Source organism: Mytilus trossulus, chromosome 3, assembly GCF_036588685.1.
Source record: "Mytilus trossulus isolate FHL-02 chromosome 3, PNRI_Mtr1.1.1.hap1, whole genome shotgun sequence".
In the NCBI taxonomy this organism is placed as follows: Eukaryota; Metazoa; Mollusca; class Bivalvia; order Mytilida; family Mytilidae; genus Mytilus; species Mytilus trossulus.
In genome coordinates, this window is record NC_086375.1 from 72,197,410 (window position 1) to 72,269,498 (window position 72,089).

The following is a 72,089-nucleotide window of genomic DNA, read 5'->3' on the forward strand; positions in this document are numbered from 1 at the left end:
TTTTATTTTGAAAAGCAAATAATTTATTAAAAAAAATATAGTATATAATGGTACACGTTATGTTTACAACGTTTTAGTCTTTAAGAAATCTGCATTTGAAAATTTGTTATATATAAGAAGGATAACAGAATAACTACTAAAAATAAATCTTACAGCACAACAAACTCTTACCATCAATTAACATCCAATTCCTCTCAACAAAAACAAACAATTGCATGGGAAAAAACAAACAAGATTTAGATGTAATTAACGCTATGCCAAAAATATTTTATCATATTTGCGTTAAAAATGTAAAAAGGCAAATCTGTACCAATTTCAGAACAAAAATCATGTATCTTAGACTACTGTGTTGTATTAGTATCAGCATTTATCAATTGGTTCCAGATAGGACTGAAACTGTTGTCGAAACTCGATTGAAAATAGCAGATACGGTGACGGATATATACCAAGTCGTTTCCAGTACAACAGCAAACCTACAACACTACAGTAGAGATGGTGAAAAAGAATGTGAATGAGAATTCACAGATTGAAGAAAACAAATATCGTATTGTTAAAGTTGACAGCAACAGAGACAGCACAAGAAAAGGATGCGAGAGAGAGGGATCAAATATTAATTATGGGGAAGTTTCATCATCAAGTATAGAGGTGATTATTAACAGAAACAGAAAGACGTTGATGTTTACACAAACAGAAGATTTATATAGTCCCGGTTTTAACAGAAAAGATAAGGATGGCTTATTTGAAACAATATACAACAAAACCATCATTATATTCGTTGGTGGAAATGATGCCTCTTTAAAAAAAAATCTCTCATTGGTTTCGAAAAACTCAATGTAATGTAACAGACCGTATAAGGTCCATTCCAAGCGTACACAGATATATATATATACATTGTCCAACCAGTTTACCTAAGCAGAAATGTAGAATTATATTTATAATAGGCCTTATATACGGGGCGCCGAATGGGACTCTTGTGGTTTTGTACTCAAAATTCAATTTTGTACGGACAAAAGTGACTTTTGTTCAACAAAAATGAGTTCAGTTTAACAAAATTTGTATCATACTACAAATTTAAAATTTTGTCATACAAAATTATCTATCAGCGGACAAAGGTCACTTTTGTCATGACAAAATTCATTTTTGTTACACAGACTTGACTTTTGTTACCTAATTTGAAAATTGACAAAAGTCAATGTTGTATTCAAATTAGTTTAGTTTGGTTTCTGTGAACTAATTTGCATACAAAATCGACTTTTGTTACACAAAATTGACTTTTGTTACACAAAATTGACTTTTGTTACACAAAATTGACTTTTGTGAGACAAAATTGACAAAGTTGACTTTCGTGAGACAAAATTGACCAATGTGAGACAAATTTGACTATTGTCTCAACAAAATTGACAAAATTGAATTTTGTCTCACGAAAGTCAATTTTGTCTCACGAAAGTCGATTTTGTCGTCACAAAAATGAATTTTGTCGTAACAAAATTGACTTTTGTCTCAACAAAATTAACAAAATTGACTTTTGTCTCAACAAAATTGACAAAATTGATTTTTGTCTCAACAAAATTGACAAAATTGGCTTTTGTCTCAACAAAATTAACAAAATTAACTTTTGTCTCAACAAAATTGACAAAATTGAATTTTGTCTCACAAAAGTCAATTTGTCTCACAAAAGTTAATTTTGTCTCACAAAAGTTAATTTTGTCTCACAAAAGGTAATTTTGTCTCACAAAAGTTAATTTTGTCTCACAAAAGTTAATTTTGTCTCACAAATGTTAATTTTGTCTCACAAAAGTTAATTTTGTCTCACAAAAGTCAATTTTGTCTGACAAAATTGAATCTTACCTCACACAATTGACTTTTGTGATTTAATTTCCATATCAGGTAACAAAAGTCAATTTTGTAAGCAAATATGTTTATATTTGCATATACCTTTTAGACAAAATTGACTTTTGTCATGACAAATATGAATTTTGTCTACAAAAATGAATTGTGTCTACACAAATGAATTTTGTCATCACAAAATTGAAGTTCTCACAAAACAAGTCTGTAGCACATAGTTTTGTTAGACAAAAATGATTTTGTTATGACAGAATTGAATTTTGCACAAAACCACAAGAGTCCCATTCGGCGCCCCGTATTATAGTATTATACAGAGGATTTCAACACAAACAGATACATGCATTTAATTCAAGAGTCGGCGACTCCATTCTATCCAAACTAAAAGACAAATTGAAAGGGTTAGTATCATTTTTTTTCATTAAAAAGAATGGCGAACGTAGATACAAGTATCTTGTCTTGGGGAGATACCGTATAAATCCTACTTTGTAAAGCATCACTCAGATTCAAACAAAAAAGAAATCTCTAAAACTGACAGTGTTTGATTTCTTGATTGACAAAATATTTGTTGCGTTTAATTGAAGGACTTGTTTTTTTCAACAGACTGTCGGAATTCCAATGGGAACGAATTGTGCTCCTCTTCTTGCCGACTTGTTTCTGTATTATTATGAGGCTGACTTTATACAGGAACTTCTTAGAAAAAGGGATAAGAAGTAAGCAATGTCCGTTAACTTTACGTTCCGCTATATAGATGATGTTCTGTCACTAAATAATATGAAATTTGATGACCATGTTGAACAAATCTATCCTATCGAACAAGAGTTAAAGGACACTACAGATACAGTTAAGTCTGTCTCATATCTTGACTTACATCTGGAAATTGACAATGAGGGTCGGTTGAAAGCAAAACTTTACGACAAAACTGATGATTTCAGCTTCCCAACTGTGAACTTTCCATTTCTATGTAGCAACATTCCATCAGCGCCTGCATACGGAGTATATGTTCCCCCAATTGATACGATATTTCCGGGCTTGTATTTCCTATCATGATTTCCTTAATAGATGATTGCTGTTCACAAGGAAGCTATCAAACCAAGAGTTTAGCATTGATAAGTAATCAGGTTTTAGTCCATTTACAATTTTATACATTAGAATTGATTGTTGGTATTTTATTCTTTTGGTAAATAAACTCATCCCAGGACTAAATTTAGTATACGTCAGACGCGCGTTTCGTCTACAAAAGACTCATCAGTGACGCTCGAATCCCAAAAAGTTAAAAAGGCCAAAATAAAGTACGAAGTTGAAGAGCATTGAGAACCAAAATTCCTAAAAAGTTTTGCCAAATACAGCTAAGGTAATCTATGCCTGAGGTAGAAAAGCCTTAGTATTTCAAAAAATTCAAAAATTTGTAAACAGTAAATTTATAAATATAACAATATCAATGACAATTCATGTCAGCACAAAAAAAGATAGCCATCATTTTAAAGATGAAAACATGAAATTAGATGGAATAGAAATATCGCCTTCAGGGCCAGTATAATTCTTGCTACTCTTTTTTGAAGTTTTATGATTCTGAATCTTTTTGTAATAAATTTCCCCAAACTGAACTACAATAGTCTATATATGGTAGAATATATGGATTATAAAATAGTTGCCTTGTGTGTATTGTCAGATATACTTTAATTTTATATAAAAGTGATATTTAAAGACTGAGACTACTATAATGTTATAGGAATCTCAGCTTTAGATGAGATCATTTTACATATACGATCAACATGATCTTCCCAGCTTATAAATATTCATCAATGCCAATTCCAAGTAATTTGAAAGAATGGACATTCTCAATACATGTTTCGTTGACGGTAATACATAATTTTGATAGTTGTGTAAGTTTTTGTTTTGAACCCAATGTCATACACTTAGTTTTTTGTGCATTGATTTTCATACTGTTATTGTTACACCAAATATTGTAGCATTTTAATCTGTTTATTTTTAAAATGTTTTTATCATGAAAATGCAATGTTGAATCATCAGCATATAAATCCATGTTGGATTGTTTAACATGAAGTGGTAAATCATTAATATTATATATAAGGTAAACAAGTAAAAAGTAAAATCACAAAAATACTGAACTCAGAGGAAAATCAATTCGGAAAGTCCATAATCACATGGCAAAATCAAATAACAATACGCATCAAAACGAATAGACAAGAACTGTCATATTCCTGACTTGGTACAGACATTTTCAAATGTAGAAAATGGTGGATTAAACCTGGTTCTATAGCGCTAACCCTCTCTCTTTAATAACAGTCTCATCAAATTCCGTTATATTTACATGATGCGCAGTTATAATTAATAAAATACTATGCCGTTTTCTCAATTGTTATAACTTATTTAGGATGTACATGTTAATTTAACATATCTATGATTGTTTAGGGAATATTGTTATTTTTAATTTAGTCTTTAAAATATGGAGACATACTGTACTAGGAACGACAAATATTTTTATGTTAATGAACTCTCCCATTTGGAGATTCGTAAAGTATTTTTCATGTAAACAGAAAAATGGAAAATGTCACCGAATTAGAGTGCACAATATTTCCTGATAATCCTCACCAATGTGTAAGTAAAGAACCCTGAGAACAAATTCTATAACTTTATCTAATGGCATACTGCTGTTGTCAAATTCTACAAAAGTTTTTTTCAACAAACTTTTGATGGAAATGGTGCTTTTTGTGACACAGTTGTAATAATTTGTGATTTCGAAATGTTTTCGATTTCTCAATTGCTATAAGGATGTACATGTAAAAATGTCTGTAATTGTTTGGAGGTATATTCTTATTTTTTTTTTTTATATTGTCATTTTAAAAAAAAAGATGTTAGAATAATGAATTAGACATGATGTACTCAATGTTAGTCCAAATAATTATTACGTCTTGAAAGGCTATTATAATTTTTTTCTTTGACGCCTTACATGGTCGATGTAAGGCATCAAAGAAAAAAATTATAATAGCCTTTCAAGACGTCATAATTATTTGGACTATAATCAATCTAGGAATAAACTGTTTATTTCCTACCTTCCTACAATGTACATCATGTCTAAATATAAACACTTCCTCATCAACAGTAGAAAACAGGACTAAACTTCTCAATCAGCACCTTCATGGAAAGCAAATTATTTATTTAATGAATTGTAATTTCATCTCTTTTTATCATTTATTTTATTTCTCAAAAAGCTTCTGTTTACATGTTTTATAACCTAACTAGGAAATTATGACTTTTCATGTTTTATTTTGCAGTGCTAATTTTCTGCTTTTTTATATTTTTGTTTTCTCTATAATCAAACTGAAATTATTGAGTTTTTCCCCTTTCACATGTTAATACTGCCAATACTGTTTAGATTTCAGGACATGAAATTACAAAGAAGGTATAAATTACCTAAAAAGGTCTTAGTGAGATGACAATTCTTAAAAATTCTCCCTGCAGATTGTTTTAATACTATGGTAACCGTAATAATTTGTGATTAACATTTAGCATGTTGAAAATACAGGGTTTTTTACAACAAAACAAAACACCTTATCACTTGAAGTTGACCCCTCTTGCAAGGTGTAGTCATTACATTGAAGGGTTATTCTCATACCAACCTTTTGAATAGATTTCTTCATAACAACAGTTTTCTTTTCTACTTCTAACCTTCGTAATAAAGTCAAACTATATGTTTGAATCACGTGTGTCAGTAAAACGACTTTAAAGTTCCCACGCAAATTAAAGATCTACTGAAAGTTAAATGATAAAGATTAAAATCAGAGACCTTCCTTGCTTTTGAACATTTTTCGTCATAACAACAGTTCTTTTCTGGACTATCATTAAAAGAAGGAGAGGAAGCGTAAACAATTTTGCTTCTAACACGTGCGTCGCAACGCGGTTATAAATCCCTTTGTGACATTTGACAGAAGCCATTTAACCATATCATACAATCAACACCTTTATTAATTAGTCCTTTGATGTCGGTAGCTGACAATAGCTATAAATGCAATCAGCTGATTATTGATTTTCTGTCAAAATCTTAACGAGTTCAAGGTGAATTCCGAGTATTGTCTGATCGGTAAAGTCAGAGAAACTCGAAAAAGTAAATAAACAAGATGGCTGAAAATAAATCGTTATATATATTTCTTTCGCCAAATTCTTTCGCCAATGACGAATTTTAATCGCCACAATTATAATTTTTTCGCAAATTGCGAAAATGGCGACCGCCAGCGGAAACCCTGAAAATATAGCTCATACATCATTTTACATGTATATACAACTGTAGTAATCTTACTCTTTCTTCTGAAAACTACATGTAATATGAGGCAGGCATTACCTGTAAATGGGGACGAAGTCTGTATGAATTATTTTTTGTAACTTAAATATTTGTTAGAAAAAGAAACGGAAATACCGTAACGTTTTCGATTTTGGTTCTGTTGTTAGGGAGTTTAGTTGTGACGTTATTTAAGTTATGACGTCATATGCAATGTAAACAAAGAAACACTATCATCAGGTAACGTTTTTTCATATCAAGTAATTATTAAAAATGAAATTGATATTGCATTCCTTCCTATTTATTAAAGCTAGACTGGTAAATATATATTTTTCTTAAAGATTCATACAAACAAAACCGGAAAAAGGAAGTACATTGTAGATTTCTGCGCAGGTCCGGGATTTCAAAACATGACATAAAAAAAATTGAATGATTTTGAGTTCATTAGTAATGTACAATGAAAAATTCGGGAAATTTTCCCGATTTTTTTTTTTATTGAATTTTCTACTGTTATTGGGGACTTCGTCCCCATATAAACAAATGTAATAATTATGCCTGAATAAATGTAATCATTATTTACAGCTATTTGTTATGAATAACATGTATAAGTTGATGTACATTGTGCATGTAATTGAGATTAAACTGAAGAATTGTTTGTATTTGTAGGATGTTGTTATAGCAGTTAGAAGGACAACAGGAGCCTTATCTTTAGTAGGATGGTAAATGTTAACTTATATATATTGACAATAGTAAACAAAACATGTTACAAAAATGTATTTATTCAGTGGGTTACTATATATATTTATCCAATAAAAATAAAATAATATATGTATTTAAGAGAGTTTTAAATTCAAATGTATTCAGCTTTAACATGTATGAGGTAAATGGTCCAGCTCTTCATGGACTTGTATATGCATTGTTTGATAAAGACACCCAGCTCTACATGGACTTGTATATGCATTGTTTGATAAAGACACCCAGCTCTACATGGACTTGTATATGCATTGTTTGATAAAGACACCCAGCTCTACATGGGCATGTATATGCATTGTTTGATAAAGACAGAGTTATTTGAAGGGTTGGAGTCCAATAGTTGGAATCTCCTTTCTTAAGTATGTAGTACATTTTACATGTATTTGTTTTGTAATATCACAAATAAATCGATGGAATCAACTTTTTAAATTTTAAATTTCTGATTTATCCCATAAACTCTGCCACATATTTTTTTTTTAATGGATGGATAGTTGTTTATCATGGTCCAGCAGCAAATACAAAAATTTAAGTATTTGCCGTTATTGAGTGGGGTACCACTTTTTAAAATCCAACCTCGTCATATTTAAACATACATAATCAGATTCATGATTTTAATTTCAGTTTCTTTATGATAGTTGTGATATGGCTGTTCAAGAAATATACAGTTTTTGCACAGGTAAAGAATAATTTGTCAAGGAAGTTACAAAATTTTTTTGTTTTAACATATTTTTTAGTTCAATCAAATTTATGTAGACTATTGTACAACTCATTATATTATGTTCACTATTTCTAGCAACCTGGACCAGCATAAACTGCTTTAACTGAATTGATTTTTAATCCTTTTTAAATCACACAGGACTAAAAAGTTAAAAATTAGACTATTGCACTAAATTAGTCATTGAATGAATAAAAAATATTCTGTCACTTACAAATGGAACAGAACACAAATTTTGTTGTCTTACATGAATTTATTATCATGTTTTTAAAAAATCAATTGAATGTTGCTAATTTTTTTCTTAAAAAAATATAGGAAGTTAATTTCCCCAAAGTGTGCAGCAACAACCATATAAAACACATTGTAGACATGATTTTTAGAGATTTTCTATTAGAAATTCTGCCTCTGCAACAATATTGACACAAAGAATATGGTTGAATAGAACATTTTATTCACCAAATAAGGACCTATAGCATACAAACAAAATAGTACATTTTGTAATAAACAATAACACATATATCATAATGGAAATAGAGCATTGCCACGACGCGACAAATTACATTGAAAAAAATACTACTTTTTTTACGCCAAATGTGATGCTATCCAAAATTTTTGGAGAGAACACGTCTAAAATAGCCATTATAATCAAATTTTTACAGATTAATGTAGAAAGGCCTATAAAAGTCAACTCTCATGAAATATTAGCAAAATTGAAAACCTTTTAAAGCTGCAATGAATCTAACCTTTTATGCAATGATATGCCAAAAAATATGTTTGATTATGAATATATATATATATGAGTTGGGGGAAAAAGAGTGTAAAAAATCAACAAAAATTTTATAATTCTCAATTTGGTATGTTTGTCAATGAGACAGCAATCTTCCAATGACAAAGTGACATAGATGTAAGCATAGAAACCTTTGTTTTATTTTAAAATAAAATCTTATCTCTATCTCCACCATAGAATAAGACAAAACAATGTGAAACTGAATCAGCTCTCCTTAAATGGTATTAAAATGTATCTATAAAAAGACACACTATTTGTAAAATTTATTCTATGTGTTTATTATAACTTGTCTTCTTACAGAGATTAATTTTATACCTCAGTATAGCAGCATTTTTTTGTTCCATTGCCTATTTGATGGTAAGTATATCATTATTAGTCCTGATAGGAAATGCTTTACAATCTCATTGAAAATATTTTGTTTATATAAAGTTTAGAAATTGTACTGTACAATAAGTTACATGAAGTATGGTAAATACATATTTGCCTTTGTTTCTTGCTCAACTTATTACTTTGATTTTTACTTCAGTGAGAATAAGTAACTGGCCATTATCAATTAAACTTGTAAAATTAAACAACTATTTTTGTTATTCTTGATATTTTCTAAACTATATTATTTAGTATTAAAGAAACACATAGGTATTTGTGATTTCAGAGAAGTTTAAAAAGTTTGTTTTTCTAAAGAATTAGTTGTTTGGAGTCTATAAAAGTTTTGAATTTATTCAGCAGAAATAAACAACCAAAAAGGTATGCTATCAACACCAAATTCTTCAAATAACAAAGAAAATATCAAACTTTACGTTTAATAACTATAGTATCTTTATAATAATTCTAACAAAAAGTTGAAATTGAAATGTAATTAAATTGCTCCTTTAGCATGTTAAAATGAAAATGTGATTATTTTTTTTTTATATTTCAGGGAGGTCTTGTTCCTGATGGAGCCACTTGTCATTTTCAAGCTTGGTTTTTACAATTTTTTGGTAAGAAGACTTGTGAGGACTATTTTATGATTTTACACAACAAAAATATTTCTCATTACTGATTAGATGGTGTTTTTTTTAAACAAAATTATCACCATTGATATGAATATCAAACACTACTTTTACATGCACATATGGCAACATATATATTTAATTGCAAAACAAACACATTCCCCATTTCGATTCTCTATTTTATTACACTTTCTCTATTTACTTACATAATGTACTTTGTTCTCAGTAATACAGAAATTGAAAGATCTTTATCTGAGCTTCATGTCAAGTTCCTTTTTTTTCTGGACATTTTTTAAGAAGTTTTTACCGATATAAGTTGAAGCATAATTAAGGAGATGTTGTATGATTACCAATGAGACGGTTATCAACCAAATGCCTATTTAGGTGAGCAATTGAGTACATAAAAACATTAATCTGTAAAACTAATTTTTGACTTTGGCTTGCTGTTTCTAGCATCATAAAAATATACAATTTGTTTAAGTTTGTGATTAGATCAGTTGAAGAGCAACCTCAGGTGTTAATTAAATGATGATTGGTATGCAGTTGCATTAGGATGACTTTGAATACATCTCATCTCAATGGACTTTATGTGACCTCCTCCCCTTAGTCATTTCAATTGACTTCTACATAGTGTACATGTTAAAGTTAGTGATTGGGTCAGTTTCAGGGGAACCACTAATTGCAATGCATCATTTTTGGCATGCAGTTGGTCCCTACCTCCACAGCTATAGTCATTGTCAAATCAATCATGTCTTGATATATCAAAATTAAAGTAAAAGGGTAAAATATAATTTCTAAATGAGAAATATAATAAAACATTCAGTTTATACCCATGTAAGTAAAACTTGTTTTGATAACCAAACAACTTCAGTTAGGATACTTTTTATTTTCTCTTAATAAGAATTAAAAAAATAAATTTCTTAACATTTTAATGACATTTGAAAGAAGTTTTGATCTTAGTATACAAGATGATACTTATTTCTCAGTACAATAAACCTTCAAATTAGAAATATTCTTCATCCATTATTTTGTCTTATATTACATACATGTATACTTTCAGATTTTTCTGTTCTGTTATGGGTAGCCTGTATAACATTTAACTTATTTATGAATGTTGTTAGAAGGACAACTACAGAGAAGTTCGAATGGTAAGATTTTTCATACGCAAATATTAACAATTTTAGAATTGCTGTAAAGAATATAGATGTTACACTTAGGGATAAGAACAAAGACTACTACAATGTTCTATGTTATACAAAAAAAACATGTCTTTTGACAGTTACTTCAGTGTGACAAAACCTTTTAATATATATCTATCAAAAACAGCATATTTGGAGAGTTCCAGTACATTTAAAAAGGGTCTGTAATGTGGATTGAAATTTGTATTGAAAATGTCGCATTAAGTATTTTTTTGAAAGTATGTACATTTGTTATCAAGATTACTTGATATTGAAGCTTTTTATACGACCGCAAATTTTGAAAAAAATTTCGTCGTATATTGATATCACGTTGGCGTCGTCGTCGTCGTCGTCGTCCGAATACTTTTAGTTTTCGCACTCGTACTTTAGTAAAAGTGAATAGAATCCTATGAAATTTTAACACAAGGTTTATGACCATAAAAGGAAGGCTGGTATTGATTTTGGGAGTTTTGGTCCCAACATTTTAGGAATTAGGGGCCAAAAAGGGCCCAAATAAGCATTTTCTTGGTTTTCGCACTATAACTTTAGTTTAAGTTAATAGAAATCTATGAAATTTTGACACAAGGTTTATGACCACAAAAGAAAGGTTGGGATTGATTTTGGGAGTTTTGGTTTCAAAAGTTTAGGAATTAGGGGCCAAAAAAGGGCCCAAATAAGCATTATTCTTGGTTTTCGCACAATAACTTTAGTTAAAGTAAATAGAAATCAATGAAATTTAAACACAATGTTTATGACCACAAAAGAAAGGTTGGTATTGATTTTGGGAGTTTCGGTCCCAACAGTTTAGGAATTAGGGGCCAAAAAGGGACCAAAATAAGCATTTTTCTTGGTTTTCGCACCATAGCGTTAGTATAAGTAAATAGAAATCTATGAAATTTAAACACAAGGTTTATGACTATAAAAGGAAGGTTGATATTGATTTTGGGAGTTTTGGTCCCAACAGAATAAGGGGCCCAAAGGGTCCAAAATTAAACTTTGTTTGATTTCTTCAAAATTGAATAATTGGGGTTCTTTAATATGCCGAATCTAACTGTGTATGTAGATTCTTAATTTTTGGTCCCGTTTTCCAATTGGTCTACATTAAGGTCCAAAGGGTCCAAAATTAAACTTAGTTTGATTTTAACAAAAATTGAAACCTTGGGGTTCTTTGATATGCTGAATCTAAAAATGTACTTAGATTTTTGATTTTTGGCCCAGTTTTCAAGTTGGCCCAAATCGAGGTCCAAAATTAAACATTGTTTGATTTCATCAAAAATTGAATAATTGGGGTTCTTTGATATGCCAAATCTAACTGTGTATGTAGATTTTTAATTTTTGGTCCAGTTTTAAAATTGGTTTAAATTAAAGTGCAAAGGGTCCAAAATTAAACTAAGTTTGATTTTAACAAAAATTAAATTCTTGGGTCTCTTTGATATGCTGAATCTAAACATGTACTTAGATTTTTGATTATGGGCCCAGTTTTCAAGTTGGTCCAAATCAGGATTTAAAATTATTATATTAAGTATTGTGCAATAGCAAGTCTTTTCAATTGCACAGTATTGTGCAATGGCAAGAAATATCTAATTTCACAATATTGTGAAATAGCAAATTTTGTTTTAATTAAGAGTTATCTTTCTTTGTCCAGTATAGTAAGCAAGAAATATCTGCAAGAATTTTTTTAAATTGGAGTTATCTTTCTTTGTCCAGAATCAACTTAAATCTTTGTTGTATACAATATACAATGTATATTCACTTTTTCTACCAACTGATAAATTTAAATAATCTTTACCATTCAGTGATAACAAGCAGTTTTTTTACATCTTAATATTTTATGATGTATTTAAATGAGTAGTAATTGTTGCAAACTTCATTAGAATATTTAAATTGAAATTAGTTTTGGAATAAGGGAAAGGGGGATGTGAATAAAAAATTGGGTTCAATTTTTCTCATTTTAAAATTTCATAAATAAAAAGAAAATGTCTTCAAACATTTTTTTGAGAGGATTAATATTCAACAGCATAGTGAATTGCTCTAAGAGAAAACAAAAATTTTAAGTTCATTTGAATACATTCATTCTGTGTCAGAAACCTATGCTGTGTCAACTATTTAATCACAATCCAAATTTAGAGCGGAATCCAGCTTGAATGTTGTGTCCATACTTGCCCCAACCGTTCAGGGTTCAACCTCTGCGGTTGTATAAAGCTACGCCCTGCGGAGCATCTGGTTAAACAATGCTCTGGAATGTAGTATTAATTATCTAGTTTTAATTTTAGGTTATACCATGTGTTCTGTTGGGGAGTATCATTGGTATTGTCACTTCTTCCATTTATAAATGACCATTATGGACCTGCAGGTGCTTGGTGGTAAGTCATGTACTTATTATTGAGATAGTGTTATTTAAAACTTCACTTTCTTAGTAAAAACAAATATATTGAAAACTTATTAATTGTGCATATCAGAACATAAACAAATAAAGAAGTGACTGCTCTTTGAGTGGCTATACTGCAAAAATATTAGAATAAACACCCCATCAAAGACAAATGGTGTGAACCTTGAAAACTGTTCCAAATTTAATTCACTCTATTATATATAGAGTGGCATAATACAGGAGCAGATGGATTTTCAAACCCAACAATGCAGTGACATCCAATTTTTGAGAAGCAGGCATTGAAATATTGCTGTGTTATATTAGATGTGTTACTTGATCAATATGTTTCAATAAATAACTTTAATTTATCAAAACCAAATATTTATTTGTTGTTTTCTAGCTGGATAGAGTCTGATATTGGTTGGAGAGTAGGCATGTAAGTATTTGGCTGGGTAAGACAGATGTGACACATCAGGTAGTCTATATATTCACTATCAGGAAGTTATTCAGACTTACCTTTATAACTTTACCTTTTTGTGGAAAAAAGGAATGGAATTGTAGATTAATATTTGTATGCCCCTGCCACAGCAGAGGGGACAATTAGTGTTGCACATGTCCATCTGAATGTATGTACGTCCCAAAATTGGTTTCTGTTCTGTTAAATTTAGTTTGCCTCAACCGAATGTAATGAAACTTATTCACTATGTTGATTACCTCAAAACTCAGATCATTTTCAAATTTGGGAGGCATCACTTTTACAGTTATTGAGTAGTGCCCCTTCATATCGTGATATGGAAGTAGAAGTATCATCTGTAGACTTTTTAATCTATATTCAACAGCAAAATCATGTGAGTTTAATCAAGCATGTGACTCAACTATTTTAAAGTTTATTCAGTCTTAGCTTCATATTGTTATTTAATGATATCCTAAAGAAAAATGTAATATAATAAAAGTCTGTTGTAGCTTGTAAAAGGTTTTCTTGATCCATACTTTATCCTTGATGAGTTCATCACTTAAATTCAATCAACTTCATGATCAATTAAAATTTAGTTTGATCAAAGATATATAGTACCCTAGTTATGACATCATTAATTACTAAGGTCAAACCGATTTATGTCAGGCCAACATTGTTTTATCCTACCCCACCTTTAATTATGGCATTGTGTTGACATGAGCACATGGAAATACAACTATTTCTTCCACATTTCAGATACTATGGACCATTGTTTGTTATATTGATAGGATTAGTTATCACATATTCATACATTGTATACAGCTTATATAGAAAGGTAAGTTTTTAGACTTCTTAAATATATCAGAAACAAAAATACTTTAGATAAAACAAATATTTGAGAATCAGAAAGACCAGTGTATATTAATTGTCTCAGTAGTCATAATGTCATATGGTAATTAGCTTGCCTGGTATGAATAAGGTTATGGGTTCGACCCTCTGCTGGGTCTAATAGAACTTTAGAATGGGTTTAATCTTCAAGAACAGGATATAAAGGAGTGAGAAAAAAATGGTGAATAGTCAGGCTCAAAATCTGAAAGATATTTCTGTATGGGATGACCTTTCATTGTGTGGACTTTCACTATGTGAGCTAGCATTATAAAAGTATGAATCATTATGTTGTACATGTACTAGCAGAAAGCAGTTTTACCTTTGTCTGTACGTTCCAACATTGGTTTCTGTTCTCCAACCTCAGTTTGCCTCAACTAAATGATATGAAATTTTAACACAATGCTTATTGCAAAAAAATCCACAAATCAAGTATGAATTTTGGTGGCATCACTTTTACCATTTTAGAGTTATGCCCCTTTAAAAAAATGAAAAAAATGCTGTTTCCTTTCTCTACCTTTAGTTTGCCTCAATAAAATTTTTTGAAACTGTTGCACAATGCATTACCATAAAAAACAAATCAGTACAAATTTTGGTAGTGTCACATTTACATTTCTTCAGTTATGTCCTTGTATAACTTCATATGATATGCAAGCAGGTGAAATCACCTGTGTCACATGGATGCATTCCCCATTCATTTTAAAATGAGGTTTAATACAATAAGATTTACCTTTAATTACAGGCCTCCAGCTGGCAAGGTACTTATGATCCAGACACAGAAAGACAGAAACAAATGTTAAAGGAGGATATCAAGCCTCTAACAGCTTATCCTTTTGTTTACATTGCTGTTTCTATATTTCCACTGATAAATAGGTAAAGAATGGATATAATAACCAAATTGTAGATAATAGTGCACAACCCTGGTACTTTTGTATTACTATTTTAAATAATAGTGCACAACACTGCTGTTTCTGTATTATCATCGATAAGTAGTTTGTAAATGTTTGCATGTGAATAGCTTGCACACTGATGTTTAAAAAATGTGGACTAAGTATTTACAAAAACTAGAATAAATACAGTTAACACTCGTTGTCTCGAACTCGGTTGACTCGAAATTTCGGATGAGTCGAAGTTTTCACGTGGTCCCCAACTTTGTTCCATATAAATGTATGTAATTCGACTCCTGATGAGTCGAAATTGGATGTGTCGAAATTTCGGTTGAGTCGAACTAAATTTACAATCCCAAGGTTAACAAAAGCATTCAAAATTCATTATTTATCTCGAACTAAAACACATATGTCAAAACATGACCTCCGGCATTTAAATGGATTGAAGAGTTAATCTGACAATACACGTGTAATTAAATTTCCAGTCACTGACCACTGTATTGATTTATGACATGCTATTTCCACGAGTGTTAACCTAAGATTATCTTTTATAGAATTTTTATAAATAATTAGTGATACATTGTTTATGTTCATGAAAAAGTGTTTAAAATGTTTACAAAACAATTAATTGTGATTTACACTAATGAGCTTGGGTGTGTATAAAGTAAGGATTATGACTTCCGTTGATGATCACCTAAAAACTACTCAATCGGCGTCTTTAATCTTGTTGTATTTTCTTTTATTAAAAGAAAGAGTGAGATAAAACAAAACGAAGAGGAATCTAAATTTTCTAAAGTCTATTGTCTCCGAAAATAAACAATTTTGTCAACTTTAAACGACCTGAATTACGAAACTATCGATTGGAAATTACTCTCTCGGATAAAAGCCATAGGAAACAATTGTAACTGAAACAATTGAATAGGTAAAACAATGTTATTATAATAACGAAAGACCATGACATACAAATACATCGATCTGATACCAGAATATCGATCCCCTTCCCATATTCACCCGGATTTATTTTAGCTTTACCATGCTAAGCAAGAGTTGTGTCCCTTGTTCAGTCAAACTTCCGGTTTTCGTTTGAGTCGAACTATGTGTATCTCGAAATATTTCTCCGGTCCGGCCGACTTCGAGATAACGAGAGTCGACTGTACATGTTTTCTCGAAAATATCAGATCCTGATTTACATATCAAGTATGTGCATTCACAATGGTTCATTATGCAATTTGGAATAGTCTTGACAAATTTTTCACTTGATCTTAGTCAATCTTGACTGAATTATCCAGTTAAAACCTATGGAAGTCTACTTAATGACACAAAGGCTATTCTGTGAATAATTATTTTGAAAAGATTAAGAATCTGTAGTCATGGTAGAATGTCTGATAAAGGTTATATGTTTGAGTTTACCAGTATGATGTGTAAATATGGCCATCTTGCTCCTAAACTGAATTTTTGTGCAAATTATACAATAACATTTAAAAAAAGGATGAAAAGAGAGAAACACTTTACTACATCAAAGAATTTCTCAATTGTTATGCAGTAGTATTTTATTGATGAACTAGATAAAATGCTTATATGTAAGTTGGTTCCTGCAAAAACATCACTAAAGTATATTCAGTAAAAGTAGCAGAGGGTGTAAAATGCTGGGCAGAAAGTAAGCACAGAAAAGTGTTTTTTTGTTAACAAATTGCATAAAGTTTTAACTCTGCTTATTTATCCAAAAAATTAAAGTTCAAGAAATATAGACAAAAATGTGTAATACATGTATTTCTTTTTATACTCAGGATACAGAATGCTGTTGCACCAGATTCTCCAGTGTTTGCTCTGGTTGTGCTACAAGCTTTATCTTCTCCATTACAAGGTATGGTATTTGTCTTTCTGTGACTTGTCCACTTAAGTGGCTGAAGCAATAGATTTTAAGATTTGAGTATTTTTAGCTGTTTATGTAACACTGCATACCATTAGAACTTCAATGCAATACTTAAAGATGAGCAGCATTGAATCAGCATGCCTTTTAATAGATTGAAGTCTCTGGTGAAGTGCCCTGTTATTCATCACTAATGTATAAAGATTATTAATTATGCAGATTTTAGATATAATAATTTGTAGTGCAAATTCTGTCTTTGAAGTTTAATTTACATGTTTTTTTTAATCAGAATCCTTATCTTTTATATTAAGTGAAGGGCAATATCATTATTTTATCTTTATTACGGAAATGGAAAAAATAAACTACAGTCACAATGTCATGTTTAATATTCTTGATATGAAAACAAATATTTTGTGCACACAGTTTTTCTTAGTTTAGATTTGCTATAGTTATATTTATTACTGTCTAGTACAATGTTTGTGTGTTTTTAAGTTTGCCATTATTGACTTTCCTGTAGGTGCTGTAAATGCTGTTGTGTATGGTTTAGACAGAGAAACTTTCAGCAGGCTTACACCGTCACAACTTAAGGTATGAACCGTACTGTATATACCTCTACATATTTTACATATTGATTTGAGACATTGCTTAAACATGTAAAAGCAGCCATTCTAGATTTATTTTCTGGTTAGCATGCTTCTATGCACTGTAAGACTAACTATTATTTCTCTAACAAGGAAACTGAAATGAGATATTGTACATGATTTTTTGTGAAATCTGAAACTCTCAAGCTCTCATTCTGACAAGAGTAAATTTTAAAACCATTTTGATGAAGCAGCTAAATTTCTTTGCATTAAATCTAGAACTGTTTATTTTAAAAAGAAAATCAAGCTACTTCTAATGTAACTTCTGTGCATGCACCTTGCATGTTATTAGTTGGTTTACTTTTCTTATTAGATGGCCTTGCGTAGTCACACATCACCCCAAAAACCCAGGGAATATCCTCTAGCTTATGATGAAGAGCCGTCGTCTCCTTCTCGCCCTGACCGTTATAGTAAGGTGTCGTACTCCAGACTTCATTGAGGTATTGTTCTCTTTCAAGATTTGTTTTCTACCTAGTGTGTGTTTAATTTCTTTGTGTATTAGCTAGTGTATCTATTTTAAAGCATGCATTTTTTTATTTGCACAGCAGTTTTTTTTTTAATTTGGTGACGATGATTCCTCTATCATGTTTTCATCATTTGCATAAAAAAAGAAAAGGCAATTGCCTCCAAATTGAATGCATATTTTGTAAAATGTATTTTTATACATGAGTGAAAACATGATCATAGGGTGCTTTCAACCTTGCTTTATAAAACATGATGTTCTAAGATATTTCCTTATTTTTTTATAAGAAAAGTATAAATGTAATTTCAGTTGATTTTTTACGTCATTATAACTGGTATAATGATTAAGTGTTATATAACTGCTTTTAAAGTTTCAGGGTTTTTATTACATTTTTTTTTTATCAAATCTTGAAACAAAATGCAATAGCCAGTAACATAGAAATTAGGTATACATTTGTGGGTGTACAATGGTTTACCAAATAGGACCCCCTTTAGTGGTGATGTTAAATACCAAAAGGGGCTTGACCATGTTGATACAAAGAACTTCAGCCAAAATTCTAAATAAAAAATTACAATTCATCCATACATACATTTATCCTAATGATAACTATATAGCAATAACAACTTTTAACACTGAAAAAGGTAAATCTTTGTAAATGTTTAAAAGAACATTTCGGATATTTAACCAAACCAAAAACAAGATCTTTGAAAAAACATTGTAAACAAAGTTGTTTTCTCTGCTTTCAATATTCAACACTTTGTGTGTGCCTATTGAAATTAGGAGACTATTTTATTCAAACAATGATATACCTTTTGTAGTATTTTGAACATCCAACAATTTATCAAACAATCATCCTTAATTTTTCACTAGTTTGATAGTCATTGGATTACATACACTAAACCATTATCCTGATATGTTAAAATTGAAAAGCACTACTAATTAACAGATGTCCAATGAAAAATTCCTAAGTTTATTAAATGTGTTTCCATGACAGTAGTCTGTTTTACACATATTAATACTTTTGATGTGATTTTAATTACACAGTCATCTTTACATACTGCAGTACAGCTTTTGTCCGAAATGATGGTATTAACCAGTGACAGGTAATTGTCTCACAGGAATAAAGTGGCTTTCTAAATAAAAATATTTGGCCCGTGGGGTCTACCAGGGCTTTCAAATTTTTTTTGAACCAGCCGGACATTTTATATCTGACCCCGATTTCAATCCCTGAAGACTTATTTTCACTAAAGGCCATTATGGTAATCAGATGGTCATCCCAATGATTGACATTAGATTTAAAAAGAAAGGATATTGAACTTTAATTTGATATGAATTTGATGTTCTGACGTAAACTGTTAAATTGGCAGTGCAACATTGGAAGTGTGTACATCAGCGTGCTCATGATCATATCTGCCTTAAACTCTTTATTTGTGCAAAATGACATTTCCAAAACTTTACTTTCGTTTTTAAAATAACATTTTCCTAATTCCTGATGTTGACTTGACAATGGTAAAACATGGACCAGAAATGGATGCGTAAAATCCGTGTACATTTACAAAGTACAACTGAGTGAAGAAGCTCTTTCCACATTATTTCTTCAACAAAATTCTTTAAATGAACGTTAGATACAGGTATCAATGATAATTTTTGCATTTTTTAAAGAAATGTAGGATGCATAATTAAATTTCCTACCTGTGCACATGTGCACACATGTTCTAGTTATAACAACGTAGTTCTGACAATTTTTTCTTTTAAAACCTTTTTAGATTTTTCATCAAATCATTTTTATAATCACTCAATCAATCTATACTATGTCCAGTACTGAAAATGGAAGCCTTGTGGTCCACATGAACTGTTATTTTTTTATAGTCAAATATTGGTTTCAAAGGTATGCACTCTTTTATGTCAGAATTTCTTTATGTGTATTGTCATACTTCAGTTTCAGAGCCTCTCTGAAAGCTAACACAATACTCTGTTAAAAAAATATATCTGGTGGTTACTTTTTATTTCTATTTATATGCATGAAGCTATATTTGCCTTTTGATGCTTACATCTTTTGTTCTTTTCATGAAAACTGATAAAAAACTTATAATTTGAACTGTAGATCAGTATAAATTAATCGATTTGTTTGTGATTTAGAATTCTATAAGTTTGACATTTATGTGTCTATAAAATAATATACTTGAAATGGTTTTGGTGTAATTCTACGATTTTATTTTTAAAATAAAGATAAGTATTCATTTTACACTCTCAAAGACCAGAAAAAATTAACTGTAGAAGACTAGAAGGAAAGATTTGTGAGAACTATCATTGTTAACCTGGCATTCAGCAACATTTCAAGTAGATTTTCTGACATTTTTCTTCATAAGCTTACTAAAGTGAAATAGTAAAAAAATGTTTTCTGATTACAATTACAGATTGCGATTCAGCGTAAGTTTCAGCGTGATGAAGGTATACAGGAATACACCCCTAACTATGACATGGCACAATCCATAGAGCATGCAGAAGACCGTGATCCTGAGCACCAAGATTATTAGGGAACACATATAAAACAGATGCTAATCCTGTGCAGGAGACTTTTAAATCATTATTTATTAATACATGTTATGCTTTTCATAATCATTTAAAAAATCATGGCAATGCAACTGTTAGTTTGCTGTAATAATTGTCAGTTCATGTGTATTTATTATTGTAGAATTTAGTGTTGTTAAATTTAAGATCAATTATCACTTCCTGTTGCTTCCTCTATATTATTATGTTAGAAAAAATACTCTGTTTGACATGTTCATATAACCTTTTTATGGATTGTCATTAAGTAAGCCAACTTTTGAATGTTATTTTTATGCCCCACCTACGATAGTAGAGGGGCATTATGTTTTCTGGTCTGTGCGTCCGTTCGTTCGCCTGTCCGTCTGTTCGTTCATCCGTCTGTTACACTTCAGGTTAAAGTTTTTGGTCAAGGTAGTTTTTTATAAAGTTGAAGTCCAATCAACTTGAAACTTAGTTTACATGTTCCCTTTGATAAGATCATTCTAATTTTAATGCCAAATTAGAGATATTATTCCAATTTTATGGTCCAGTAAACATAGAAAATGATAGTGCAAGTGGGGCATCCGTGTACTGTGGACACATTCTTGTTTATTTTTATTTTATTAATTTTTCATAAAATCAGATGTTGCTTTTTAAGCTACCAAAACTTTCTTTAAACTCTTTCCTAGCCATTTATCATGAACTGCATTATGGCCTTGTCTTAAAACAGATTATAAAAATTTTGGTGAAGTTGCTTACAGTAAAATCATTAGGAATTTTATTCACAGACACAGGATAAGTAACATTATGTCCATGTGATCACATATATGAAACATTTAAGCAATCACATTATTTTAAATAGTCGTAAACATTTAACTAATCCAATACAGTTAAGCTACTGTGTGTATATTTCAAACCCTCGGATACTAATTTTGGTGCTATTATTTTCATTCTCATATGTCATTCTTTTCTGAATCCCCTATGCCATTCTTAGCTGAATTCCCTATGCCATTCTTTTCTGAATTCCCTATGCCATTCTTAACTGAATTCCCTATGCCATTCTTAACTGAATTCCCTATGCCATTCTAAACTGAATTCCCTATGCCATTTTTAACTGAATTCCCTATGCCATTCTTAACTGAATTCCCAAAATGCAGATAATGCACAGAGAGAGTAGAAAGAAAGTTTTAATTTTTTAACAAGTACAATAATCATCATCGTCATTATGCAGCTATTTTTTTATATGTAAGGTGGATAAGGTTAAACAGCTTTATTTTGAATTATTATCTTATTGTACTTATATGCAAACAAGTCATGTGCTTCAGCAGGTGTGCTGAATTTATTCAAGGGATTTATGTTTTGTTTTTTAAATTATCTTGTTTTTAATTGTCTGATTATGAACAAATATATCAGTGATGAATTGATTGTTAGATTTGATAGAGATTAATGACAGTAAATGATATGAGATTGATAATATAATGATGTTTCAAGTATTAGTAATCAGGTTTTGTTATTTATTTACATGCATGTTAGACAATAACTAGATCAAATAAAGGCAGTCGTCCTATTCCAACAAACATGTTAAACCATTCCATTGTTGTTATAATATATAAGGACAGTATGTTTTACTTTTTCTTTGGGACTTAAAAGAAATTTATTTTCATTTTGAAATAGATAGTCTTTAAGTGTGATATTTTCTGTTTGAGTATAATAAAAATGTCTGTGTTGCCACATTGAGGGTGATCATTATACAATCTTATGCATTTTAATCTCTTGTAGGCATATTTTGTTCAATTTAGTTAGTATTTATAGAGAACTGGGTATTTATATTCTTTCAAAGGTCTACATAATTGATAACCTTTTCAAGGGGAAACACTCTGTCAGTGCGAACATTTTGATTAATTATCATGGTTATTTAGTTAGAGCGTAAGAGAATCAGTCTAACACAAAAGGATGTTCACTTATTTACTTTTTGATACAGTATATTTTTTGGAAAATCAATCTTTTTGGGAGGGCTGAATTTATATCTAAATGTTCTTTGGAAGATCCAAAAACGAGGCTTATTTGTAATTGAAAGTATATAGTGTATATATTATGGCAAATACCATTGTGTTATATTAAAGTTATTGTTTTATATTTTTACACAAGTACTTAATTTGAATTGTTGAAGCTTTAGTTTTGCTTTTATTGCTTACTTTAGATATTGATGCTTATTGGTGACTTTGGGACCTTTTAATTGCCTTAGATTCTTTTTCATATATTAGAAATGATCATCTATTCTTACTATGTGAATTTGTATAATTTGAACTAATAAGTATAGTAATACCTGTTTATTCTATCTGGATTTGGATAATGGTCTTTGATTCAAACAAGTAACCAGTTCTTCAATTTACACTGCAAGTTTTACATTCAGTTTGTGTGTCAACACTGTGTGCATCTTATATTTGTTCCTTGTTATGTAAATACACTCATCATAGATAACAGGATTCAAATTTTGTCAGCCAGTTTGACTTGAGTTTGTGCATGAGTTTCGTGTAGATAAGACTAATCAGTGATATTCCAATTGAAAAAGTTGAAAATGCCAAATAAAATATGAAGTCAAAGAGCTCTGAAAGGTTTTGACAAAACCAACTAAGGTATTTCATTCCTGGAATATTTCATAAATTTTCATAATCAGTCATAATTTATATCATACAGCAGTGCTGACTACTGGGCAGATTTTGATTCCCTGAACTCTTATGACTTGCTTTCATGAAGCTGTATTGATAATAGCTAGAAAGATGTATAGAGATGATCAAATGTTTATATACATCATTTAGTTGTGAATAAAACATTTGTTGTGCAATTTTATTTAATACCTTATATGATCAGATACAAATGCAATACTCACAGATAAAGAGAAAAAGATATAAAAACTAAAATATTTTTAAACTATAATTATATTGCATCATGCTTCAGTTTGAAACATAGTTTTATAAAGATTTTTAATAATACCAGACTTGCAGAATACAGTTTACAATTATATATATATATATCCGTTTCAGCAAGGTCAAACAAAATAACAGTGTGTGTTTAGGGTTTCCTCTTTGGAGAACAATAGGGTAGATACATAGAAATTCTTTTTTTTTTTAATTCACCTTCTTTTTTTTTTCCTTAAGTGTATTGGGAAAGCTGCAATTTTGCACTTATAGTCTATGAAAAGTGCCAATAAAACATTAAGGAAGGCATAATAAAATAGAGTCTGCTTGCAAACCTTAAACATTTATTTTAAATGTTGGTCTAATGATGTTCTTAATATACTGGTGTTTTTAATACATTTGAAAAAAAAGTTGATTTATAGTTGTTGTATTTATAGATTTTTATAATTAAATATAAAATATGATTTATTTTTGTATACTATTATTTAAAAGATCAAACCATAAATGTGATATTCAGTCAGAATTATTAGTATAAAATATGTTATATCAAAAACACTTCCCTAAAACTTACATTTTTCTATTAAATGAACAATTGAATTGTTTGAAAGTTAGTAATCTGTATCATGTCTTTGATGTTTATCAACATGAACATGACCTTGAGTTATAAATGTTTTGGATTGGATATGCATAAGCACACCTTGTTCACACTTTTAGAGTTACACATGTTGATTTCTGAAAAAAATAAGTAGGGTTCAAGTTTGTTTTATATCACGATGTTGTGAATTTGACATGAAAATGTAGATAACAAGAAATAAGTAATATGTTGTAAACAATAACATTTTATACTGCTATTGACTTGAGGCAGGTTTTTTTTCATGTGATATATATGATTAATTAGGGGTATATTTGGCTTAAGTTAAATATTTCTCATTGCTACTTTGTTTTTATTTCTTTTAAAATATACAGGAAACTAATTGTGGATCATTCAGGTATCACTGTATTAAACTTGTTGTTGGAAGTCATACTGGCTTGTTTACAACTTCTTAACAAATGTTTTTAAATGGAATATATGTTCACAACAAACAGTTTTTAAATAGTTTTGTTTCCAAATTTTTATTTGAAAAGTAATCACATCTGTAAAATATATGTTGTAAAAATGAATAAATGTTCTTGTTACAAATATTGTTTTATTATTTTAGCACAAGATGTTGAAGGCATTAGTTGTCCAATTTTTAAAGTTCATAAACACATATATATAGTTCGTTTCTATGTATGTTGCATTGTCGTTTGTTTTTTGTTGCACTTCTAAGTTCTGTTGTTTTCTCTCTTAGTTGATGTGTTTACCTCGGCTATAGTTTGTAACCTGGATTTGTTTCCTCTCAATCAATTAATGACTTTTGAACAGAGGTATACTACTGTTACCATTATTTATCTTATATTGTTCTACACAAATGGACAAATGATAGAAACTCAATATGTTAACATTAACTTATAGTGTCAATATTATTTGTCACCTTTCTTCGTCTTTCGTTTATATTCACAAGACTATTTTAAAATCGTTAAACTCTTGTATCTGTCTCACACCAACCAATTCGTTTGTGGTTTTCTTATTATTTCTGTGGGTTTATTTGTTGAAGAGAATATATGCTTCTATTTTGTCATTTTGATTTGTGACATGTTGTATCTACGCTTATCTTTTTGAATGATGATTATGTATCATATCGAAAGATCTAAAAACACAATATGAAAGCAACTCTTTATAAATTTCTTGCTTTCAAAGCTCCTTTCTGGATTTCCCTTAATCAGGAACACCAAATTCTGAATATCTGAAAACCCAAGAATGTATACGAACGGAAACAGTTGAAGGGATATATGACCAAAAAGGACCTACAAATTATAGCAATATCCATCTGAAGTCAAATAATTTGCCTGAGGTAATCATAACAGTACCGAGGTACAGACTACTGGGCTGATGATACCTTGGTGAATTGATAAACAAACGGCAGCAGCATCAACCCAGTGCCTGCATTGGTGTCAATGGTCGATATGATCAAATGAAAGAATCCAGTATAAAAAAAAATTATAATACAATTCAAAAATACCAAAATACAATGTTCAAACATTGATATACGACAGATTTGTGCTTGTCTGAAAAATAAAATAAACATTTAAATAGTCTTAAAGTATAAAGCTGATTTGACTTTCAATGTTTGTGCTTTAGGTGTTCCTGTTGCAGGTAGTTCAAGGGGTGGGATTCAGACACGAGGATTTTACAGTGTTGTTTTCATTTTTTGTTTCGCCTTGATGGAGTCAAAAAGCGAAACATAGGTATGCTGTTTCCGGCGTCGGCGGCAGCAGCGTTAACAATTTATCAGTTTGTGATTAGGTCTAGTTTTTAGTGAACCATAAGTGGTAGGTCAATCATATTTGGTATACAGTTTTTATTAGCATTGGCACATCTCATTTCCCGTTTTGTCGTATCCCTTCAGTCATGGTTTATTGATTTTGACGGTTTTGCTTATTTTAAATGTTTTATTTTGTGATAAGGTTAGTTTATGGGGAACCATAAGTGTTAGGTCAATGATATTTGGTATGCAGTTGTATGTATAAGCAGTGGCATATCTCATATCCATGGAGATAATTTGGCTCCGCTCCCTTAGTAATGGTCTATTGACTTTGAAAATTTTGCTTAGATTATCAGATTATTACATGGCATTTTTCATATCGCATGTTTTATCAGCCTTAGGTTCAATATCAGCCCAAGAGACGCATGGCTCGAGGGCTGATAATACATGCGATACGAAAAATGACATGTTATGATCTTTTTATCATATGCTTCAACAATGGAGAAGAATAACAGATTCATATATTGATCCTTTTACGTGGTTCCAAAATAGAAGTTCAAATATTGAAAAGTTCACGGACGTTGGACCTCAGATTAAGTACGTTCGATATGATATCTTTCTATCATATGCCTCAACAGAGAAGAAAAATATTTTGATATGGACGAATCAACAAAATAAATAATTCAACAATATACATAATGAACACTGTTTGGAAAAGTCAACTGTTTTTAAAGTAACTTTCTAAAATTATGTTTGAAACTTTAAAACATGCATTTTGATAATTAAAATTTGTTTTTGTTTTCTATTATTTTACACAATCATACTTTCCAGTATCCAAATAATTATTTGGTATACTACTTATGTAATGTTTTTCACTGAAAACATATCATTGAGGTGTATTTTCCGGATAATGTTACGGAAAGGCATGTGATAACAATCGAAGCATGTGATAAACTTTTCATATCAGCCCGCTAAGCACCAATTCGAAACATATGAAATTTAAGTTAATTTAATGCTATTATCGTACAGTAAAAATCATATGTTATTTAGTCTAAGTATATGATAAAACATGTTATACCGACCGGGTAGCTTGTGATAAGGTCAGTCAGTCAAGGCGAACCATTAGTTGAGACCAATGTTAATTGGTATTCCGTTCTATAAGCATTAGCACATCTCGTTTCTATAATGAATATTTGGCCCCGCCCCGTCAATCATGGTCTAACGACTTTGAAACACTTGCTTAGTTTACATGTATTAGTTTGTGATCAGATCAGTTGTAGGTAAACTGCTACTGTTAAGTCAATGATATTTGATATGCATATTTAAAAGCATTTGCAAGTATCGTTTCCATGGAGATTATAAAGCCCCAAACCCGTATTTATGGTTCATTGACTTTGAAACTTTCACATATTTTATAAGTTAATGTTTGTGTTTAAGTTTGTTTAAAGGAAACGCCTTATAATAAGTCAATGGGTTTTATAATGCGGTTGTGTATTAGCCCTGGCACATCTCATTTACATGCAAATTGTTTAGCAATATACCTCAGTCAGGTTTCATTGATTTTGAATATTTGCATAACTTATGTAACATGTTAAAGTATTGCTATTTTAATTGCATAACCAAATTACAAAAAAGGCGAGACATGTCTCTGTGATAACAGTTTATTTTACAGTTGTATTTATAGGAAACTATATCGAGAATGTGTATTAGTTCGTCATTATGTTTTTACTTACAGTATTAACTCTATCAACTAACAAACTTTATAGTTGGCTCCTTTGTCAGGTTCAATATCAACTGCAATAAACATTATGTCGGAGTCTTTGACATATCTATTTGTATGTTTGTTTGAATGATTTAGCCGGATTTTGTTTATCTGGTAAAAATTTTGTACTCAGTTTCGTTTGATGAATCCTATTTATTGTTATATTACCCTATTTTGTCCTTTTGTTTGAGAAATAACCGAAATGCATTATCAAAAATACGGAGTTCCAATTGGATATGATATGCTGAATCTAACCATGTATTTAGATTTTGGAAATTGGACCATATTAGGTAAATGTCCAATTTAAATTTTTTAAGTTTCTAAGTTTAAGTTCTTAGACCACATTCATTCTGTGTCAGAATCCTATGTTGTGTCTACTATTTAAGCACAATCCAAATTAAGAGCTGTATCAAGCTTAAATGTTGTGTCCATAGTTGTCCCAACTGTTTAGGGTTCGACATCTACGGTCGTATAAAGCTGCGCCCTGCGAAGCATCTGGTTATTATAGGTTCACCATATTCATTCTGTGTAAGAAATATATGTTGTGTCAACTATTTAATCACAATCCAAATTCAGAGATTTATCAAGCTTAAATGCTGTGTCCATACTTGTCCCAACTTTTCAGGGTTCGACCTCTACGGTCGTATAAAGCTGCGCCCTGCGGAGCATCTGGTTATTTTAGGTTCTTTGTGCTCTTCTATTTGATTCTAATTCGGTTATCCAATTATGTTGACTGGATCGCAACTGACGAAAACGAAGCGCGGGTCGGGTATTCTAAATTATAAGCCTGGAATCTTTGACGCGTTTATTTTATAGACAATCTGTTTAAATCTATTATACCCAAAATAGACCTAGTTGAGTACATCTTCTGAAGTTACTTTTGTAGCACTAATTTATTTCATTTATTGCATACTTTAAGAGTAATTTATTGTTGTAATTTTCAAAGTTGCAACCTACCGGAAAAAAAAACTGACAATAGATTAATGTTGCTATTCTGTTTCGGTTAATTTTAAGATTTTTATAAATAATCGACTTCCTGAATTTAAGAATTTCCATGAGGTACAAAAGATGATTCGTTTAATTTGACTGTTTTCAAATTGTGAACACAGTCACTAGATATAATTGAACAATGATTGTTTCTCTCATAGTAACATGATTAAGCAAAAGACAATTACTATATATTTCTTACAAAATAAATTATATTATTTAAGAATTGAATGCTTCTTTTTGTAAATTTATTGGGGTGTAAAAGCGTTGACCGAAGTACATTTTGTATGAAGCGCGGAATTCTAAAAATGTACGCACGGCCAACGCTTTTACAACCCTATAAAGTTACAAAAAGAAGCATTCAATACTTATAATTACATTTTTTAGCTAGGATTATAAAAACACGATTTTCATGAAGTTTGATTTTTAAATTCACCTGTGCACTTTATTGTGGGACCTCGTGTCATCATGAATGAAATGTTATTGTCTCATGCAATTGCTTACGGAATAACATGTTATGTGCAATTAGCCATTCAGAATAACGTATTATAATGAAACCTACATCTAATGTAATTATGAGAAAATGCAAACCCTGCAGAGGTTCTTGATTTGGGGTTTGCAGTTGAAAATAGCATGGGTTAACTAGACATTAATCTGAAAGTGCAATGCACAGACTAAGAATTGGATTTATCGCGAAACAACACAATATGGCTATTCCTGAGTACGTTTCAAAACACCAGTTGTGTCAAATGTGTGAAGACAAATATAATTATATGTTTATACTGGTAAAACATTTTTCTTACATATTTACAAATTTACATGACATAACAATTAATTATTTTTGTCACAATTTGCACAAGTTTTTTTTTACAGACATAAAATGTATAAACTGAAGAGATTTTTTTAAATAAACAATTAAATCTCTTAATCGTTCCTAGTTTAGACAAGTTGTTAATATTGTAAATGATTTAAAATATAGTATTTAAGTAAACCTTTATCATTGCAATCCCTGTTATTCCAAATGACTGGCACCTGGATGGATAGTACTCGCAATCACTGGTAGTTTATCAACAAAAGCACGGTCCTAGGTCCAATAAATGTATAGATACCGTTTATATGATAATATTTTCCATCAGTGTATATGTTTTAGAATTGTGATTCCTCTTAATATATAGACACGGCTTTTTAAGATGGATTTGAAGTTATATTCTAGGTACTGACGTTGATTATTTTCTTCATTACGTGGTATAGTGATCTCTTTATTTTTCTGTGCATGCTGTTAGAATTTACTGTTTAGTACATTTTTGGTGATATCCTTTTGAAATGTCTCAGTATTTCATCATTGTGGCTTTGTGCTGTGGAATTTTTAGGTCTTTCCACTTTTCGTGGAAAGAGCTTTTGTTTTTTCTTCTGATTATTATTATTATTTTTTTTTTTCTGCCGTCTGAGATGCTTTTTTGTTTTACAACATATCGAATGGATGTTTGGCCAACGATGTTGTTCAGTAATGTAGGTTTCACAACTCACCCTTTGTGACCGAACATTTATTTTTATAGGAGTTATCTCCCTGCGTCCCCTTTTTCTTGTTAACGCTATATCTCTAAAACCGTATAAGATTTTTACAAACTGTTTTCACCAAATTGTTCGTCTACTCTTAAGAATGATTTGTTTTACTTTGACTGAGGTGATCAGAAGACATCTTATGGGAGTTTTTTTCCTTTGAAAATTTAAAATTAACGATATGTTGGATTAATTCATACAGTATAAGTTGTAGAGGCCTACAGTCTTTTGAGGTCAAGGTCAAAGGTAAAGGTCATGTTATAAATTTTGAATTTTGCTTGTTATCGTTATTCAAAAGAAACTGTAAGAGTTAATGATATGATATGTTTGCAAAATCACTGTTTACAATAAGGCGCAACTTCAAATGATCCAGTCGAAGTGTTTTGGTTAACCCTTATAGGAGTTTTCTCCCCTTATGTATTTGAAATCATTATTTCTCCACAACCATACAAGTGATTGACCTCGGACCTTCTAATTTGAGTTCACTGACGCATGACCTTGAATTTGAGGTCAAGGTCAAAGGTCAAGGTCATGTTATAAATTTTGAATTTTGCTTGTTATCGTTATTCAAAAGAAACTGTAACAGTTAATGATACGATGTGTTTGCCAAATTACTGTTTACAACAAGGGGCAACTTCAACCCATTTAAGTCAAAGTGTTTTGGTCAACCCTTTTAGGAGTTTTCTCCCCTTTTGTATTTGAAATCGATATTTATCTATAACCATACAAGTGATTGACCTGGGGTCTTTTGATTTGAGATCGCTGACCTATGACCTTGAACATGAGGTCAAGATCAAAGGTCAACTTGACGTTCTAGATTTTGACCTTTGCTTTAAATTTGTTTTTGTTCATTATAAATCAATTAAGTCTTCAGCATATACCCATTAATCTTATTTTTCTATATCAGTTGAGGTACCAAATTACATCAACAAGGAGTGACCTTTTCTAAATCTTTTTCTAAATTTTATTCTAATTATCGAGGTGGAAAGACCTTCAATTGTTCTCTGAAGAAATTGGTTTTTAATAATGTTATTATTTTTTTTAATTTTTGGCATATGTGCTTTGTCTATATAGTGTTTATGTTCCGGACCATATGAGTATCTGGACCATACGCGTATGGTCATGACCATATGCGTATACTCATATGGTCCGACCATACGCGTATGGTCCGACCGTATGAGTATATACTCGTTTGGTAATAAACGGGCCGGACCATATGAGTATTTGGACCATACAGGTATTTTTTCAATAATATGCATTAGAAAACTTTATAAAAAAAACCAATGATTACTACATGCAATTGTATTATTTACAATTCAGATAACATTAAATATCGATGCTAAAGTTAGTTTTCATGGCTAAGTTGCATTCTTGCATTTATGCGTAGGGAACGTGACATTTACTTCCACACGGTACATGTACCATAGCTTTTCTTGGGGCCTAGGTCATTCCGATGTGTCTACGGTGATTTTAAAAACCTAGATCTAGATCTCCAATATCGTAATATGACTGAAGTGCATCATATCACCAGACAACTTAAAAAAATGAACGAGTGTCCTTGCCGTTGACGTCATTCATTTTTTTTAAAACAAAACACGTATAAGTATAAAAATTATGAATTTTGCACTTCTAATGCTTATTATATTAAGTTTCAAAAGTGAGTAAATTATTAGACTCTTTATCCTGTCGATTTTTACGTCAGGTTATAGAAAAAACAGCTGACTTCGTGTGTAACAGTTAAATAAAATATTTTTGAAAGTTATCTTCCCAGGTCGACAATTTGCCATTCACTCGTAATATTAAACATAATTTATTATCGGTAATGAAAAAAAATGTGTTTACTATAGTTTTGACTAGTGATGAAATTTACTGTGTGAAACTGCTTATTTAAATTTGTTAATCTTGTTATTATTAATTTTTAATAGATCTATGATAAAATGACTTTTGGTAGTGTCTTTTTAATGACGTGACATCTAGAAGGGTTATATGAAGAGTTAAGCATTTAAATGTACCTGTTAATTACCCCGACCATACGCGTACGGCCCGACCATACGCGTACGGTCCGACCATACCCATACGCGTATGGTCCTAATACTCATATGGTTCGGAACATTAATATAACATTTTGTTTTTTCTTTGTTGACACAGTTATTTGTTTTTCTGGTGATTAAGATTATAACACAGTATTGACTGCTGTACCCAATTTTTTTACATTTTAACCTAATATATCATTTAGTTTTGCACACACACTGTGGTAAATATAATGAAATTATATGCGCCAAGCATGCAAGTGAGACTGAGATTTGGCTAGTTATAACACCAGTTTTTATCCATCATTTTCTACATAATGAAATGCCCGTACCCAGTCACGATTACAACAGTTGTTTTTTATTTGTTTGACGTGTGTAAGCTTTTGATTTTGCCATTTGATAAGGGACTTCCCGCTTTGCAGTTTCATTTGAGTTCAGTATTTTGTATTTTTGTAAACTTACTTTTGTCTTAGATGCAGGTTTTAAGTTTTCCTACAGGTTTTGTTTCTTAGCTTGGTGCTTTTTAAATTAATTTTTATTTCCTTGTCATTTCGTTTGGCCTTATGGGTTTGTTTATGGTTCTCTTATTTGCGCTTTTTGGTTTGAAACCAGAATAAAGAATTTCGTTTACCCTTTTTGTATTCATATTTTAGAAAGAATTATCTATGTATGGAAACGGTCATGGTTGAATGCAGTGCTGATTTCATACATATATTATATTTACTCAAGTAAATTTCCGTGGTTAATCTGTATGACGACAACGTTTCTGCACTAGTAGGTTAAATTTATACCAGAAGTAACTTTTATTAGTATTTGCTGAGATATTAATGCTAGTATCTATGTGTTATGTCTATTATATTAGTATATATGTATCAGAGAGTTCAGCCCCTCTTTTGAAGAAAAATCACTGAGTGTTCTGAAAATTCTAAGTATCTTTCATTATTCTACTGGTCAATATTACTAAATTTAGGTGATACAGTTTATATTTGTGCGAAATTTTTTACATCATTGAGGTGTGTCAAATGCTTTAAGACAAGTTGAGCTATATATATATATTACTGGTTAACACTTTTCTTTCATATTTTACAAATGTCGGACAAATTAATTATATTTGTCACTATTTACATACATAGTTCATACGGACATAATTGTATAAATAATAAGAGATACTTTGCATACTTGTACATTAATAAGACATTTGCCTGTAAAAACGTAAAAATCAGAACCAATTGATATTTATAAGACAGCATGTGGTTTCATAACTTGACATATCTGTCATATGAAAATTGGAACAATTAAACCTCTTATTCGTCCAAAATTAAGTAGATTTCAATAAAGCCAGGAAAACATTGATAAAAAAACATATGATTTGAATTAGTGTGCATATATTATTGGTGCAGTTGAAACGAAGTTTTAGTAAAATACTTACAGATTTTTTTTAACTGACATTTAATAATATTTATCATATTGTTCATCGTAATACCAAATCACTCTCAATTACTGTTAGTTTTTCAACAATAGCAATTTACTCGATCCAATAATCTATCAATTCGATTAATTCAATCTTTTTCACGATAACGTTATTTGTTCCAGAAATATGAGGAAAGTTATACTTGACTGGTGGTTTTGTCCGTTCAGACAATTCTTCACGGCTTATTGACTACTTAACGTAATAAGCTCGATCACTGTATCTGGGTTTTTTTAAGGATCGGCTATGTTTGCTTATGTTTAGCTTTTAACTTTTAACTTTCAATGTCATATTGGCTACCTCAATTTGAATTTTAGTCTAAAGTGAACAATGTTTTTTTGTTGTATCTCATTGATACAAAATTAAGCGAATTAAAATGATTTTACCTACAATACCATAATATTGTAATAAAAAGTAGCCATTACAAGGTCCTTATTTCACCTACTACTTGCAAATACACAAGTTGTAGGAATAAAACAGCCTTGACCCTGATAGAATTTTACAGATAGTTTCATTTAAGAACATTAGCCAAAAGCATGCCTACATGCACATTTCAAATCAAATGTGTTGTGTCAAATGCGGGAAGACAAGTAGTATTATATGTTTTAGTTGCAAATACGTTTTATTTTTTGGTTCACAAATCCACTTGTCTTAAAGATTTATACGTTTTGTCATTTTTTACATAAACATTTTACACATACATAAATTGCATAAAAAGTAAGTGATACGTGACACCTTAACAGGACTTTCACTCTTGAAAGCTATTAAGTCAAATCATACATTTAAAAAAAGGCAACAAGCGGTCATTACACATTGACAAGTGCATCTATCATATATAAATTATCATATTCTTATTTTTTAATAGTCTAGATATGATAAAAGAGGGACGAAAGATTCCAGAGGAAGATAATAAGTTATTAATATTTTACATAATTTAAAAAGGACCAATATGGGCTTAAACCGCGCATTTGAAACCAAACAAAAGTACAATCTGAAGATTCAGTTTTGATAAAATTACAAATTGTTAATGGGAATTTAAGTACAAAAATATATTTTTTCAATAAGGCTTATACCGAAGCACTGCTACTAGGTGGATATTACTCCAAGCATTGACAGGACTACACAAACTAGTAATATACTAGGTTAACTTACATACCAATATTCAGCAATATCCTGTATTTAATTGCATTCACAATGAGTTAAACATATTTCAAAATTTTACAACTGGAGCTGACCGTAAGATATTTTTGTTATATTCCTTTTCTCAACCTCCTCTGACAGATTGAATTTGTGACCAATTTGTTAACAGCGAGTAATACTGTTGTTGAATAAAAAAAAAAAGAATTTGTGACCAGATATCGCTGTTACAGAAACGTCTTCTATACACATGGTACAGTTTGGGTTAAATAACAACAGTTTGTGTTATTTTAAAAACAATATTTTTAATACCTTCAACTTTTTACAGCATTTTATAACAATTTCTTCGGACAATAGCTGGTATGCAGTGTTTGTTAAAGCGAACTTCAATGTGGTTAAGTGATTATGTCCTTATTCTAAAAATTACCATTAATACGGTAAGTGTTGATATGTGTTTTGATTGACTTCAGTTTTTATCTTTTTTGGATCGGTTGAAGAATAGCAGGCAACTCATTATTGTTTTATCTCTACATAAAAAAGTACTTAACTCGGAGGAAAATTCAAAACGAAAAATCCCACATCAAATGGCAACATCAAAAGTTCAAACACATCAAACGAGTAGAAAACAACTGCCATATTTCTAACTTGGTACATACATTTTCTAATGTAGAAAATGGCAGATTAAACATGGTTTTATAGTTAGCTAAACCTCTCACTTGTATGACAGTCAAAAAGCATTCCATTATATTGACAGCAATGTGTAAACAAAACAAACAGACATGATAGGTAAAAACGTCAAAAATAGGGAGACAGCAGTCAACATTGTTTTCTTATCTTAATCACTCTTAAGATAAACAAATATGTAAACAAGAATTTACCATGGCACTATAATACAATGACAGGATGTAAGCCCAATCACTGGTTATAAGTCAGGCCAATATTTTAATATACTTTTGAAATTAAAGCAATTGTAGAACTGAAAATGACTATATTTAACAATAAATCAAACATTTTTTAACTTGAAAAACAACTGCTAAAGGTCTGTATTATTTTTCTTGTAATCTCTGCGTGTTTGTAAAAATGGCATAAGGAAATATTGACATTAATAAATAAGCATGCAAACCAACAACGGAAATAACCAATATCAATCTAAGAAACTATCAAAAATCTGCCATCAACACCAAATTTCTCAAAAAGTACCAACAACAGATATATGTCTTTGAACAACCACATGTATATATTAGGTGTTTAATTAGTTTTTTCTGTAACGATTCCAACCTACCCCGTTCATAATCTAGATTTTAAAACGAACAATATGCGCATTTAAAAAACCCAGGAACAATAAGTAAAGGAAAAACACTTAAGGGGGCTCCTGGGTATAAATGATTTTTTTTTTCTGATATAGGATTTTGCTATATTTTTTCGTAAATGAACTTTATCATATACTTAAAAGAAAAATGAAATAAAAAAATTGGGTCACCGTTCATTTAAGCTAAAATCTGCCTCTGGAAGAAGCATACATTTTTGTTAATGTCCTTTTTTTCTGTTGAACTATTAGGAGAAAAAGAGGAAATATTGAAATAAAAAAATAACCTAATATAAGAAATCGCTTAAATTTTACAATTATTTAGTTTATGTACAGCTTATTTGAAAACAATAATAAAAAATATAAGTCACCGCTGAGTTAAAAAAGATATTTCAAATTAAAGGCCAAAAAATGGCATTTTTACACCAAAGGGAGATAATTTGGAGCTTTTTCAATTTTTAAAGTCATCTGGGGCCAAACCAAATAATTTTTTGGGTTGTTTTTTGTACCATATCATAAATGTAACAACTAATAGTGTAATAATTAAAATTTGTAATGAAAAAATAAAGGTTTAATTTTTGCTTAAATTTTTGTACCCACGAGCCACCTTAACTCTAAGATAACGATATAATAGATATAAAAAACCATAGGTACAATAATAATAATGAACAATGATAAATCTCATTAAAGATTGAACACATTTACTGACAACAAGCTCAAAGTACGTTATACCTGCTGATATGATTTTCAGCATTCATTATTTATTCAATAATTAAAAATGAGCAACAACTGTTAAAATATTTATAAACTACAGGGTAAAAAATCTAAAGTTTTCATTGTATGGCGTCTTATTTTCTAAATCTGTTATTTTCTTTGGCAATTCTTCATAACCAAATAAAACAGTATCTATCAATAATGTCTTCTTCAATCTATTTAATAAAGTGGGTGATATTTTACTGTAAGCTTCAAGAAATGCCTCCTCTCTGTTCTTTTTTCTAACTTTAGCATCACCAGATTTCTCGTGTGCTTTTAACAAAAATCGTTTGTATTCCAATGGAGGAATCTCGATTTGTTTACTAGTGTCATAAGGGAATTTGATGTTTTTACTTAAAATTCCTCGTATTTGAAGTTTTCTGAATGAGCGAAATAACGCCATCGGTAAAGGCATGCATTTTTCAATAGCTCTCTTCATAGAATAAACATAATCGACTGTGTCAATTATAGCATCAACGTCAGTTTCGTTTTGAAAATCTTTAAATTTTACCACATTTTGTAAGTTGAGTTCTTGAATTATTTGAAACGTATCATCTTTGAAAGTCTCCATCTTTCCAATATAATCATATTCAATTTCACATGGCCTGCAGTGTTCAAAACTTGGCACAAAATGTGCATCTCTATGTTCATTCGTATTTTGCGAATATATGAAATATTTCACAAATTCTTCAAACGTTATGTCATGTCCACACTCTAAACTCAGATTTGACGGTTTCTCTCGAAAATTAGCTACGATATACCTACCGATAAAATTCCAATAAGCTGCATTTGGAGAATACAGTTTATCTGCATACCCTGAGACTAGTCTTTCAAACGGCTCGCGGACAAACATAAACTTTTTAGATTGTCTTAGGATCTGATGGATTTTGTCAAATGGTAAACGCTTGGCTGTCTGATAACCTTCATATGCATGTATACCTTTGATACTAAAAGGGTCACTCACATTACGCCAACCACTCAAAATCTGAAATATACGTTTCCAAAAAGTACAGCCGATTTTTTCTATGGCACAATAAACAATATTTTTCTTCCTATCAACAACTAAATGCTCTTTGACTGCCGCTTCTGAGTTCTGAGCAATATAGTATTGTTTGAGCGTTCGACATCCTTCCCTGACAATGTGATTACGTTCAGTGAATCTGGATTTTATATTAAATGAAGATTCCTGAAATGAAGAATAGAACTTTGCAGTATGTTAAATATTATAGGTATATTTTAAAATTTTATCTCAATGTTATGAAAAAAATTCTATTTCCATGGGTCAAAATATTATATAGCATCAACATTGCAATAATTTATAGTAAAGCACATTACTAGAATTGTTTCTATTAATGTGTATTAATGATACTTCTTTTTCTCTGATATATTTCTGCGAATCAATTTTGATTTTATATGGCACAGTTCACAATTTGTATTTAAAACTGCTATTATTATGTTCGTTTTGCACTTTCTGTAGCGTAAAGTTGTCTTTTATTATTGCACATGTTTTCCTTTCAGACGTAAATGGTTTTTTTTGTTTACACGACACTGGCTCAAAATACAAATCACAGCGCAATTCGTTTTCAAGAAAAATGCATTACGTTCGTGTAAAATTTATCTGTTTTAAAGTCACTACGAAAACACTACTAGGTTATCAAGCTAATTTATAAAATTCCAATTCACCGAATTCTTAAATGAAAATTACTTTATCAGTGAGTCTGTATTTCTACCAGAAGTGTAGGAAGCTGTGCCTAATGTAGACACAAAACGTACCACAATTGGGACAGAGTCTTCACACAGCCTTTCAATGACCAGTTGTCAGTGCATTCTACTCATTTAAGTCATCTACACCTTCATTGAGATTATATTGCAAGTTCATGTGACTATTTACTTTAACATCAGGATTTAATCACAGGTAAATACTCGGGTAAATAAAAGGTAAATTCGCAAGACGTAATGCTTGTCAGGCATATTTAAATTCGCGCAAATGTTGGTCGCCAACAATTCTATTCATTGGATATATTGGTTTTATATATATAGAGATAATGACATGTGCATAACGTAACTGTGTCACAATTGACTTTTTGAACACAATCAATGATTTAAAGAATAAACCAACAACACTTTCGGGCTACTAAAATATATAGGAAAATCCATTTAAGTATTAATGTGTTAATTCAAAAACACAGTTTTCTGAAAATTAAAACTTACATCAGAATGAAATCCAGGTTGAAGTACTGTTTTGTTTGAAGAATCATAGATAGTTAGGCTACCTATAAAAGACAATGAGTAAATCATATATTTCAAACATATTGTTAATATAGAGGAACTGAATGATTATCTTGATACACTATATATCCTGTTTGTAGATGTTTTTTTCCATGAAGTATGCCCCCGCCGCAGCGGAATGAACATCAAGTGTTACTTTGTCAGTCGGCACGTCCGTACATATGTATGTCCAAAAATAATTTTCAGTTCTCAGATTTAAGTTTACCTCAAACAAATGTTATAAAACTTATATACAAAGCTTATTTCCACAAACAACGATCGAAATGGAATGTGGGCGGCGTCACTTATACTTTTCTAGATTCATGCACCTTACCTTTATAAATGGAAAAATTGCGAGCAACTATTAACCAATATACAATACATTTATTAAAGGCCGAATAAGAGGAGATGTGGTGTTGAATTCAAATCATCGAGGAGATGAGAACAACGGAACCACATGTTGATTATCTGTATGTGCCTGTCCAACGTATGGATCTTTAAAAAAAAGCAACTTAATATTGAGCAATCCCCAGGAATCCACCAAAAACTTGGAGTCAACACAGGTAATTTGGATAAGTTAGCAGTTGTTACTACCCTTAATAACCATCTTCAAACTCGTTGCAAACAAAGGTGATACGTTGAGTTCGTTAATGTCACAATGGAAGAAAAAGAGAACGGGATGTGGTTACGACAAGTGAAACATAATTTATACTAAATGATATAGAATTAAACACGTGTCCGTCACAGAAGACTTTACAATGAAGTTTTGAAGCTTACATATCGTTTTTTGTTAGTGTCTAATTGACATTAAAATCCAGTTCTTAAATAATTCATACTTCAAAACGCATGTTGTTTAACTTTTGATATTGTATAAGATTTCCAGCATCGTGATCAGTTCATTTCAAACTTCCTTATAACCAGATAGTTTATCATTATTCTCAAATTTGTTACCAAAACACATTATTTTAAGTTTCTTAAATTCAACGGACAGTGATGTATCCATGTACGACAAAATGACATTATGTTTATATCTAAACACATATATTCTATTGCTCCATAAATGTACATTTTGTCATGTTCGTTTTGTGAGAGAATATCGAAAATCTCGTTAATCAATCCCATGATATTGCAGCATTAAAATAAAATCCTTTGTTTCATTCTATGTTTCCGTGTAATAGGTATATTTTCCCATGGTTTTAATATATCATGCATTGTCTAGCATGAGATTTTTTACTCAGAAATAAAGATAAAAGCGTTGATCGTTTTATGTGAACTTCCCTTGATAAACAAGTCTTCAAACTGAATATCATGTCGGTCTGATTGGAAAGTTATTTTAAAATTAAGTATAAAAAAATATACCGGATCTGGTCTAGAGAGAAACGTTCACACGGTATAGGTATCATTTTCAATAACCATAAACATCATAATCTATTGGTCTATCTTTATATAAAAATAAGATGTATGATTGCCAATGAGACATCTCTCCACAAGAGACCAAATGATACAGACATCAACAGCTATAGGTCACCGTACGGCCTTGAAAAATGAGCAGAGCACATAACGCAAAGTCAGATACAAACGGTCCCGAAATCACAAATGAAAAAAATTAAACAAGAAAACTAACATACTACAAAAAATAACGAAAAACAAACATGTAAAACAGCAACAGACGGCAAACACTGAATTTAAGTCTCCAGACTTGGAACAGGTTCTTCTAAATAGTTTAATCTCTCAAGTTAAATTATAACTTATCTAGCAAACTCAGTTACATTCATACGTATATGGCTATATTATATCTTAAGGGATTGTAAAATTTCAAAATAATAACAGGCAGTATATTAAATAATCAAATATCGGGGACCGCTCTTTTGGGTAGAGCTTTCTGTATAACATTGACCATGCTCTTCTAATAGGTAAATAAAGTTTGTCATAAATATTTTAATCGATAGAAAAAAACAAATGCTGAATGCACTTATCTTTTTTTGATTTTATTTACTACAGGGTTGGAAAGTATTATTGGGTCAGTAAAGTAATTAAGTGCGAATCTACAGTGTAAACAATGCCATGTGAATGCCCAAAATTGCCGCATGGACCTATGTTTTTATTGTTTTGCCAAAAATTCACATTGTTGTTCAAAGCCAGAAGTTGAGAACACAGTTTATAGCTTACGTATATTTGACAGTCTGTATTTGGAGATAAAAAAGAAACCCAAATGATTTGCTATTAAGTTATGAAATCTAACGAACTGTTACCTTGATGAATCAATTTTATTATTTAAGATAAATTAAGGAACTTTTTCTTATTTTATATCCGTTGTTGTTTATCATATGCATCACGAATCGGAAGAGACAACGACAATATGTTATCATATAACAGACATAGACATTCTGATTGATAAAAACAATATAAGTAAACGATAAACGATATACACAAACAAAAGTCACCAATAATTGTATATATATCAATCATTAGGGCATAAAGAATGGGCAAATACATATATGTTAATCAATAATCATAATATATCCGGCAGCCATTTGTAAAAAATAACAAACAGAAAACGACAGTCAATACAAGAGAAAGGCCAGTTGTTATTAAATCATTATACTTTTCTTATCATATTTTCTAATTATTTAATGCCTGGTTTACAATAGTGAAAGCAATGGAGGGCACTTTGTGGCCCTCGGTGAAGACACAGCATTTTCAACATTCTATTTAGCCAACTAAGAGCATCGAATGGAAGAAAAATGAAGCAAAATACCAATATTTTTCATCATGACATGGCCTTATTCAAAGGTTCAGTCACTGGAAACCAATGGCGAGAAATTCAATACTCTGTATTTTGTTCTAGGAATTTGAAATTTTTCTTGTAGAAAATTAATAACAATTCGGCCCTGAGAAAAGTTTTAACTTTGAAATGTTACATTTCCCTTGTTTGAAAACTGAGAAAATTCTTCTGTCTATTATGTCAACAAAATCAAATAAAACCTGCTTAATCAATGTAGGATTAGCATTTAAGCTTATCAAGAATCGGTATTCTAGACATCCAGTATAACAAAATGACAATATAAGTACATTATTTCTACTAATCGGTGATTTTGTAGAAACTAGTTACATAATTCTATCTCATGAGATCAATGTTAAAACGTGTCATTTGCTTTACATATTAAAATGTCATTGATTTTCCTAATTTTCTCAATGTCGAAATTTAATAATAAAAGTAATCATGGTAATCTAATAAAACATCATATGACAGGCTGGTGTTGGGGGTTTTTGTTTGTTTTGTTTTTTTTGCTTCACCTTATGATATTACTGTAGTGTATGGGTGTGTTTGTTTGGCTATTTTTGCATTATGATTTTATCTCCGTCTTATGTTATTGCTATGATGTATCGGTTGGAGCTTAGTATTACTGTTTATCGTCACTTTACATTATGGTTTTAATATGGTATACATTGATATGCGTTTTATTTAGCTTTATCATTGCTATAATGCTTTAATTGTGTTATTCCTCAACCTTATGGTATTGCTAAGGTGTATGGGGATGTGTGTATTTGTGTGGTTTTATCTACAGCTTGTGGTTCTGTGAATGTGTTGAGTGTTTTTTTTCTTTTATATAGTTGTTTTATTTGGCTTCATCTCCAACTTGTAGTGATACTATGGTAAACCAGGATAATTTGTTTATTTGGCTTTATCTTCCCCTTATAGTGGTACTATAGTGTACACGGGTGTGTGTTTTACATTCCTTTGTCGTCACCGTGTGGTAGTACTATGGTGTACAGGGATGAGTGTTTTATTTGGCTTTATCTTCATCTTGTGGTGGTTCTATGGTTTATCGGAGTATTTGTTTTATTAGGCTTTGTCTTCATCTTGTGGTGGTTCTATGGTTTACCGGCGTATTTGGTGTTTTTTTTAATTTATCTTCACCTTGTAGTGGTTCTATGGTTTACCGGAGTATTTGTTTTATTTGGCTTTGTCTTCATTTTGTGGTGGTTCTATGGTTTATCGGAGTATTTGTTTTATTTGGCTTTATCTTCATCTTGTGGTGGTTCTATGGTTTATCGGAGTATTTGTTTTATTTGGCTTTGTCTTCATTTTGTGGTGGTTCTTTGGTTTACCGGCGTATTTAAAAAAAAATTTGTATTTATCTTCACCTTGTAGTGGTTCTATGGTTTACCGGAGTATTAGTTTTATTTTGCTTTATCGTCATCTTGCGGTGGTTCTATAATGGTTTACCAGAGTATTGATTTCATTTGGCTTTGTCTTCACCTGGTGCTGGTTCTATGGTTTACCGGAATAATTGTTTTATATTTGCTTTAGCTTCACCTTGTAGTGGTTCTATTTGTGTATGTAATATTTGTTGGTATTTTATCTTTATCTTCGCCTTGTGGTGGTTCTATGGTGTATGGAATGTGTGTTTTATTCATCTTCACATTGGTATGGTTTACATTTTGAGAACACAGAGTATTGACTTGGACAAACAATTTGACAGAAATTGAGATATGGAATTGATATTGGAAATACATCATTATTTCATAATTAAGTGTTTAACAAAATTATTTTCTGAAAACAAAGGCTTTTATTACGTGAAAGAAAACAACTAATTTTTGAATAAAGGTATCATTTTGTTTAGGATGAATTAATGACAATAAAAACTTTCAAACTTAATACTCGAAGCTTAACCTAACAAAAAGAACCAATTACTGCCTCGTTTCTTATAATACGCTCATTTTATTTTATGTCCGCTATGTAAAGGTTCGAAACAGCTATTTCAACATCTAAATAAATAGATAAAAAAAAGCAATTGTTCCATTGTTCATCATTATGCAATCTTTCCACTTTCTTTCTTACGCATCCTTTATTTATTACTTACTTAGATTTAAAAGGGTTCTTTTATGGTCTGTCACACGATTTAAGTTTATTTGTAAAAATTAGAAATGAAAATGATGTCTGTTAAGACCTTTGACAATCATTGAACAATTAATCAAAGTAAATTTTCATGTTTTTTTCTAAAAACTTTTTAAGCAGTCAGTGTGATGCATTGTTCGGTAGTAACTTGTCATTCCTTCATTATTTTCACCAATCAAAGAGGTATATGTTTTCCTATTGTTTTATATATAAATTTTCTTGAAGACACACGTTACCCTTTATTGCTCTTTAAATACATTATTTATATATCTCCAAAGAGTAGGTCCGGTAAGACCCCTTTTTGGCCCCAAAATATAGCAGTTTTACAAAAATAAGTAACAGTAAACTTTTAGTTATTAATTGGACAATAAAATGCTTCTGAAACATAAATATGGCGGCTGTTTTTGGCAATACAGTGCACATATATCGGGTACTAGAACCATTAAGTCATGCTAAATCACTGAAATCTTCACAATTCTAGCATTTTAGTTAAATTTTAGACTGTTTTCGTGTAAAACGAAAGTGGCCGCATTCGTGTTTTTCCACAATATTAAAATGTAAGTTGTATTTGATGATAATACATAACATATACAAAGATTGAGGATGAACACGGATGCAGCTACTTTCATTTTTGATAAAAACCATATGAAAAGTGACATTTTCCGGCATATTTTGTAGATTTTTCATATTTTAGCTTGAATCGGATCGTTTTTAATGACAAAATCAGTAAAAATCTTTAACAAAAACTATTAGAATCAAATAGCATAGACACATAAGTGTTTAAAAAGTGGTCACAATCTTTCGTCAGATGAACCTGAAATTTGAGGCCAAAATTGGACCTTACCGGACCTTATCCTTTGATTGGCAGACAGAAGTCAAAAGGCAATCCAAAATTATGTAAACATAGGAAGGAAATAATGGACATGCTATTCGTGACAATAAAACAGCAGATGTATAAGTAACGGTGTAACGAAATTACGGTGGCTCGGGTGGCTTCCTCAATCTTGGAATTTGAAACATTCTTTTATATTTATTAAACGACAATGTGCTTCAAATACTCTGCTATACCCTAATAAATCGACACTGTGCTGCAAACACTCTTCTTTACCATTATTAGAAATCTTAGGCCCAAATTTCTATCTTGACATATTTTGTAGTCTGTATTCGACTTGTGGATGAGATGCATGCTGAACAAGAGAACCGGTCTTGTCCTATTTGGTTTCATGTGAGTCCATTCGATTTCCTCTGTATTTGTATATTCAAAACAATTTTATGAAATTTGAACATCGGCAAACTATTGTTTCCTCTTCATAGTTTTTCTCTATTTTCAAGCCGTAAAATTGTCATTAAAACTAACAAAGAAAAAAATTGTTGTTGCTCTTAAAATAAATCTTTTGCTATGAAGAAATTTGACTTCAATTGGAGTGTTTTTAGCTTATTACAGGAGAATGTAATTTGTGTTTAGTTGTCGCCTTACACTGAATAGCATGATGCTCAAACATTGCCTTAACTGTCTAGCACCTGCATACATTGTCATTTTAAGATGCATTATAGTATAACAAAAACATCATTTATCGCTAAAAAAATATGTTATTTCTAAATGACACATGTTATTAGTGTCAGTTTTGGTTTGATAAAATGCTTCCGTTAATAAGCATGCATTTAGTGGTATTTTAAATCAAATTCATTTCGCGCAATTTTGCACTACAGACCTAAATTTCGATAAACAAGACAATTAAGGCAGGTGCACTTCTGTAGATATAGACATGCATTTTCCCCTAGGATCTTCTCTTATACCTAAAATTGTACCACTTGAATATAGAAGACCAAAACATGGATTGAAGGGCATTTCCCCGACATTTATTTAGCTCGAACCTATAGTTTGTAAGCTAAGAATAAAATTATAAACTGTCTCTCCCTTTACTTTGATTCTTGATGAGAATTTAACTTAACCGCTATCCAACTGTATTGATACGGTAAATTTCTCAAGCAGATAAGAGATTGCCCGTAGATTTGGGAACGAGGAGTGTAACAAACAAAATATCTATGAAAATCTTGGTGGTTGGAAATAAATAGTCTATTCTGTTAATGAAAACTGACAATAAACTACCTTGTCCTAACAGAATCAAAAAGAATGATAGCATGTGTACAAAAGTAAATATAAATGCCGTGCCGATCCCTACAGAGACAAAGGTCATTATAACCCCTGAAATATCAAATGGTTATCTTTTTAGTGTCTAAAAAAGAGGGCCGAAAGACCAAAGGGACAGTCAAACTCATAAATCTAGAACAAACTGACAACGCCATGGCTAAAAATAAAAAAGACAAACAATAGTACATATGACACAACATAGAAAACCAAAGAATGAACAACACGAACCCAACAAAAAACTAGGGGTGATCTCAGTTGCTCCGGAAGGGTAAGCAGATCCTGCTCCACGTGTGGCAACCGTCGTGTTGCTTATGTGATATCAAATCCGGTAAATAGTCTAATTCGGTAGGTCACATTCACGAAAGAGAAGGGGATTGTAGTTACGACGTAAGGAAAATATCCGATATCATTTGTGAAACGGTTATTCCATAACGGTCAGCTAACTCGTGATGGCGTCCGTAAAATTTACGAAGGGATAATTTCAACTTCACCATTTGAAACTCTTGGTTTAAAAGCTTCCTTGTGAGCAGCAACCCTCTATCAAGAAAATAATGATAGGAAATACAAGCACGAGAAAATCGTATCAATAGACAACTTTCGAGTTCATCCGTCACCGGCAAAAACTCGTCAATTATGCACGCCTTTATGACGTCATTTACCAGATAGAGGGGCTCGCCTGTATCCCTGCACTATTTACGTTCATCAAGCGTCTTGGTGATCGTCTTTGTGCAGGATAAACTAGAAATAATGGTTGCTCTGTAGGTACTTACTGATAATTCCCTAATGACAGCAGTGTTGATTGTCAAGTTTTGAGAATTCAATTTGTCGAATAATTCGTACAATATAGAATTATAGTTTTCCAACCACTCGCTCAACATTGGAAGGAAGTGACGACGCCCCTAAACGCACAAATGACGGTGATAAAGGCGCGTATAATTGACGAGTTTTTTCCGGTGACGGATGAACTCGAAAGTGGTCTATTGGGAGATATATACCCCGTATGCAGGTGCTGCTGGAATGTTGCTACTTAGAAATGGAAAGTTCACAATTGGAAAGCTGAAATCATCTCTTTAGTCGTAAAGTTTTGTTTTCAACCGACCCTCATGGTTAATTTCTAGATGCAAGTCAAGCTATGAAGCCGACTTAACTGTATCTGTAGTATCCGTTTTCTCTAGTTCAATGGGATAGATGCGTTCCACATAGTCACCAAATTTTGAATTATTTAGTGAAAGAACATCATCTTTATAGCGGAAAGTAGAGTTAAAGGATATTGCTAACTTCTTATCTTTCTTCATAAGAAGTTCCTGCATGAAGTCAGCCTCATAATAATAAAGAAATAAGTCGGCAAGTAGAGGGGCACAGTTTGTTCCCATTGAATGCCGACAGTCTGTTGAAAAACACGTCCTCCAAACGTAACAAATATGTTGTAAATAAAAAAAACAAGCATCTTGATAATCTCAGTTTCATAGAACTTTTTGTTTGAATCAGAGTGATCCTTTACAAAGTAGGAGTTATCCCTCCTTAAGACAAAATACTTGTATCTACGTTGGTCATTCTTTTTTATGAAGCAAAGCAATACCAACTCTTTCAATTTGTCTTTTAGTTTAGAATGTGGAATTCTTGTGTAAAGAGTAGAAAAGTCAAATGTTTTAATACTGTTACAAGATGAAAGAGAGTTAGATTGTATGTACTCTAAAAGATCTTTGGAATTTTTAAGTATCCACATCTGATTCACGCCACCTCTAGAATAGGCAGTTTCACAATAACTTTGAAGCCCGTCTTTGATTGCTGATAAAATAGATGTTAATAATTTAGAAAGAGGTTTCGTGGAGCACTAGGAATACCCAGCAATATACCGTTGTGTTTAAGGATACTTATGTAGCTTAGGTATCCAATACAGTGATGGAAGATCCAGTTCTTCATATTTGGTTGAAATTCCAAAGGAACAAAGAACAGACCTATGATTATCCAGTTTCGTGAGGGTATATGTTGAGTTTCTAAGTGAATTGTCAATACCTAATTCGCTTATCAAGCAGTTAATGTAGTGACTTGTATACACAAAAACGATGTTATTTGTGGCTTTGTCTGCGGAGACAACAACATATTTATCAAGGAGGTCGGATAGGTGTTTAGCAACATTTGGGTATTTAAAGATTGACGTAGCATGGGCATTGATGGACCCATTCAGTTTCTTAATTCTTATTTGTATCAACGACCTCACTGCCTTAATCCATTAGGAAAGAGTGTCTACGTCTTCCTTCTCACGCTTAGCCTATTTCCTGGCATAATCCTCGACTGAATCAATCAACATTTTAAAGTTGTATTTCCAACCCATGTTATGTACATCGTATATCACACTCTGGATGTGGTGTGATGTATATGTAGTTGGTTGCTGTCTTATTACTGTACATCAACATATTCATAGGAACTTCAACCAACTACCTTTTAAAGTGAAAGTACATATTGGTTAAAAGGTAGTTAATATATAAAGTTACGTCTATTTTTGCACGAGTGTAGACCAAGTAATCCCTTTTAACAATCACTTTTGTATAGTTTCTGAATGTTACGACTATATGTGTATCGGTCGGTATAACCTATCCATTATGTTTTACAGACCTGATATGAAGTATCATCTTTGAAATAATGACATATCACCTCATACCAACTAATATTAGTAAAATGCTATGTTAAAGCTTGCTTTCAAGACAAAGCTCGGACACAGAATGTATTCTAATCAGAAGATTATTTATTTTATTCTAATAAAAATATCATCATTATTATTCTAAATAATTTCAATTCTTATATCAAAAAGTGTTTATGATCTCACCGGAGGCTGTTTAGTAAATCACAAAATTTCTTCCGACTTTTTTCAAACCCCTGAATTAAAAATGTCTGTATTGAAACTATTTGATATAAGAATTGAAATTATAAAAATATATTTTATTTTTATTATCAACTTTTCCGGGTATCATCAAACGACACTTTTTACAGTCGTAAAATTTGCAAATTTCGGATTAAGATTTTTAAAACTTTAACTCTTTGACAAACGTGCGTCTAACAACTGCACCGTCGTACAAGAGCGAAAGTGGAGCCATGATACTAGAAAAAAGTGCTAAAGAACAGAACATCGGATGATCACAAGTTCTAGTGGATGGTCATTCGCTATCAGTATAATCTGGTTTGGTGTTAAATATTATATTAACTTCTGTATATCAGTAAAACATATTGCAAATGATCTTTTCGAGATATTCCTCACAAATATTCGGTTTTGATGATTTGTTACTGATATATGTATATTTCTTACGACAAAACATTGTCATATCATTTATCTATGTTCTTAACAAAATATTGCATGAGTATTCATTGAAGAAATGGATGTACAATAAGCGATAAAGATTGTTATTTTACTCTCGATAATATCCGCGTATTTATACGAAATATGTGCTGTTATCCTGTAGTCAAAGCGCAAGGAAATTTCTGCGGCAGCATTACACCGGAATGACCTCGTAAGGTCATATTCGTTGTAAAAATGAAAAAAAGAAAAAAAGAAATAAGATAAAACGATCTTATTTGATTTTTTTTGTGTTTTAACGCCACTTAAGAACCGCTTTTGGACTACTAGTATTTTTTGGCGTTCTTTTTTTATTGGTGAAGGAAGCCGGAACTACCGGATAAAAAAAACCACCGATAGGAAAACTGACAATCCTAGTCTATTAATTTAAGATTGGAGTCGATTGTACCAGCACGAGCGGGGTTCGAACTCACATCCTCAGTGTTAATTAGTTTAGTTTAAACATATTTATTTATAGTGGATTGGGAAACAAGTTTTGCAACTTATATTAATCCCTTTCCACTTTGCGGGTGCGAGTGCTGCCTTGTAGCGGCATTAGCCTGCTCTTTTTCGAAATCTACAAGGGTGTCTTTAACGTGCAAGAGATATGGCTAGTGATTACAGTAGTAACTATTTAGACTACACGGACACCGAGGCCACTGTCAAGTTTTACTACGTTTTAAAATTCAACGTTTCAACAACGTTTTGAACAAAAATACCGTTATTTTGAAAACTAGGTTTTACTAGGTTTGTGTTACGTTCTTATCACGTTTTGCTACGTGCTAGTACGTGTAGATCCACGTTTTCACCACGTATTGATACGTTTCGGTAAGCACGTTTTGTTGTCATACTTTTTTCGATTCATCGTTTATTCGTTCTTTTTAATTAATGAATTGATTGGAAAGTGAAAAATAATGAATTTAAAATGATTACAATTTATAAGGTTTATATGCCAAAATAAAAAATGCCTTTCTTGCATTTATTACGATACATCAGGCATCTTTAGTGCAATTATAATTTTCAGAATTTAAAAATTATTTGTTTGTTATTTTGTACTTTTCTCGAGCTATAAAAGAATCCCAATTATTGTAATAAGTGTTCTGTATACTGATTTATTATGTTGTCGTTTGTGTCTTCACAGGAGATATATCTATATATTAAATAATAATTATATAAAACTTGATGACAGTTTGACATGTATAATTAATCGATTCAAGTTTATACTGCAATCAGCTAGTTTACTGTACAGATAAAACGTTAGCTTTATACGTCAATGACCCCAACTGACCTATAAGCCCCGCCTCCTTATTGTATTTCATCAACAACATCACGTCACGACCATGACAACGTAAAGTAACAATGGTCAAACTTTTTTCAATTTAAACTGTTATGTCTTCAAATTGGTTATTTATATATCATGTTTATCAAATGTTATTAATTAAGTTCCTTTTCCTTTTCTAATTCCTTAATACGCCAATGTCTTACCACCTGGACTATGCTCATAGGGAAATACCCCAAAATGGTACATCAAGAGGGAAATTCCAAACACTTTTTTTAACAATTTTTGTTACATGTTTTTTTCATTTTCCTTTTTTTTTCGATTTCAGTATAAAAACAATATACGTATAGTGTCTTGAAATATGAAATTTATTTGTATTCGGCACGAAACGGGAAAATGCTCGGTAGAACCTCGCATTTTCCCGTTTCTAAGCCTCATACAAATACATTTCATATTTCAAGACACTATACGTATATTGTCTAAATATTTTCATAAACAAAAAATGTTTTTGCTTCACTTAAAAATGTGATATTTTATGTTTGTAAACAGATTTACCTTAAAAAGACATGTAAAAGGAATGAAGCTTAGATTTATAAATTGAAAATCAGAACCGGAATCATGCATGTGACTTTATAAATAAACACGGTCCAAATATTTTATTCATTTTTCTTTTTCCTTTTTGATTCTATGCGTTTTTTACGTATCGCGATGCCATTTTTTTTTTGTCATAAAAAATCCACGTGTCTTTTTTTATGGTATTTTTGTATGGTAATAATCGGTGCAATTTTATTCCACCCACTTTTAATAGTTACGAATGTTATTTTATTATTCTATATGCTCTGAACATAGATAAAGGAAGATGTGGTGTGAGTGCCAATGAGACAACTCTCCATCCAAATAACAATTTAAAAAAAAGTAAACCATTATAGGTCATTATGTCCACTTTTTATCACAAGGGGTCATGTTTTGAAGATAAGATAACTACTAACTACAAGCAAGTCTTTGTAAAACATTAAACTTTTGTTTTGTTACCATAAATATAATAGCCTTCATAAAACTAATTTAGACAACTCTTTGGTACCAACGAAATGAACGCTGCAGTACATTTTTACGTTAGTTATTTCGTATTTTACGTTACTCGTTTGGTATTATACAGGCGGGTAATCTTTTGAGAAATACAAAATCCCTTTCTGGTTTGTATACATGCATGAAGAATACAACACAACCTAAACGATGTTTACGTTTTGATAAAAAAAAAAACATATTTCTGGTAGGCCTATACACAATTAGAACAACAACCAATCACCACAACAAGAACAAAAATAAACCTTTTAAAAAAAAAGAAAAAATCGCATTTACGCTGACCTTAGCAAAGCAATTATAGAAAGGAATGTACACAGAACAATCATGTGTCATTTTCATGAACGTTTACGGAGTAAAATTGTCGCAGCTAATTTAAAGTAGGTCAATATATACATCATTCATTCGCAAGTCAACACCACATCTGCAGGACGAATAAAACGGTACATACATGTACATGTATGCATCATATAACATGTATAATTGTTGTCTCTTCTAATAACCATATAATTATGTGTTGTAGGGCTTATGTGACAGTACTGTATATATTACCATACTTATACAACAGTGAACTGCTTGGGAAAAAACGATTATTTACTTTAAAGTGAAAACACCCATATTATGTTAGGTCACTGGACGATTTCTTAATGTAATTAACACAAAATGTTTAGCTGTCAAAAGTAAATTGTCCAATCTGACTATGCATTTGATCCTAAATCAAGACAATGAATTTTTTTCCCTGACTTCAGGACAAGTTTGGTTAAAAGTTGATTGCTGAATGTATAAAGCACTTACTCCAATTCAAACAAATTTTGGATAAGAAATTAAATCCCATCCGACATTAACAGCAATATGTTTTATTTTACTATTTATGCTCAAAGTTGCATACAGGCATTTCCTACTGTGTCCAAAAGGAGAACAATCTTTCCACTAAAAACATATATGAGTGAACTCAGCGACATTTGATTCATATAACCCTACGGATTTTAATTCATTAAACTCTACGGAATTTGACTCATTAAACAATAAATCTTCTTAGCTAGAATAAGATAATCCGCTTTTCCCAGTATAATAATGTTTTACACATATGATGATAAATAAGGTCAATATAAGATAAAGGTTAAGTGATGATATACTTACCAGAGGTTATAAGAATTATAAAAGGTACACAGGTTAATACAAAAATGACAATCCATCGAATGTTCTTAGACAAACGCCGTGTCACTCCACTTATTCGTACCATGTTACAGTATATCCACACTCATTTAGTTATAACACATCTTCCTTTCACCGTCTTCCAAACAAAAAACGGTCCACATACACGCAATAGAGAGTTGATTCCGCACGTTTACAGCATTGTAACATAGTAATTACTGTAACTCACAATTCACCCACTATAACCTTCTTTTTTATTATGGAATTGATTATTTTCCGTATGAATTTGTAACCTTTTGTGTCTTTATTGTAGTAAGAAAACACAGTGTGACTACTAGTTTTGTCAGATGGACGACACGATGTAATTTATTATCTAGTGGTTGTTTTTCTGACAGTCAATGTTAAAGATGAATATGGACTTGACTTTACCCCCACGGCTATATATTCCGCTAAAGAACATCTAACGAGAACATATTAAATAACTAACGAAAAAAAACAATGTATAGCGCTTGTAAGGAATATGTAGCGCATAAGGTTATTTGCATTTGTATGTTATTGTGACAGAGACAATGCATTATGATGATTATTCGTGTTTGTAGAGTCATGTTTTGGTGTGGAAGTAATTAAAAAACAAATGAACACATTTTTCCATGGTTACAATAATTTTATAACTATATAAATGAGTTATTACTAAAATATGCATAAAGGATGTACTAATGTGAGGTTTAGGAACTTGTGTCCGATGTTCGGACTCCTTGGATTTTTCCTTAAATTCAGGTTAAAATATTCCCCCCAGTGCAACCATTTATCTTTTCCTTTAAGACTTTAATAGCTCATTAAAGGTCATTTGCTAAAGCATATTCTAGATTTCTTTACTTTCGATTGGAGACATAACTAATACAAATGCAAATATAGGATAAAATACGAGTCAGCCTTTTACCGTCATTAAAAAAAATATATCGAAAAGAAGCGCTCCATAACCTATCAATTGTTTTAGATTATTTTGATCCTTAAGGTTCCACTAAAGTCAAAATATAGGACACTTCATAAACATCTAAACTTTGCCTGTATTTTTCAACCTATAATGAATAAAGTCATAAACTATGAAAACATATGTTCATTTAAACATACTTTACATATACACACAGTGTAAATTGTAAATAAACTTGAAATTGTTATGTTGTGGCCAAACCGGTTCTTGGGGTGAACACTAAATTTTCAAAAAAATCTGCAGGCCTGCAAGACGACTTAATTTGCTTAAAATTGGTATGGACGAATACTATTACATGTAATGCAGGGCAAGCCATTGTTGATTTTTTATAAAATGTATTGATTTTCGAGTTTTAGTTAATTTTATGTATCTAAGTGAACGAATATGGAAGGTACAATACAGAAATTGGACAAATATGCCATTAAAACATATGTTTGTGACAAATCAGCATTAGCTTGCCCTGCATTACATGTTACAGTATTCATCCATACCAATTTTAAGCAAATTAAGTCGTCTTGCAGGCCTGCAGATTTTTTTGAAAATTTAGTGTTCACCCCAAGAACCGGTTTGGCCACAACATAACAATTTCAAGTTTATTTACAATTTACACTGTGTGTATATGTAAAGTATGTTTAAATGAACATATGTTTTCATAGTTTATGACTTTATTCATTATAGGTTGAAAAATACAGGCAAAGTTTAGATGTTTATGAAGTGTCCTATATTTTGACTTTAGTGGAACCTTAACTAACGATGTTCTGACTGATAGTATCAACTTTAAATTCAAGTTTTTTTTTTAACTTCACGTAAGTACATTCTTAAAGAACAATTGAGGAATCCGTAGGTGACTCATTAAAAGGCAACATTACCCTGCAACCCAACAGGGGCAGTATGTTATATTTATAATGAAGATCTCGTCCAGAACACGCATGAAATATTTGCCACTGGACGTGAGGCAACCAATAATCAATCACTTTATTTAAGATGCTCAGCTAAAAAATATTATACAGCAAACAATAGTAAAATGTTGAAAAATCAGACATGAATTTGTTTTTATATACACTTCATATACAGTTGAACATATTAACATCAAAATATAATTATGAGAAAACTTACAAGTGCGTCACTATAATCTTTCCCCGAAAAAAATAAACTTACCACTTGATGTCGGGTTGAATTTTATTTGACTTCCTGAAATGTACGGTATAAGTGTACAAAGAAACAGAGTGAGCTATTAAGATAAGAACTCGAATACGGATGTACACGTATCAAATTGTAATGTTATATTCTGTTACATTCGATGGAGGTATATTTTTATACCAGTAAACGTTTTGATGGCGCTTCTAGTGATTCTGGTACTGATATGACCGTGTATGTCCATTCGCTTTTGATGCGTTTTGTTTTGTTTTTTTATTTTGCCATGTGATTATGGACTTTCCGAATTGATTGTCCTCTAAGTTCATTATTTTTTACTTTTTACATACATTTTCAAATCTAATCCACAATTAAACGATAAGGCTTCAAAAAAGAAAGAATAAGAATAGTCGTGCAATATAAAATAAGAAGATTGGGTATTATTGTCAATGACACAACTGTACATCAGAGACCAAAGGATTAAATAAATCTTAGTTTGAATTGTTGGTTTAAGCTATTGTGTCGTTCTGGTATTTTTGTTTAAAATACAAAGTCACGCGAATTTAATTAATACCGTTGTTTTGACTGACATTGATATAAAAAGGTCACTGAAACATCAAATTAAATAGTTGTTTACGTCTGCAATTGAAATTGGTTGATCTATATTTGTATTACTATTGAAGGAAATTTCAATAAATGCATTCTTAGTAGTTTTTATTATGCTTAATTTCAATATCTTTATAACATTCCGAGTGGCATGTTCCTTATGACATTCATACTACTATATATCTTAATTAGGTCTTTCCACTTTTTTATGGAAAGACCTATTGTTTTTCTTCTGATTATTTTTTCCCCCGCCTAATTTTGTTCTTGCCATAAATATTTGTTTCGAAATACGTTGCTTAGATATTTGGTTTATGATATCGAACAGTTTATGTGCTTTTGAAATTTACCCTGCGTAACCGAATACTTTTCTTAGTAAGAGTTATTCCCCCAAACACTCCACATCTCCACTACTCCTTCGCAACCGTAAAAGATTACGACACATTCATTTTATAAAATTGCTCTTTATATCCTTCCCATGATTTGTCCAATTTTGACCGAAACAATATGAACGCTCCATATGAGAGTTATTTCCCCTAATGCATTTGATATAAGTGATATGCATTCCTATCGTGTAAACCATAAGGGATAAAGACCTAGGATCTTTTGATATGAGGTCCTTGGTCCAAAAAAATGAAAATTATGTCAAGTTCAAAGGTCCAGGTCATGTTATAATTTTTGAATTTGGCTAATTTCCACTCATTTCCAGAAACCGTATAAGATATCAACAAATTATTTTTCTGAATTGTTAGTTGCGACATGTCGTAACACATAAATTTTTATTACATCGGTACGTTGAACGTAAAAGGGGAGTTTTCTCCCCTCTTGTATTTAAAAATACACGTATGGTGATATAACTCATTAACCAAATATAATTTATACCTATGGTCTTTTGATTTGAGGTCTTTGGTTTATGACCTTGAAATTGATCTCAAGGTCATAGCTTAATTTGACGTTCTAGATTTTGACCTTTGCTTTTACCTCATATATATACATGATAAAGCCATGAGACTTTTGGCAAAAGGTATCAAACCATTTAACCTTGAAAAAACAACCTAAAGTGGCCTTGTGTAAACCGGAAGTAGCTATTTTGTGTACTTTATTAATATAAAAGTATATAGAACCAGATATTTTTGAAATCAGTGTCAAGTAAATATTCATATAATATCGGAAGTAACATTTTTCAAACCGGAAGTAACAAATTATCTCCCTTATTTAAAAAATATTGTATAGAAACCATATATTTTTGGAATCAGCGTACAATAAGCTATCATTTGACGATTGAGATGACATTTTAAACTTAATTTTACAACTTTCATATTAAAATACATTGTTTTTGGTGGAAAGACCTTCAATTGTTCTCTGAACAATTGGTTTTTAATTCGAAAGATAATTCTTTACACACTTTAAACAAGTGAGAAAACATTTCCTACGTATATGATTGAATGCATCTTTTTGTAAATTCATTGGGGGTGTAAAAGCGTTGATCGAAGTAAATTTTGTATGAAGCCCGGATGCGAGGTTTTCCTGCTGTTTAGACCCATTGTTGGACTTCGGCTGTTTTCTGTCCTTCGTTCTGGTTGTTGTCTCTTTGAAAAATTACCAATTTCCATTCTCAATTTAAAAATTTACAACTTTACCTTTTGGTACATTACTCCATCTGACAACAAAATTATAGTTTAACAAAAAACATTAAAAAGAAAGACAACATATTTGAGTTCTTAAGTTTAATAAAACCCAACATGTTCAGTCTTCGGAAATGTTTGTAGCCAAAAAATAAAATTAAAAAAAATAAAAACGGGTATTCCCACATCATATGGCAAAATCAAAAGCTCAAACACATCAAACATAAAATTGAATAAGGATATTGGTAATGTGTCAAAACGACAACTACTAACCATAGAAGGAATGGATAGCAACTGTCATATTCCTGATTTGATGTTCTTAAAAATGTAGAAAACAGCATTAACAACTAACAGATACTGAATTTTCGGCTCTCTCTTGACACCATTTGCGAGTATGGTGTTGAGGAAACGATGATAGTCCATCGGAAGGGGACGATAATTGACTGACTCGTGTTAAAATAGAGTCGCATCTCTTGCACGTTAAAGACATCCTTGTAGATGTCAACAAGGAGCAGGATAATGTCGCTACAATGCAGTACTCGCACCCGCAAAGTGGAAAGGGATTAATATGTTGCAAAACTTGTTTCCCAATCCACTAAAAATAAATATGTTTAAACTATAAATAGCTAAACCTCTCACTTGTATGACAGTCGCATCCATTTTACTGACAACTATGGGTGAACAAAACAAAAAGACATAATAGGTAATGATTTTTCCTTTCCTATCGTTAATTATCCGTTTTTAGATGGTGACGTTACCTTGTCACCATCTTACGGTGTTTATATATCTCAACTTGTTCGATTCGCTCGTGTATGTAACAATGTTTTAGATTTTAACGAGAGAAATTTATGTATTACTGAAAAATTATTACACCAGGGTTTTCGATATCACAAACTAATCAAAACATTTACTAAATTTTATCATCGGTATAAAGACATCATTCGTAAATATAGCTCAACATGCATACTTCTTATACGTTCAGGTATTTCACATCCAATATTTTATGGAAATATTCTTTATAAAGCACAAAGGTGTCAGTATTCACATCAGAAACTTACAAAACCTTTGAATAGACTTATTAAGAAGGGTTATAATTGCGATACTGTTGTCAAGTCATTAAATATTGCATATTTTGGCGTTAATATTGAGTCACTGATAAGGTCTTTGCGTCGGATGTTCATATGATGAAATCATAATCTTTCAGTCAGTTTAATTGAAGTCTGGAGCTGTCATGTCAGTTAACTGCTAGTAGTATGTTGTTATTTATGTACTATTCTCATTTTGTTTATTTTCTTTGGTTACATCTTCTGACATCAGACTCGGACATCTCTTGAGCTGAATTTTAATGTGCGTATTGTTATGCGTTTACTTTTCTACATTGGTTAGAGGTATAGGGGGAGGTTTGAGATCTCACAAACATGTTTAACCCCGTCGCATTTTTGCGCCTGTCCCAAGTCAGGAGCCTCTGGCCTTTGTTAGTCTTGTATTATTTTAATTTTAGTTTCTTGTGTACAATTTGGAAATTAGTATTGCGTTCATTATCACTGAACTAGTATATATTTGTTAAGGGGCCAGCTGAAGGACGCCTCCGGGTGAGGGAATTTCTCGCTACATTGAAGACCTGTTGGTGACCTTCTGCTGTTGTTTTTTTATTTGGTCGGGTTGTTGTCTCTTTGACACATTCCCCATTTCCATTTTCAATTTTTTTTTAAATATAAAAAAGGGGTACAACAGTCAACATTGTGTTATAATATTGTTAATTACAAAAACAAACATATATGTAACAGAGAAGCACAATAAGGCATATACACAAAGAACATTAGCACAAATAAAAGACAAGAAAATAAAAAAAATAACAATAGCATAATGACACAATGACTTGATGCAAAAGTACCGAGCCGCGTCATATGTACCAAAGAATACAAAAAGACATATAGACAAAGCACATTAGTAAAAATGAAAGACAAGAATACATTTATTTTACAATAGCACAATAATGGGATGTATAAGTAAAGAATCACGTAATATGTATAAAAACACAAATTGCATGTAGACAAAGCACATTAGCAAATAAATGAAAGACAAGAATACAAAAACTATATCATAAATCAATAACACAATGACGGGACTTTTAAGAATTCTTTAGTACATAGTCACGTCAAATGGATATCAACAAAAATAGACTAAACAAAAAAGTAATTTTCATCAAGACAAATAAAAGAATACAATGAGACGTTTTAAAGATGAAAAACAATGCCAGTACTCAAAATATAAACTACAATATCATCATGTATTATTTGTGAATATTTATCAACAAGGTCTTGGTACCTTCCGTGGAATTTTCTAAGAAAAAAGAACGAGACGTTCTTTGACATGCTTCTGGGCCATCAAATTTCTGCTAATACACTGGTGACGTTTTACTAAGTTTGAGTATGAGTTACATTGGGAAATGTATATCCCATATGCAGGCCAAGTTGATATATCGCTACTTAGTTGGGGAAATTGATCATTTAAAAATTAAAATATTCTTGTTTGTCATAGATTCTGGTACTGAAATGACCGTGTATGTCACATTCGATGTACAAGTCAAAAATGAGGCGGATAAATTCGTGTCTGTTGTTTCTTTAATTTCTAGATCTGGGTGGTGCTTTAACGCAACACAATCAGAAAAGTTTGGATTGTTAATGGAAAGAACATCATCAATATATCTGAATGCGAAATCAAATGGCTTCTGCGGTCTTCTTGTTTTTGACAAGTGTCTACAGGTAATCCGATTTATATGAAAATAAGAAGAGGTCGGCAAAGAGAGGGGCACAGTTCTTTCCCATAGTAAAGTCGACAAACTGTCAAAAAAGTCTACCTCCAAATGCAGCAATTACGCTGTCAATAAGAAACTCAAGCATACTGATCACTTGTTCCTTTGTGTTGCATGTTTTACCTTTTTGTTCACTATTAACAAACTATGCCGTATGGTATTCAAATGTAATTTATAACGTATGCTACCATTTTTATGTTGAAAAGCATTGTCGATTATTTCTTGAAGACGATTTTTCAATTTCACATAGGGTTGAAAAATCAAAAGTTTTGATAGAACTAATTTCAGAAAAAGAACGAGATTTCAAATTATCCAGAAGTTCTTTAGAGATTTTCAGAATCCACATATGGTTAATACCTTTACGCGAGTAAACAGTTTCACAATATTTCTGAAGACCCTCTTTTACTGCGGATAGAGTTTTGGGATAATTCCTTAGTCGAACATGCAGATGATCAGGCAATGTACGGAATTTCGTGGAGCTGAGGTATCCTATACATACAAGGTAAATCCTCCGATGTGTTGTTCAATGCAATGTTCATTGAAGTAATGAAGGACTTCTGATTCCTCAAAATCTCATCCTATTTGAATGATTTGTTTATGTATGTTTGATTACATTGAGGTAATTTGTAGAAATATTTTTATTAACTACACTCATAACTATACTAACTGTCTCATGGCGCACGGGTGTGTTTTATTTGAATACCTAATTTCTTATATATGGGTTGACACGAAATCATACATTTAAAGTTATGCCTGTATCGCTGAACAGATGATTTTTTTGCCAAATTCTTAACTTTACACGTTTGCATTGTGCAGGACACCTTTGATATTTTAATAGCCGTCACGTGCAATTTGATTTCATTGGACTAGTGAATTATAACCCGTTCCAGAAATGTAAAGAGAGATAACTCCAATTATGATCAAAACTATCAAAAAAACAATGATATAACGCTAGGTCAGCTGATATTTACTTGAGATGATTTATCCTGGTGTTTTTTTTATATTTAATAATGTGAACACAAACTTCGAAAAAAACTTTTGTAGTCAAAAATTAAAATTCAGTTTTATACAGCCAAATCATTAGATCTAAAGCGTTTCAAAAAAATATTGCAACTTCCAAATATATTCCAAAGACTATTCATACCAAATTATTGGGTACCTCCCTTGTTTTTCACCCTTCTGAGATCTTAATAGCGTATTTTTCTGCGCATGTGTGGATGGACGTGTGAAATTGCAAGGAGAGATAAAAGAATGATTTTATTAATCTAACAAAGAAAAAGACAAATAATAGTACACAAGACGCAACATAGAAAACTAAGGAATAAACCCCACAACAAATTTGGGGTGATATCAGGTGCTCCGAAGGGTAAACAGATCCTGCTCCAAATGTGGCAGGTACCAACTAGGAAAAATTATATGAATAACATTATGACCAGGTTGGACAACAGCTTTCCGGAAAATAAATACCACCTGTATTCTGATGAGACAAAAATATATAGTAAAGTGATAAAAAAATATTTATTCAAGGTCTAAGGGAGATGGATACCTGCTGCCTTATGGCGATAATAAAACCAATACCCCTATAGTTCTAACAGATAGTATGGGACAGTGGTTCAAGGATATAGAAACTCACCAATCTTGAATGGTAATCAATGTGTGGAGAAAACATTCAGAAAAGGTACAAAACTCGTTTCAATTTCTCGAAAATGTTATCATATTGTTGCAGAAAGAGTGAAAACCCTTTATAATATATGACTTTTTTTATAGATTGGCACTTATGAACTCACATCTATGCAAGGGAAATGAATAACCAGTACAGTGTCAACACAAACGGGTTTTGAAACCATAGACCACATTATGATATATTTTAATCAGATAATTAACCTCGTCAAACATTACCTATGATGTAAAGTAACTTTTTTTTAGAGACGCCTATCTTCAATTCTGGATTTTCTGCAATGCCAAGTTACAGGTATCAACAGATTGTAGATCCATGAATGTGTTTATTATATAACATACTAGTTATGGCACCCTCAACGGAGTTGGGGTGTCGTATTGTTATTCTACGTTTCTTTTTATGGCACCCTCAACGGAGTTGGGGTGACGTATTGTTATTCTACGTTTCTTTTTTTCTTATTATGGCACCCTCAACGGAGTTGGGGTGACATATTGTTATTGTTCGTTTCTTTTTTTCTTATTATTATATTTATTCTTCCACACTTTTTTGTCCATGCTATTTCTCAGAATTGGCTTGAACAATATTGATGGAACTATACCATAATGAGGACCACTATATGAAATTGTGCAATCGGGGTATGGCACCATCAAGATGGCTGCCGTTACCATGGAAACGGAACAAATGTGAAAAAATCCAGTTTTTTGTTTTGTTGAACTGTTTGGATACTATTTAACTCAGAATCATTATATTTTGATACAATGTAGGTGCCCACTATATACAGGTGTTGGATGATTTTGGCACTCATTGGAACTACTATGTTGCCATGGAAACTACTCCAAAAAATTCAAAAATCTCAAAATGTTCCAAACTTAATGAAACTTCACAGTAACGATGAGCAACATTGGAAGATGTGGAATTTGGCGTTGGAATTTCCAAAATATCTGTTGTTACCATGGAAACAATGCAAAAAGGTCAAAACTTTGAATTTTCACAGAACATTCTAGAACTTCAATGTTTAATTTATTCTACAGACATTAAATGGTATATGATTGTGGAGGGAAAAAAATGCAGTGGGGGTTTGACTTTGGAATATTCAAAATGGCCGCCGTTACCATGGAAACAGCAAAAATACAAAAAAACTTCGAAATGCTTCAAATTTATTGAAACTTATAACAAATGTTGCTCAGCTAATGTAGACTTGACTTTTGAGTTTGGAATTTCCAAAATGGCCGCCGTTACCATGGCTACCGCTCACCTGGCAATAGGGGAAGGGTGCCATCCGCTATTGCTTGCAATCGCAAATCTAGTTATTTTTATTTTTCTTCCACGCTTTTTGTCCAGTCCATATCTTGGCACTGTATGCTCCAATGGTGATGGAACTATACCATAATGTTACCCAGCATACGAAGTTTTGCGAACTGGGTATGGCACCGTCAAGATGGCTGCCGTTACCATGGAAACGAAACAAATGTGAAAAAATCCAGTTTTTTGTTTTGGTGAACTATTTGAATACTATTTAACTCAGAATCATTATATTTTAATACAATGTAGGTGCCCACTATATACAGGTGTTGTATGATTTTGGCACTCATTGGAACTACTATGTTGCCATGGAAACAACTCCCAAAAATTCAAAAATCTCAAAATGTTCCAAACTTAATGAAACTTCACAGTAACGATGAGCAATATTGGAAGATGTGGAATTTGGCGTTGGAATTTCCAAAATCGCTCTTGTTACCATGGAAACAATGCAAAAAGGTCAAAACTTTGAATTTTCACAGAACATTCTAGAACATCAATGTTTAATTTATTCTAGAGACATTAAATGGTATATGATTGTGGAGGGAAAAAATTGCAGCGGGGGTTTGACTTTGGAATATTCAAAATGGCCGCCGTTACCATGGAAACAGCAAAAATACAAAAAACTTCAAAATGCTTCAAATTTATTGAAACTGATAACAAATGTTGCTCAGCTAATGTAGACTTGACTTTTCAGTTTGGAATTTCCAAAATGGCCGCCGTTACCATGGCTACCGCTCACCTGGCAATAGGGGAAGGGTGCCATCCGTTATTGCTAGCAATTACAAATCTAGTTATTTTTTTTATTTTTATTTTTCTTCCACACATTTTTGTCCAGTCTGGAACTCTCATATGAATGGACCCAAGAAGATGGAACTATACCATAATGTTAACCACCAAATGAAGATTTGCTTTTTGGGGGTAGCACTTTCAAGATGGCTGCCGTTACCATGGAAACGAAACAAATGTGAAAAAATCCAGTTTTTTTGTTTTGGTGAACTATTTGAATACCATTTAACTCAGAATCATTATATTTTGATACAATGTAGGTGCCCACTATATACAGGTGTTGGATGATTTTGACGCCCATTGGAACTACTATGTTGCCATGGAAACTACTCCAAAAAATTCAAAAATCTCAAAATGTTCCAAACTTAATGAAACTTCACAGTAACGATGAGCAACATTGGAAGATGTGGAATTTGGCATTGGAATTTCCAAAATCGTTGTTGTTACCATGGAAACAATGCAAAAAGGTCAAAACTTTGAATTTTCACAGAACATTCTAGAACATCAATGTTTAATTTCTTCTAGAGACATTAAATGGTATATGGTTATGGCAAAAAAAAATTGCAGCGGGGGTTTGACTTTGGAATATTCAAAATGGCCGCCGTTACCATGGAAACAGCATAAATATAAAAAACTTCAAAATGCTTCAAATTTATTGAAACTTATAACAAATGTTGCTCAGCTCATGTAGACTTGACTTTTGAGTTTGGAATTTCCAAAATGGCCGCCGTTACCATGGCTACCGCTCACCTGGCAATAGGGGAAGGGTGCCATCCGCTATTGCTTGCAATCGCAAATCTAGTTATATTTAGTTTGCTTTTAATTACTGATAACAAAATCAATATTTATACCAATAAATAAAGGCAACAGTAGTATACCGATGTTCAAAAACAATATTCAATGATCTTATTACAGTGTTGAATTGGTAACCTTTTAGAATCAGTTTATTTAAAGGAGAAATAGGTTTTCAAGGAACATTTCTAAATTTCCAGGCACGGTTAACAGTATTTCCGTAAAAATGACGATGTCCTATCCCGATTGAAATAAGTTTTATACAGGTACAACCAAACCTTTATATCTATGGAAAAATTCAGTAAAGGTTTTAAGTAATTTATGGTAACTATATCCCTTGTTTAATAATTTACCAGTAATACATAGATTGCGTTCGTTTAAATAAAAAAAAAAGTCACAACAGACACAGGCATAGCGAACGAGCTGTTAAATATTAACAACGTAAGATGGTGCCAAATGAACATCACCATCTAGAAAGGGAAAGTTAACAGTAGGGAACGAAAAAAGTGTGGAGTTTCCCGTTTAAAACCTAAATATCTAAATCCAGGAAAGGACATTTATTACCGTATAAATTTGATTTATTTAAAGTAAGTTCCTTTCAGCAGTATATTGAGAAAATTCTTGATTATTTAACGAAAATATATCATCAAGATAACGGTTAGTGTGTTGAATTTATCAATTAAATGCGATTTCGATGGGTCTTTACTGAGTTTAGTCATAAACTGTGATTCGTAACAGAACAAAAACAAGTCTACTATTAAAGGGGCACAAATGGTGCCCGTGAGATTTGTGTCCATGGGGATACAAACAACCTGTCGATAAACTTTGTTGCCGAAACGTACATAAATATTATCAAGGAGAAAATTAACAGCTTCAATCATCTCATCACACCTCCAGTAAGTATATCTAGCATATTTACATTTTTCATTAGAGAAGAAGGCTTTAAATTTGCATTCAACTTTACCAAACGACCATTAAATTAAATAGAAAAACTTTTGTCTAATAAGATAGTGTGGAAGTGTAGTATCAAGAGTAGAAAAAATCAAAACTGTCAACAGAATCAAAAAGACCATCAAAAGCTCGTAATTTATTTAAAGTATGCAATGAATTTTTTACACTCCAAAAATAGTTTATACCACTATGTTCATATATTTAATTACAATAGTTAATGAGACGCTCTTTAATAGTGGTTAATCAACTTGTTAAAAGCAATGAAATAATAGTTGTAGAACACTTACTAAAGGCCGATAAGAAAGATATTTAAATGTTTTTTGTGTAGTAGAAGTAGCCAATACATAGTAGGGACCTTCAAATGATCAGAAGAAGCCATAAGCTTTAATGTGGTTGTGATATGTTTGTTTACTATATGACTCTCTGTGGAGCGGATGGCATAATTAAAAATTGAAAACACAGAAACCCATCGAAAAAAACCTAAATTGCTCCTTTCGTTCAGACGGTATTCGTCCATGTTTCCTCCAAGATAGAACTTGACACCAAAAACATTGCAGAACAAAACAAAAAAGACTGCTAAATAAGTAACGTTTTGACTGTTGCAAATCTACATTTCTAATAATATGGAAACCAAAACCCCGAAAAAAAGTATTTACAGAATCTGATGATTTTAAAACCTTAGCATTCCTTGGCTAATAAACTATTTTAAAAACAGAAAAAGCAGTTTAGGGAAAACTTGAAAATGAAAGAAATTGATAGATTTCAAAAAGAGAGGCAGTTATGTGGTGTTGACGATTCGAAATTGCGTATTAAAAATTTGAAAAAATAATAACATGGCATACAAAAAGAAAGGATTAACGCAGATACATCAGAGCAAATAAAGAATAAAAGAATTAAACTGACAACAAATCAAAATTTACTTTGTGGTATGGTAAGATAATCACATGAGAATTTTTAACTCGTCCACATAAAACTGTAACTACAAGATAATAAAGAAATTGATAATTTTAATAAACGGTCACATACGTTCACCCCCAGAATTCCGCCAAGTTGTAATCATGTTGAAAAGTAGAATATAGCGACAGAAAATGCAACCAAGGTAACAAATGATAGTTAAAGGATAGTTAGCTTGTAAATGCTGAACACATGTGCCAACTAGGGAAAAAAATATTATAACATTGTGACAGAGAAGGTCGTTGTAAGCAATGGCCAGGTTGGACAATTCACATTAACAAAGTCTTAGACATAGAGTTTAAAGTTAAAGAGACTTTTAATTTATTCAAGGTAACACATGTATATGTCATTATGGATTTTCATATCGTTTTGATCAAACTCTCAAAACAAAAATGAAGACCTCTCATGGAATTGTACCGTGAAAAAGTGTAATGCTAGAATTAAAATGGTAAGGTAATACAATATTGTATTTTATAACTAGTGTTAATATTTTAATTATGCGCTTTTTGTCGAGCCTTCGACTTTTGTCGAAAAAGCGAGACTAAGCGATTCTACATTCCGTCGTCGTCGGTGTCGTCGTCGTCGTCGTCGTCGTCGGTGTCGTCGTCGTCGGCGGCGTCCACAAATATTCACTCTGTGGTTAAAGTTTTTGAAATTATAATTACTTTCTTAGACTATACTGGATTACTTCCAAACGTGGACAGGAGCTTGTTTTTGATCATAAGATAGTATCCAGAAGTAAATTTTGTAAAAATAAAATTCCCTTTTTTTCCGTATTTTACTTATAATTGGACTTAGTTTTTCTGCGTGGAAACATTACATTCACTCTGTGGTTCAAGTTTTTAAAATTTTAATAGCTTTCTTAAACTATCCTGGGTTTGTACCAAACTTGGACAGAAGCTTGTTTATGATCAAAAGATAATATACAGAGGTAAATTTTGTAAAAAAATATATCCATTTTTTCTGTATTTTACTTTTAAATGGACTTAGATTTTCTGCAAGGAAACAACACATTCACTCTGGTTAAATTTAAAAAAAAAAATAACTTTCTTATGCTACTTTTAATTTGTACCAAACTTAGACAGAAGCTTGTTAATGATCATGAGCTAGTATTTAGAAGGAAATTTTGTTAATATTTTGTACCTGTGTATCTGTATTTTTCTTATAAATGGACTTAGTTTTTCTTCCAGTTCACATTACATACAGTCTGCAGTTAAAGTTTTTAAACATTTATTAGATTCATCCTGGATTTTTACTAAAATTGGACGGAAGCTTCTTACAATCAAAAGATAGTATCAAGAGGAATATTTTTATTGATTTTTTTCCTCATTTTGTTGAGCCTGTGATTTTCAGCAAAATTAGGCGAGACACTGGGTTCCGCGGAACCTTTACAAATTTTTATGTATATTATATGTTATTTTAAAATGATACGAAAAAAATCAGCCCTAATACGGATAAATCAGTTTGTACAATACTGATAGCGTTCTACTGTCGATATAAATCTAGAGTTAATATTGCTTTTGGAACAGAGCCAATACGGAAAAAAACGTATTTGCCCATGAGCTAATACAGGACGTTTATTTCCGTTAAGCAATGAATCAAAAGGCAGACGATCCAAGAGTAAAATAAAAATAAAACTGTCTGATTTATTCTTCCCAGCTACTTGATATTTGCTAGATAAAATTAATTGTAATAACATATTATTTAGTAATTGACGAGAAATCAGAAATTACATCTGAGAAATTGGATGTTGACAAAAACTCCAAATCAAAAGTTCAGATATGAAATGATTTCTGTATCTACTTCACGGTAAGTTTCTTATTTTATTCTTGTTATGAACTTGCTATTTCTGTATTGGCACTGTTATATATTCTCGAGCAGCTGTATTGTCCCTCGACTCTTATGGTCTCTGGTCCAATACAGCTAACCTCGAATCTATAACAATGCCAATACAGAAACAGCAAATTAATACCACTATACTCGGATTAACTGTTGCCATTCGTGGTGAGTACTATTGACGAAATTTGTCTGCTGTTTTATGTGTATAATAAAATTTTAAATACGATCACCGCCCTGACAGTCTCTGTAATGTTTTTTTTTTTATTAATATAGACATGATTTCATCGCAAATATTTTAGACCTCCATACTTACTTTTGCTATGTTGTTGTTGGGGTGTTGTGATACAATAAGAAGCCAAGAGTACATCCATGATTTATGTTTCTGTTGAACAGAGTAAATTCAGATAATAAATACCGATTTTACAACGATAATATACTGTGTGAAATGAGAATGCAAGTGGAATGGGTATAAATAAAGGCAACAGTAGTATACCGCTCTTCATAACTCGTAAATCCATGGACAAAAAAACAAAATCGGGGTAACAAACTAAAGCTGAGGGAAATGCATTTAATATAAAATGAGAACAACGACACAACAAAAAAATGTAACACTCATAGAAACGGACTAAGCAAAATTCTTAAAACGTACAGAAAAATTATGAATTAAACTAAGATAGCAACCATAGAGACCAAATGAAAGAAAAAAAGACTGAGAAAACTGAAGACATCAAAATATCTAATCAGGTATCTGAAAATGCAATACATGAAACAGTTGAATGAAGCATCAGAAGAAGAAACACTTAGGTGCTGTCGACAAAATCTACAAAACAAATTCAAACCTGAAAATTTTGGAGTATAAAACATCCGGTCAATCAAATGAAATTAGTCAGTATGGAGGAAAACAATGCTACAATCTACGGTAGCCGATAAGGGCCATTTTTAAAAAAAAATTATGTTGTTATTACGACATAGCATGTCGTAATTTCGACATAACATGTCGTTATTACGACATCGCTATGTCGTAATTTCGACATAACATGTTGTTATAACGACATCGCTATATTTAAAAGAATATGTATTATGATTGGCAAGAGACTAAATGACAAAGAAATTAACAATTATACGTCATCATAATGTCCCCGATAATTATAAAAGCCCCCGCATGGTCAGCTATAAAAGAGGGAAGAAAGCTACCAGAGGGAGAGTCCCCGAAATGCTGTGTGGCAGACAGTGTTATTATTCAATTATTAGCTCCTTTGGTAAAACTCAAAATTTCATATTTAATGTATTCAATTGTTAAATAATTTACATGAAGCTAAATAAGTATATATTTGTTAATTGCATAGTTTTTGCTATTTGAATTCATTGGTTAAAGATATTTATTTATATTGTAAAGTTTAATATTTGCATCGTCGCAAAATCTTTGGTTACCTTAGACGATTAACATGGCCCATAGTGCTAGGGCTGTACAGTCAGACAAAGTCGTTTAGATTAACAAGTTACCGGTTGTAGAATAGCTATGCAGTCACACATGTTGGAAGAATGAAATTGTACAACCAAGTCAAGCCAAGCTTTCCATCTCCCTTTGAAAAAGCGCAAACTACATGGCTTCTTGGTATAAGGGTGTATTGAAGTATTGATAGCTCTATTTCTACTTTCAAACGTTGGGCACGCGCGATGTTCCTACAACCCCTAGGATTTAAAACAGAATCTACGAAATTTCATCCGCAAAATAAAATAAAAATGTTAGAAAACACGAACCAATATTAAAACAAATTCAATATATGTTTTGAATTATGTTTTTACAGCTCTTGATCATCTCCTAAGTAATATCTAGTATATTTGAGGATTATTTCCTTATTAACTACATATTTGGGTCTTAAAGGAATAAAATGCTTCAATATATTACAAAACGGTAGCCAATTTTTCCAAATGTCTGAAAACGTCTAAAATCCTAAAGACGCTAAGTTCCGACGTTAAATGTGCTAAAGTTTCAATTAAATGTTTATAAAAATTAAAACTAGTCGTGTTATGAAATTTGGAGAAAGATGTTAATGATTGCTGCCGAAAAATTTTTAGTGCATGTTGCTAAAGACTCCGCCCGGGGAAATAGGTTCGACACAGGTTAAATTTTGCAGTTTTTATGAATTGTATAGCTTTTAACGATTTATTTAAAAGAATTTGGAAATGGGGGAAACATCCCATTTTGTAAAATAAATTGAAATTTATGTTACGGAAGTACTCCGAAATAGATCATTTAAAGTCGTCACTTCAGTTAGGTGCAATCACCAATATCAAAACACTTAATACCAGTTCACGGAATGTTTTACTTCACGATTTGTCCTGCTATTTCGTGATGAAAGTAATTTCTGTACTAGCGAAGCCGGAACTTTTCGTCAATATAAACTTGTGCATGAAATGAAGGTAATTGAAAGACAAATCCCAAACAGCAACGAAAACCGTTTCATCGAATTAAAAAAAAAAACCGGGATTATATTTTTGTTTGCCGTTTTCGCGGACGATCCAGGAGTAGATTACTATATTTTAAAATGTATATATCTGAAGATGACTTGGGAAATAATTCTCAAGCCAAGGTTCAAGTAATTGAAGGGGTGTATTTCGACAACAATGTGTCAGGGAAAATACAATTCTATTCAAATTTAACCAAGGTAAAAATGTTCGATTTACTTGCAGAGTGTCAGATATATTTGTATTGGGGATGAATTAAGATATAGAAATTTTACAATGACAGATGATATGCAACTTGAAAGTTAAACATCCTATGATAAAAAAAAATATGAAAACCGTATACATGTACTTCCGTCCCATCTTTCCTTCCTACATTACTTGCGACAGTACTGCATTTTAAGTTGAAATAACTTAAAGGGTAAACATTATTATATCGATTTCCACAACTCGAGGTATTTTTTTGATAAAATGACATCACAAAACGAACAGAACCAGATTCAACCAACAATATAAAAAACCGAATAAAACTTGAAAAAATTAATCGAAGTCAAAGACCCTCTTCGACGTCGCATTTTAAGTGTAACGTGTTGTAGGAATATCGTGCCCAACGTTTGAAAGTAGCATTAGAGCATATGATACTTTAATTCACCCTTAATACAAGAAGCCATGTAGTATGCGCTTATTTTGAGGGAAATTGGATTCTTAGCTGGGAAGCTAGGCTCGCATATTCACTGGTATTAAAGAGATAATAGTAACTGCAATTACGATTATCCCAATATGGCGACGGTAGATATAGGTAAAATCTTTACACTCATTTTTCTTAAATGTAGCATGCTTTTGTCATAGTTACTCAGCTGCAAGGTTTATCTATACCATTACATCATATTTGAATCGTAAAGGTGCACTAGATTTGTCTAAGCGCTTTGAAAATTGCCGTCGAAAAATTCGGGATGATAATCGTAACTCGGAAAAAAAGATAATCGTAATTATGGTATTTAAAAATGGAAAGATAATCGTGACTGGAAAGTGTTTTATTGATATTGACACTAAAAACA

At 31.4% G+C, this 72,089-nt stretch overlaps 2 protein-coding genes across 3 annotated transcripts; one reads left to right on the top strand and one right to left on the bottom strand.

Moving 5' to 3' along the window:
• Positions 1-4,362: 4,362 nt before the first annotated feature.
• On the top strand, positions 4,363-24,759 carry LOC134712321 (cyclic AMP receptor-like protein A). 2 transcript variants are annotated; one of them, XM_063573760.1, is made up of 14 exons: positions 4,363-4,464; positions 6,809-6,861; positions 7,517-7,571; positions 8,698-8,754; positions 9,314-9,374; positions 10,447-10,534; positions 12,838-12,927; positions 13,333-13,368; positions 14,143-14,221; positions 15,014-15,144; positions 16,946-17,022; positions 17,546-17,616; positions 17,983-18,109; positions 20,550-24,759. In XM_063573760.1, exons 1-13 carry the CDS (start codon positions 4,408-4,410, stop codon positions 18,106-18,108), a joined length of 981 nt encoding a protein of 326 aa, XP_063429830.1. In that variant the 5' UTR covers positions 4,363-4,407; the 3' UTR covers position 18,109; positions 20,550-24,759. The 2 variants fall into 2 exon arrangements, with proteins under 2 accessions (XP_063429830.1, XP_063429831.1); XM_063573761.1 differs by lacking the exon at positions 17,983-18,109.
• A 12,052-nt stretch (positions 24,760-36,811) lies between these two features.
• Positions 36,812-53,642, bottom strand: LOC134712322 (carbohydrate sulfotransferase 14-like). Its single transcript, XM_063573762.1, has 3 exons — positions 53,081-53,642; positions 39,139-39,200; positions 36,812-38,113 (listed from the first exon to the last, which is right to left on the bottom strand). The coding sequence occupies exons 1-3, from the start codon at positions 53,181-53,183 to the stop codon at positions 36,983-36,985; spliced, it is 1,296 nt and encodes a 431-aa protein (XP_063429832.1). The 5' UTR covers positions 53,184-53,642; the 3' UTR covers positions 36,812-36,982.
• Positions 53,643-72,089: the final 18,447 nt, after the last annotated feature.

Coding starts and splice junctions, on each gene's coding strand:
- LOC134712322 (XM_063573762.1), bottom strand. CDS start 53,183: ATGGTACGAATAAGTGGAGTGACACGGCGTTTGTCTAAGAACATTCGA. Junction 39,201..53,080: donor TATAATTCTTATAACCTCTG/GTAAGTATATCA, acceptor TGTCTTTTATAG/GTAGCCTAACTATCTATGAT. Junction 38,114..39,138: donor AACCTGGATTTCATTCTGAT/GTAAGTTTTAAT, acceptor TCTTCATTTCAG/GAATCTTCATTTAATATAAA.
- LOC134712321 (XM_063573760.1), top strand. CDS start 4,408: ATGGAAAATGTCACCGAATTAGAGTGCACAATATTTCCTGATAATCCT. Junction 4,465..6,808: donor CTGATAATCCTCACCAATGT/GTAAGTAAAGAA, acceptor TTGTATTTGTAG/GATGTTGTTATAGCAGTTAG. Junction 7,572..8,697: donor AATATACAGTTTTTGCACAG/GTAAAGAATAAT, acceptor GTCTTCTTACAG/AGATTAATTTTATACCTCAG.